Source organism: Pleurodeles waltl, chromosome 2_2 (assembly GCF_031143425.1).
Source record: "Pleurodeles waltl isolate 20211129_DDA chromosome 2_2, aPleWal1.hap1.20221129, whole genome shotgun sequence".
In the NCBI taxonomy this organism is placed as follows: domain Eukaryota; kingdom Metazoa; phylum Chordata; class Amphibia; order Caudata; family Salamandridae; genus Pleurodeles; species Pleurodeles waltl.
This window is the reverse complement of record NC_090439.1, coordinates 374076026-374148114: the sequence shown is the minus strand read 5'-3', so window position 1 is coordinate 374148114 and position 72089 is coordinate 374076026.

The window sequence follows — 72089 nt, the reverse complement described above, 5'->3', positions numbered from 1 at the left end:
ATGAAGATAGGCTCTTTAAAACGTATTCGCTGTATAACTGATTTTTAAGGTGGTGACTATAGTTATGGAAGCAATTTAGTGGCCGCCAGGGGTCGCAAGTGCCGCCCCTGGCTTGCTCCTGGGGACCCATGGTTCTGCCTTTGCGACCCCTAATCTCACAGGTGACAAAATCAGTGCAAGGAACACAGGTGCAGAAGCACAGGTGCAGCTCGGTTAGTTCTCCACTCTCATTGTTTTCTCCTTGGTTTCCAGTAGTTTTTATTACACTAATAGTGAACAATATTATATTATTCACTATTAGTGTAATGAAAATGAGCTACAATTAGCTGGAATATTACTTTACCTAGCAGATGAGGTAAGTAAAATATGCTTTTAAATGTATGTTGTGTGCGTGTTTTCGTGTGGGTTTGTTTATGTGACAGAGATTGTGTGTATTTGTGAATGTTTAAGCATGTGTATGTGTATCTAAGTGAGCTGGAAGTCAAAGGAAGGTCAAAGGAAGAACAACTAATGTTTCATACTCACAGGGTTGAAGCCTCGTTGTGTACAATAACACCACAGAAAATATCGTTTTTTACTGTAATGCGATGCAATGGGGAATAATATTCAGTGTTATGCTTAATGTGTGATTTTTAAAAACAAGCACTAACACCGCCTCTGCCTGATTTTACAGTTACCACTGCACTCAGAATGAGTTGGTTGGTGTTGTAAGTTGAGAACCACAGCATACAAACTTGGCCGCTAGGAAGAAAACATATACATTACCCAAAATCATTTTAGAAAAATATAAGAAGGGCAGCTGTTAGCCTCTCAAAATTGGTAAAACTCAGTCTTTGATTTATACCTTCCTCTTTGTGCATCTTGTAATTGGTTTCAACTATATGTCAGAGAAAGGTGGTTCAACAGTACAGAGGGTGTGATTCATTGACAATGTTTGAAGCCTAAGAGTGAGTAGGATTATTTGTGGATGAAGTTTTTTCACAAGCATTGACCAGGTCAACAGGACTCAGCTCTAAAAGACCAAACAATTAACTTTGTATTATTTTTGCATTGGCATTCACGTGTTATGACAATCCACATTCGTGTGGATAAATGGCTTGCATTTGTGGAATGTCGAATGTTTTTCATATTACAGTAAACTTCTTCCAAAATGGCTGGCGATGTGCACATATTATCATCACCCACGCTTGCACACTTGTGTGTTATGATGCATACACATTTGAGAGTCATTATGCACACAGTAAAAGACCCCTCACCAGTTTAGAAAAAATGGAGAATACACAGTGATACACCAACACACGTTTTGCTATTTTATATTTACATTTCTAATGTGGTGGATGGCAATTTCAGAATGATAAATTGAATGTAAATAATGGTAAAAAGAAGTGCAGACCAGAGCATAAAACTGAATCAATGAGTCCAGTTGCACTTGACAGCTGCTGGGTCCCCATAAAAAATAAAATGACATTAAAAACAAATATTTAAAACGGGCACTGGGATGGAGAGCAGCATGGGGAGCAGGAGTGAGGGTAAGTGGGATGCAGGGGAATAAGTAAGCAAGAGAGAAAGAAAACACATGCTTTCCCATTAACTGCAGAATGGCAAAGAAAAAATAGTCCCCTCAAGTCTGCAGAGGGGCGATACAACTCACCCAATCAGAGCCCTGTGAGATGGGAGTGCTTTTGGGTGGGACTAACACTAGAACTGGGAGGAAAGCCAGTGGAACAAGATCAGACAGCTGAGCAAGGCATCAAAACGATTCATTCATTAGCAAGGGACTGTCCGGAAGTCCACTCAAAGTATATGTTATGTTTTGGAACCAATAGTTCTGCCGCAGTAGCAGAGACTTAAAAAGCATCATACTAAGGGCCTGATTATGAGTTTGGTGGTCGGACCGCTAGGCTGCCATGTTTGTGGTTTGAGAAAGACCGCTGCACAAGCGATCCCCAGACCACTGTAGTTTGATGCATACAGGCAGGACCGATGCCCGCCAACAAAAAAAGGCAGCCCACCAGAGGTACAGCAGCTTGTATCTACGTGGTCCTACCTCCAGCACCATCAGCAACATGGCCAACCACTGAGTGTGTTACAAACACACAGTTGCCATTGCGGTCTCCTTGCAGCAGTTAGCCATTGGTGGTCGACCACTGCAGTACACATCCAGCAAAGTAACAGACAAGTGTACATTGGATGAATTAAACAGTAACACAGCTGGCACACATTGGTCCAGTGGAAACACCAGCAAATCACACTATAAAACACACCCTTTCACAGATCACAATCCTTTGCATTTCCACAGGGGGCCAAAGAACCCTGACCACCGTTTATTGAATTTTTCATACGTTAGGCACCCCTTTTTCCAGCATCCAATAGAATACCCTGCACACACGTTTGTCAGTTTATTCCCTATTGCACTTCCCCTATTACATAAGTCCCTGTTACCCAATTTAATTGTCCATCATATCACTTTACAAAAAATCCTGTTTTTCAGAAGATGAGTTGGGAGTCATGGTCGATGAAATCATAAGATTAGAGCCACACTTGTTTGGAGCTCAAGTCCAGCACACTCCTATCAGTAGGAAAATAGAAATGTGGGACAAGATAGATGGCAGAGCGAATGCTGTAGGCACCACCCTGTGCACAGAGGTGGACATTAGGAAGAGGTGGAACGATATCAGGTGCAAGGTCCGTTATCTGGTCTCCAGACAGAAGCTGGAGGCCAAGAAGACTGTGTAGGAGGCTGGCCTGACCTGTAGTGGGTACCAAAGGTACTTACACCTTGTGTCAGGTCCAGTTATCCCTTATTAGTAGAATAGAGGTGTTTCTAGCAGCTTAGGCTGATAGAAGGTAGCTATGGCAAAGCAGCTTAGGTTGAACTAGGAGACATGCAAAGCTCCTACTATACCACTTATATCATATGCACAATATAAGAAAACACAATACACAGAGTTACTAAAAATAAAGGTACTTTATTTTTATGACAATATGCCAAAAGTATCTCAGTGAATACCCTCAGTAAGAAGGTAAGTACTATACACAAGTTATATGTACACTAACCCAAAATAGGTAAGTAAGAGTCAGAACAGTAATGCAAACAGTGTAGAATTACAATAGGTTGAAATAGTCAAGCATGGGTATAGGGGCAACACAAACCATATACTCCAAAAGTGGAATGCGAATCCTGATTGGACCCCAAACCTATGGGAGCTTGTAGAGGGTCTCTGGAACTGTAAGAAAACAGTCAGGGTGTCCAAGATATCCCACCCCAAGACCCTGAAAAGTAGGAGTAAAGTGCACCTACTACCCCCAGAGAGCACAATAGTCGTGATAGGGGGATTCTGCAAGAACAACAAACACCAGCAGTGCACTGACAATGGATTTCCGGACCTGAGGACCTGCAAGGCAAGGGGACCAAGTCCAATAGTCGCGACAATGTACAGGGGGGCAGGAGCCCAGGAAACCCCGGATGAAGGTGCAAGGAAGCTGCCTCCGGTTGGAAGAAGCTTGGAGTTCTGCAAGAAAGAAGAGGACTAGGGACTTCTCCTTTGACAGATGTCCCACGTCGTGTGAAGCTTGCAGAGGTGTTCCCACGCAGAAATACCGCAAACAAACCTTGCTAGCTGCAAGGGTCGCGGTAAAGGTTTTTGGGTGCTGCTGAGGACCAGGAAGGACCAGGATGTCGCCTTTTGGAGGAGGAGACAGAGGGGGCACTCGCAGAAGTACCCTGACAGGCACTTAGAAGAAAAGTGAACTGGAGTCCACGCAAAGTTACAAAAGAGGGTCCCACGACATTGGAGGCCACCTCAGAGGGTTGTGCACTTCAGGACGGAGTGCTGGGGACCCAGGATAGGTTGTGCATGAAGGAAATCCTGAAATCCTGGAAGAGTGCACAGGAGCCGGAGCAGCTGCAAATCACACGGTACACAGCTTTGCAGTCTAGTGTGGGGAGGCAAGGACTTAACTCCACCAAACTTGGACTGAAGAGTCACTGGACTGTGGGAGTCACTTGGACAGAGTTCCAGGGACCACGCTCGTCAGGATGAGAGGGGACCCAGAGGACCAGTGATGCAATCTTTTGGTGCCTGCGGTAGCAGGGGGAAGATTCCGTCGACCCACGGGAGACTTCTTCAGAGCTTCTGGTGCAGGGTGAAGGAAGGCTATCCCCAGAGCATGCACCACCTGCAAACATTTGAGAAAGACGGCAGGATTAGGCGCTACAATGTTGCTGGTAGTCATCTTGCTACTTTGTTGCAGTTTTGCAGGCGTCCTGGAGCAGTCAGTGGTCGATCCTGGGTAGAAGGTGAAGAGGGAGATGCAGAGGAACTCTGGTGAGCTCTTGCATTCATTATCTGAGGAATTCCCCAAAGCAGAGACCCTAAATAGCCAGAAAAGGAGGTTTGGCTACTAAGTTAGGAGGATTAGCTACCAAGAGAGGTAAGAGACTATCAGAAGGAGCCTCTGATGTCACCTGCTGGCACTGGCCACTCAGAGCAGTCCAGTGTGCCCCCAACACCTCTTTTTCCAAGATGGCAGAGGTCTGGGACACACTGGAGGAGCTTTGGGCACCTCCCCTGGGAGGTACTGGTCAGGTGAGTGGTCACTCCCCTTTCCTTTGTCCAGTTTCGCGCCAGAGTAGGGCTGGGGGATCCCTGAACCGGTGTAGACTGGCTTATGCAGAGATGGGCACCATCTGTGCCCATCAAAGCATTTCCAGAGGCTGGGGGAGGCTACTCCTCCCCAGCCCTTCACACCTATTTCCAAAGGGAGAGGGTGTAACACCCTCTCTCAGAGGAAATCCTTTGTTCTGCCTTCCTGGGCCAGGGCTTCCTGGACCCCAGGAGGGCAGAAACCTGTCTGAGGGGTTGGTAGCAGCAGCAGCTGCAGTGGAGACCCCAGAAAGGCAGTTTGGCAGTACCCGGGTTCTGTGCTGGAGACCCGGGGGATCATGGCATTGTCCCCCCAATACCAGAATGGTATTGGGGGGACAATTCCATGATCTTAGACATGTTACATGGCCACGTTCGGAGTTACCATTGTGACGCTATACATAGGTAGTGACCTATGTATAGTGCACTCACAAAGTCCGGGGAATTTTCCCTGAACAATGTGGGGGCACCTTGGCTAGTGCCAGGGTGCCCACACACTAAGTAACTTTGCACCAAACCTTCACCAGGTGAAGGTTAGACATATAGGTGACTTATAAGTTACTTATGTGCAGTGGTAAATGGCTGTGAAATAACATGGATGTTATTTCACGCAGGCTGCAGTGGCAGGCCTGTGTAAGAATTGTCAGAGCTCCCTATGGGTGGCAAAAGAAATGCTGCAGCCCATAGGGATCTCCTGGAAACCCAATACCCTGGGTACCTCAGTACCATATACAAGGGAATTATATGGGTGTACGAGTATGTCAATGTGAATTGGTAAATTTAGTCACTAGCCTGCAGTGACAAATTTGGAAGCCAGAGAGAGCATAACCACTGAGGTTCTGGTTAGCAGAGCCTCAGTGAGACAGTTAGTCACCACACAGGGAACACATACAGGGCACATACTATGAGCACTGGGGCCCTGTCTGGCAGGGTCCCATTGACACAAGGACTAAAACAACATACATACAGTGAAATATGGGTGTAATATGCCAGGCAAGATGGTACTTTCCTACAGACTGGCTGTGGCCTTCCAAGTTCTCTATTAAGACTCTTTCCCTGGGAGGAGAAGGTCTTGGCCATCCTGCATCCTAAGGGTTTGACAGGATACCTGGGGGAGGGGAGTCTGGTAAGTTACAACACAAAAACTGTCACAAAACTGCAATGTCATGCATTCTCACAGCTTGGCTTTTACTATTGTCTTGTTCATGTACCTCACCAACATTCAATACCCAGAATATCTGAGTTTTAAAACAGTCAGTATGTATTATTGGACCCAACATCACAGTTACAACGGCCGATTACATGCCATATGTACAAATGGTGCCTGTAAATTTCACAATATCAAAACAAATCCCAGGAGTCCTGGTATGTCCCATAATGGAAAGTTATGCTGAACATTAAATGCAGCCTGCGTACACATACTTAATAAACAACATTTGTCAAGTGTTGAGGAGTAGAGGGAGTAACCTGACTGCAACTCCAAAGAGACATTGTTTCTGTAACTCCAACCACCAGCCTATTGTGCACTTGCCCCAATACATCTGTTAGTGAACTCTCAAATAAGGTTTACTCACCTGGGAGTATACCATTTGTCAAGTGTTAGGGAGTAGAGGGAATGACCTGATTGCAAAGCCAAGTAGGCGCTGTTTCTCTAACTCAAAACACCAGCCCTGTGTGCACTTGTCCAAATACTCCTATTTCTTAACTCTCAACTGAACTGTACTCACCCGGGACGATACCATTTGTATAGTCTATGTAGTAGAGAGGGTGATTTGACTGCAACTCCCAGGAGGCCCTGTTCCTGTAACTCCAAACACCAGCCCAGTGGTCACCTGTCCAAATATCCTTGTTTGGTAACTCTCAATTGAAGTGTGCTCACCATGGAGGACACAATTTTTTAAGTGTAATGACGTAGCAGAAGAGACCTGAATGCTATGGCTAGGAGGCCCTCTTTCTGTAACTCGAGCCGCCTGAGAGGATATCATTTGTATAGTGTATATAGTAGAGAGAGTGACCTGACTGCAACTCCCAGGAGACCTTATGTCTGTAACTCCAACCACCAGCCCAGTGTTCACTTGCCCCAATACATCCGTTGATGAACTCTCAAATGAAGCTTACTCAGCTGGGAGTATTCCATATGTCAAGTGTTGGGAGTAGAGAGAGTGACCTGACAGCACCTCCCAGAAGGCCTTGTATCAGTAACTCCAAACACCAGCCCAGTGGTTGCTTGTCCAAATCCGTTTGCTTGGTAACTCTCAATTGAAGTGGTCACCTGGGAGGATATCATATGTCAAGTGTTATGAAGTAGAGGTAGTCACCTGACTGCTAAGGCCAGGAGGCCCTGTTTCAGTAACTCCAACTACCAGCCCAGTGCTCACCTTCCCAATTACCCCTGTGTCTTACCTCTCAATTGAAGTGTACACACTTGGGAGAACACCATTTGTAAAGTTGTGTAGTAGAGAGAGTGACCTGATTGCAACTCCTAGGAGGCCATGTGTCAGTAACTCCATACACTAGCCCAGTGGTTGCTTGTCCAAATACTCTTGCTTTGTCACTCTCAATTCACGTGTACCCACCTGGGAGAATACCATGTGTTAAGTGTTATGAAGTAGAGTTAGTAACCTGACTGCTAAGGCCAGGAGGCCCTGTTTCAGTACCTGCGACCACCAGCCCAGTGTGCCATTGTCCAAATACCCCTGTGTCTCAACTCTCAATTGAAGTGTACTCACATGGGAGGATACCATTTGTACAGAGTCTGTAGTAGAGAGAGTAACCTGAAAGCAATTCCCAGGAGGCCATGTGTCTCTAACTCCAACCACCAGCCCAGTCTTCACTTGCCCCAAGACATCTGTTAGTGAAATCTCAAATGAAGTTTACTCACCTGGGATTATGCAATTTATCAAGTGTTGGGGAGTAGAGGGAGGGACCTGACCGCAAAGCCAAATAGGCCCTGTTTTAGTAATTCCAACCACCAGCCCACTGTACACTTGTCCAAATACCTCTGTGTCTTAACTCTCAATTGAAGTGCACTCACCTGGGAAGATACCATTTGTCAGGTGTTATGAATTAGAGCTAATGGCCTGACTTCTAAAGCCAGGAGGCCCTGTTTCAGTAACTCCAATCACCAGACCAGCTTGCACCTGTCCAAGTACCCCTATGTCTTAACTCTTAGTTGAATTGTACTCACCTGGGAGGATACAATTTGGATAGTGTGCATAGTAGAGAGAGTGACCTGACTGTAACTCCCAGGAGGCCTTGTGTCTGTAACTCCAAACACCAGCCCAGTGTGCACTTGCCTAAATACCCTTGTTTGCTAACTCTCAATTGAAGTTTACTCACTTTGGAGTGACCAAGATACAGATCATGCTCATCTCAGAGACGTTTCTTACCACCTAGCTCCATCTTGACCTGCTAACCCAAGATAAAACTGTTGAGGACAGGAATGACACCTGACCCAGTGCCTACAACAAGCACTTCTAAAACCTCAAGATGCATCTCAAGATTGTTATTGGCAGCAGACACATTGACACAGCACTGTGCACATGATGACTCCAGTCACAAACACAACAAAGTCCTGTGTTTGCCTGCATCCCACTCAACTAGGCCTCCAAATGGTCAAAACCATGGGGGTCATTCTGAGGGAACCGCCGAATGACCGCACTGGCTTTCCCGCTGGGCCGGCGGGCGACCGCCAGAAGGCCGCCCGCCGGCCCAGCGGGAAACCCCCCTCAACAATGAAGCCGGCTCCGAATGGAGCCGGCGGAGTTGTAGGGGTGCGACGGGTGCAGTGGCACCCATCGCGATTTTCAGTGTCTGCAAAGCAAACACTGAAAATCTTTATGGGGCCTTGTTAGGGGGCCCCTGCACTGCCCATGCCAGTGACAGGGGCCCCACGACACCCGTTCCCGCCATCCTGTTCCTGGCGGTAAAAACTGCCAGGAACAGGATGGCGGGAAGGGGGTCGGAATCCCCATGGCGGCGCTGCAAGCAGCGCCGCCATGGAGGATTCCCTGGGCCAGGGGTAAACCAGCGGGAAACCGCCGGTTGCCCTTTTCTGACCGTGGCTTTACCACCGCGGTCAAAATGGCCCAGGAAGCACCGCCAGCCTGTTGGCGGTGCTTCCGCGGTCCCCGGCCCTGGCGGTCATGGACCGCCAGGGTCGGAATGACCCCCCATATGTTGCTTCTCCACTATGTTGGCTTCACTGGTGGTAAGATGTCATTTTCAGGTCATGTTCCAAAGTGCAACTGATCTGCACATCTGCTCAGCTTCTTGAGTCAAATAGGTTAGGCATGCTGCACATGTCATGTCAAATAGCTCAATACCATGGTAACTTGGCACAATAGGATTACCTACAACTTAACTGTGCCCAATGTCTTTGCTTACTTTATCACAAAACCTTTGGAGGTGGATGCCACAAATCCAACCACTAACAATGTATGTTCTCCATCAACAGGTTAAGCTGCCACTGGGCATACAAAGGTCACAGATTAGACTACCACTACCCCCCTGGACGAAGCCTTCAGTGATTACAATACTCCTGGAATTGTGGGCTTAGAGGAAGGTCCTGTCCCATCTGGGCAACTTGGTCGGATGGCAACAGTGAGTCTCACTCCTAGTCCTGTTGCTTCAACATCCCAGTCAACGATTATGACACACATGATGAATCATGGTCACCAGAGGACATGAAAGAAGTTTAATGAAGGGTTCTAAACTTCCATCCTTACACTGTACAAGCTATCTTGGCACTGGTCTCCTACACCCAAAGTCTGTGACCTAAATTCCCTAGAACAATCCATGTCTACTTCGTATGTCAGAACAGCATCACATCACTGCAAATGACAAAACTCTGAAACGCCCATATGAAGATATCTTGGTGAAGGTACCTGTACAAAGAACAATACAAGGAGTATAGGCATACAATTATACATTTAACACAAGTCACATGGAAAACAAAATTTGACACACACAAAGCAAAGTTATCAAGGTGGTGATGTGTCAAAAGCTACCTCATCAAAAAGCCTTTGGCTGATTTTGGCTGAGTATCAGCTCCCTAACTATTTCAGAAAATCAACTCCACACATTCTCACAACTACAGTACATTGTACAGTCACAGTCATGACATCACATGACATACTTGCATTCATGAGAAGAAGCATTTGAATAGATCTTGTTGCAAGTCAGTTGTTTCCTCTTCAGCACTGTCATCTACAGTTGGCATTTCAGGACTCTCACCCAGTGACACTGTAGGCTCCCCCTCCTCTGGGATGTATGGGATATTTCTCCACAGTGTGATGTTGTGGAGCATGAAGTATGCCACAGTAATCTGACACACTTTCTTGGGTGAGTAGAGGAGGGCTCCACCAGTCCTGTCCAAACAGCAAAATCTAGCCTTTTCAGGAGCCCCAAGGCCTGCTCCACTGCCAGACATGTTCTTCCATGGACCACATTGAAGCAGACTTCCCCTGGCGTAGTTGGAATCCTCAGTGGCATCAATAACCGAGGATGGTTTGAATGTGCTGAGTCTCCTGTTAAGGAATGGGACAATAAGTGCAACAATGAGTCACTCGCTTCATGACTGTAGCACCTGAAAGTGCTCACACACAATCAGGAGAGACATAACTTACCAACCAGTCAGGCCCGCTCTGGTTGCAGTTGTGACACCAGCATAGGTATGCTGCTGTTCCGCATTATGAAGGAATCATGGGCTGATCCAGGGAAACAAGCACAGGCATTTGAGATGTAGAGATCATATAAACAGACAACTTGCACATTGATGGAATAGAACTTTTCTGTTGTGATAGACTTGCTCAGTAGCCTGCAGTGCCACCAATGAAACATGTGTGCCATCAATGACTCCCACCACATGTGGGAGGTGGGCAAAACCCTAAAAGTCAGCCTTGACATTGGCTAAATCCTCACATCAGGGGAACCTGCTATAGCTGTCAATGTGTTTCAATTGCTGAGAGGAAATGTCTCAACACCACAATGGCATAGGTTTGGACATACCGCCAGATAGGGCTACTGTATGTTGGTAGGACCCTGTGGCCAGGAAGTGCAATACTGCCATGACTTGAACAATGGGTGAGTGCAGTTTGGATTACTGTTTGTTGGCATCGATCTGACTCCAACTGATTGCATAAATACACTTTTGTTTGCTTGTTAAGAAGGTACAGTTGGATTATGTGGCGTTCCTCCATGGTTTGAAGTTCTGGCAATGAACTGTGTACATGAGGTTGTTGCATCCTCCCTCTTCTAGGGTACCTATTAGTGAAAATACATAAGTTGGAGTGTTAGTCACTATGTCCACAACAACAAACATGATGCATAGCAACAAAATCATGTGAAAAAGCAAATCCGACTGGAAATACATTACACCCTTACACATCACAGCTGTTAACTACACAAGGGACAAGTGTGACCCACATGGTTGTTAACACATGTCTCCACAGCAAGGTTTCCGGTGACACTCAACTATCTGCTACTCAATTGCCCCTCAAAATGTGACAATATTTTCCAACCGCCAAAAATACCATAAGCTGTGGTGGAATGTGCACCACCGTCATATGCCATCTGTCCCTGTAACACACTACACTTGTGAATGTGCAGTCGGACCTAAAAAACAAGGCTGTTTTAGGATGTTTGTGATGATCCAATACATATATTGTTGTTGTGATGCATTGAACAGGGCCACTTACCGTATTTTGCAACCACCAAAATGGCAGCTGCCTGACATTCTCAACTAGACATCAGGAACCACCCATGGACGCCAACGGAAGTCATCCATGTGGTGGGCAGTACCAACCATGGTGGACACAGCCATAGGCTAACATTGCCAGTAGCGGTCCCGGGCCAATGGTTGTGGCCATCGGCGGTGATGACTGCATATGTGGCGTACATGTATGCAGCATTTTGCTAAATCAATCACTTGACTCCCGGCACTGCTGCCATCCACAACTCCACCACTTCAGTTGCTGTGTGCCGCTTTTGGGAGCAATCATGCCATGGCCAACTGGTGAAAGAGCCCCTGCCTTCTCTCGAGTATGGTCAGCTCTATGGCTCATCAGAGGAGCAGGTAAGAATTGCATAGATACAAATGACTTTGATACACACCATCCTTTCCCTCCTCACAGGCTACAAATTGCCCCAGTGTGCCAGTTAGACCTTTTGTGCACCAATTGTTCCAGTTTGTGTGGCATCAATGGGATGTACATGGTGCAGGAATTGGAGAAAAACATTCACTTTGTGTTGTGTGATGTGTCTTGAGGCCTAGACCCTCCTTATGTTGAATGCATAAATATGGGCAAGGTTACTTTACTGCCATACAGTGACATTTCTTTGGATATGATGGTTGAAAATGTCAGACAGCATGTATGAGCATGACAGCATGAGCTGTGTATGCGTCTTGTCTAAATCATTGGAGGATCTTGTAAGCAATCTGTATTGTGCCATGGATCTTTCACCCCACATCTGGCTTGCCAAACTGTTGTTTGGGAGGCATATCAGGACTCACTGTGCCCTTCAGGTTGCCACACAAGCCACACTCACCATTGATGATGGCCACATAATCTACTGTCAAGCATGGAAGTAATGGAAATGTGAGTGTCATGTAGGTTCTGTTTGCTCAGCCTGCAGAGACCAGGCCTGTCAAATTTATCTCCCTGTATAGGATATACTCCAGGCTGTGAGTGAGTCACTGTGGCTGTTCAACAATGGCACTGTGCCCACTCGCCATAGATCTGCAGATCCTGTCTAGTGGCAAAACTTGCCTTGAATGCCTCAGTCCATTAACTAGATTAGGATTGGGCATTGAGATAACTCCCTGAACTAGTCCATATGTGCATTTTGCATAATTGTTAATGTGTGTCTTTGACTTAGGTCTCTTACTCCCACAGCTCTGTTGTCACCTTCACATAAGTCATATTTGCCCAGGACAGGCGTATTGTACAGTTGACAAACCCACAGTGCAGATAGTGTGTAGATTTCAGGGAGGTCATGACATGTGACTCAGTTGCTTTGTTAATAGAAGAAATGAAACCAAACATACCTTTTTATGGTGGATGCCATCTCTGTAGGTTTGACTCATTTGTTTAAACATGTGTTCCGTGGTACAGGTACATACCGCAGAAATGTACCCTGAAGTAGCATGAGTCGGCATTTGATAGGCCACATGTCCATACATGCACAGGGTAGAGACTTTCCATGCCCACCATGGCAGCCCTTTACTTGTCACTCAAGTCTTAAGGTGAAGTCTGTACTATGGTAGTTGCCTGTAGGGACTCTATGTATTCAGTCAATGTTGCAGAGTGTAAATGTGTTGGTCCAGCCAGGCCTAAGGAGTTTACTCTTTAGAAGACACAATTGTTTGTAATATTTCATTGTGGCTCTCATCACAGGACATGTTGCTTGAGCCTGGGTTACATGATGTCAGTAGGCTTGCTTAGTCATTGTAGGCCATGAGCAGAATGTGTGTAGTCATGTCCCTGTACTTCTCAGCATGTGTGCTTCACAGTTGTGGTGTATTGATAAGTTGCAAATTTTGTTCTTGGCGTTTCTGATGTGTGTGACACAACCATTTGTTCAAAAAGTTTTGTTTGTATTTTTTTGATTTGTCCCTTACATCCATACAGGTCAACACCCATCAGAAGAAGGGGATTTGGAGAGCCATGGCCCAGAATGTGCGGACCCTGGGAGTCCATAGCTGGCAGAGTACCCATTGTCAGAAAAGGTGGTAGGACCTAGGACGCTCTGCCTGGAAGATTGCTTAGGTCCAGCTGGGGCTGTCCTTCCAATATGGGCGGGGTGCACTTCGGAGCCTGACCCTCCCTACTGGGCCGCATTTTGGCGATGAACTACCTAGACATTGATATGTGTTTGAGGGGAGCATGGCAGCCACAAGGGGGTGAGTCCAGGACGTATTCCTGCCTCTCACATTGTCAAATTGATGGGTTAGGTTCAGCCGTCTCCCCTTAAAGATTGGGGATGATCCATGCATGACATATAAGATGAGTGTAGTTATGGAAGTTGGTGCATGCTGATGTGCCTTGCCTATTTGCCCAGAGAACTAGGACAAAACTGAGTACAGTCCATAAACAATTTGCGCTCCAGGACCAAAACATGTCTCTATCCAGTGATCAATCAAATAATGTTGGTTGTTGTTGTGCATGTTATCTGTATACAACAGTCCACTACTCTTCAGTGTGACAGTCCAAACAAAATAAAGTGATGGATCAGTGTCCTCCGCCATGTGTCGACTCATGCGAGTTAATTAGTATCTTCCCTCCAGAGGCCACTTGTCTTCTGTGTGTCAGAAGGGCTGGTGCCTCACTACTCTCTGTCATGTGAAGGTGGTCATCATACATGTGGCAGACCATACATTGGTCTTTGGAGGCAGTTACAGAACAATACTTTCCCTTGGTAAGTGGGGAATGTCCATTGATGTGATTTATGTGCCATCACTGTTGCCATCATTCCTTGTGCCTAAATCTTAGCATGTATTCCTTTCACTTTTGACAAATTATTTTCACTGCTATTTCATGCAAGGTCTACCAGTCTTCATGGGATGATTTCTGTAGTTCCTCACATATGTGTGCATGCCAACATGTGTTTGGAATTAGGCATATGTCATGGGGCTACATTTCATGTGGTGCCCTATACAGAAGTTTGTCACCATTGATTGTTGGCTCACACATACCCTCAGCCATCATTGCATGGCATTTGGCATGTTCAACTGCAGTAGCAATGAAGGACATGAGAGATAGGACTATGTTTATATCCACAATGCGCATTTCTGTGACATTGATGTGGCATCATGTAGCTAAGTGCACTGCACATGGGAAAGGTTTGTTACCTGACTGTTGGAATGCACCATCGAGTGACTTACAGTAATGTGGGAATTATGGACCACATGTACGATGATTTTTGGACGTCACAAACAGCGCACCTGGCTGTTTGCGACATGCAAAAAGCACTTCCCCATGTACAAAGCCAGTTTTGCGATTCAGTAAGCTTTTTACCGAATTGCAAAACGGGATTGAGACTCGCAATTAGGAAGGAATCATACATGGGATTGTGACTCGCAGTCCCATGTATGATTGTTTTGTGACCGCGAATGTGGTTGCAAAACAATCGCATTTAGCACCAGTGTCACACTGGTGCTAACATTCGCAAACAGGAAGGGGTCCCATGGGGACCCCAGTAATTGTTTGTGAATGTCACTGAAAAAATGAAACAAAAACATTTCATTTTTTGTTTTTGTAATGCATCTTGTTTTCCTTTAAGGAAAACAGGCTGCATTACAAAAACAAATGCTTCATTTAAAAGCAGTCACAGACATGGTGGTCTGCTGTCTCCATGAGGTGGGCATTTGCGAGTCGCAAATAGTGTCAAGGACACTATCTTACATATTGTTTTCCGAGTCACAAAAAAAAAGATTGATACATGTGGCCCTAAATGTGGTTGTATACAACCATTCATCCACTGAAATTTGGCTTTACAGGACCAAAATAGGGACAGTGATATAGATTTCCACTGGGCAATATATTGAGGGCCTTCTACAAGTACTTGAGTATCCCTGGGATTCTCCAACATTCAAAGGATTATTGGCTTCTACTGATGCAATCAGAGTGGCCCTCATCATGACATTGGCGGTAAATCCTGTTTACCGCCATGGTGACGGCTGCCAAAGTACCACCGCGGTGACGGATATCTGTTCGCCATAAAATGACACACACACACCAGTCCGACAGAATACTGCCACATACACAAATCCACCCGCCCAAAGGTCAGTGTTAAATTGTCGATACCAACAACCACACCGTTACGCCAACAATACAATGTCCACCACATTATGACCACTGAGACCACTAGACACACACACCACAAACACCCATATATCCATAACGCACCCCACATCCCACAACCCACCACATTACTCAACACCTTCTCACCAACCCACACCACACAACACCCATGTCGCCACTAAGGCACCCCCGTTTCACTGATGAGGAGTTGCTGGTCATGGTGAAGGACATAGTCAGGGTTTAGCCACAGCTGTTTGGAGAATGGGTCCAGCAAATATCCATTGACAGGAAGATGGAGCTATGGCGGAGAATCGTGGACACAGTAAACGCCACATACACAAATCCGCCCGCACAAAGATCAGTGTTAAAGTGTCGATACCAACACCCATACCGTTACGCCAAGAATACAGTGCCCACCACATTGTGGCCCATGAATCACCACGGCGGACATTCAATGGTGGTAAACCATCAGCAGTACACACCGGCACGCTCAGAATGAACACCCAAATACAAAACAACACTACATTGGCCACAACTGAAATCACACACCTCACACTGATACACACACTACACCCACTCACCCACAGTACTATAAAATACACATCAACATTACCCACAACCCTTTACGAACACCAATTATTGCTACCAGACTGAAACCAAGACCACTAAGACAACTAGACACAAACACCACAAATACCCATATATCTGTCAAGCACCCCACATCCCACACCCCACCACATTACTCAATGCCCTCTCACCAACACACTCCCCACTAAGGCACCCCCATTTCACTGATGAGAAGTTGCAGGTCATGGCGGAGGAAATAGTCAGGGTAGAGCCACAGCTGTTTGGAGCACAGGCCCAGCAAATATCCATTGCCAGAAAGATAGAGCTATGGCGGAGAATCGTGGACAGGGTGAAAGCCATGGGACAGCATCCAAGAACAAGATACGACATGAGGAAGAGGTGGAACAACCTACGGGGGAAGCCCATCACAAAAGCATGCACAGCATGGAGAACTAACAATCCCACAATACATCACCATACACAAACAAAGGTGGCAGGGCAACAGCAATGATAGAGGGGAAGCTTGGGATGTACAATTTGTCACAGACATGAGGCATAATACACCACTGATATCCCCACAGGTGACCCAGCCAAAGTCAGCGGAGAGGATGTGCCACGTCTAACCAGTCCCCCAACAGAAGATGCCCCCAGTGATGACAGTAACTCTGGACTTCCACCCCAGCCCACTCATAGTCCACCACAGAGCCTCTCCCATCAGTATCCAACACCACAGCACACACTTAACGTCCCCACACCTCTGTCCCCAAGACATGTCAATCAGCAGTGTGCCCACCTGTACAGGGACTCCAGTTCACACCTCATACCCAAGACAATCAGGGTCTTGGGGTCAGTGTCAGCAGACACACCGTTCAGGGGACACAGGCACAGGGGAACAGGGACCCTGGAGGACCACTGTGCGCCAGGGGGAGGACAAGCCCAAGGAACTGACTCTCAAGGAGGCAATCACCAATGTCCTGGGGGATTAGCAACAATCCCAGGAAACAATGGGCCAGTTCCTTACCAACATGCAGGAGGAACACCATCAGGAGATCAGGGAGGATTTGCAGGCCCTCAACACCACTATGATCTCCATAGCAGGGGTGCTGGCAGACATGGCCAACATCATGATAGAATGGACAGCAAACCAGCAGGGCCCTACAACTAGCCAACCTACTGACCAGCCCCCCTCTTCTGCTGCAGCTAGTGGGCAGGAGGCCCTGCCACTGGACCCACAACCAACCAGGACACATCCCCCTGCAGAAGGTGAACCACCCTGCAAACGTTCCCTGTGACCCCGACAGAAGCCAGAGACACTTGCCAAGACCAAGAGCACCACCAGGAAATAAGACCCTCCTGAATGTCCCCCTTGTGTCCCACCCTGTCACCTTGTCCACTTTGAAATTCCTTTGCTCCCCCTCCTATGGCCCCTTGGACACTGGGCCTGTGCTACAAACAGAATGGGACAATACCCTGGACTTTCCCCATTCCATTGCACTTTTCCGTCAATTATTTGCACAACAATAAACATGTTTGAACACTACTTGACTGATTGTGTTTTATGTGATGAAAATGTGCATTTATGGAAACAGTGACATCATGTGCAAATGATCTGAAAACTGTGATAACATACAATTAATGACCTGTAGCTGTCTGTAGTCATCACATCAGTACACCCTTGTAATATCACCAACATCTGCAAAATGAGAAGCCATAGGTAACAGTAAGTTGATATGCAAAGGAAGTGAATGCCATCCTGCTACAGTTACACAGATAAAACAATAGTCAGAGCAATGGTCAGTTACAGTTTCTTAACTGTGTGTCATTTATATATAACTGATGTTCTGTTGTCCACATCCTCATCCTCTGCCTCCTCATCCTCACTGTCCTCAGGGTCCACTGCTGCCACAGGGGCATTTCCAGTCTCTTCCTCCTGCAGATAAGGCACATGTCATCTGAGGGCCAAGTTGTGCAACATGCAGCATGCCACTACTATCTGGCAGAGTAGCACAGGGATCCACCTGTCAGATGCAGGCATTTCTACCTCGCCTTCAGGAGGCAAAGGTCCTTTTGATAACTCTCCTGGTTCGCCCATGTGCATCATTGTAATGATTCTTAGCCCCTGTCCTGGCTTTCCTCACAGGGGTCAGGAGCCACAATAGGTTTGGGTATCCTGAGTCACATGCAAGTATTGAGGGACAAACATTAGCCTTACACAATGGTATGGTGTTAACACCATAAGGCATACACTGACATACATTGGGTGGGCACTCAGGCTCACCTATTAGCCACACTCTGTGTTGTGCATCACATTTGGGATGCTGCTATTCTTCAGCACAAAGACATCATGCACTGAGCCAGGATACTTGGCAGTGACGTGGGAGATGTACTGGTCCGCCAGGCGCACCATTTGCACATTGAATGAGTGGAAACTCTTCCGATTTCTGTACACCTGTTCATTCTGGCGCAGGGGGGGAACAAACGCAATATGTGTTCCGTCAATCACCCTAATATTATTGGGTATATGTCCCTTTTCATAGAATCCTGCCATCACAGTGGCCAAATCATCAACCTGGGGGAAAGCAATATAGCTGCACATGTGTTGGACCAAGGCAGACAGAACCCTTGCCAGCACAACAGAGGACATTGGCTGTGACATTCCTGCTGCCAAGCCCACTGTCACTGGGAAAGAACCAGTTGCCAGGAAATGAAGCACTGATAGAACTTACACAAGAGGGGGGATCCCTGTGGGGTGATGGATAGCTGATATCAGATTAGGTTCCAATTGGGCACACAGCTCTATGATTGTGGCCCTGTCCAGTCTATAGGTCAATATTATGTGCCTGTCCTCCAGTGTAGCCAAGTCCACAAGGGGTCTGTACACGGGGGCTTGTCTCCTCCTATTCATCCGCAGTGGTAGGTATCTAAGGGACACAAGAGTGAGTAGGCTGTCACAATTTGAACAATGGACCCACCACTTCAGTGTACATAGAGCATTCATGTAATGGGATAGTGGGAATGGCAATGTATGTGCAATCTTCAGCAATGACACAGTTATGGATTATCTGAATGTTGTCCACCACCATTAAATGGTGACCGCCTGTCCTGTATCTAGGGACAGGTGGAAGTGAGGTAACTCCGCCGACATTGGGCGGTCTCTCACCGTTGTGCAATTCTTCACTGGTTAATATGGGGTTCTATGGAGTACAGTGGCCAATGGAGATCAGCGGAGGTGCTGACCTTGTACACCGACATTGATGTGACTGCCATTTTCTATCTAAGTCCTCACTTGATTCCAGACTTACCACAGGACAACACCTACACTCTGTGTGCTGCTGTGACCGGAACCTACCATGGCCCGTGTGACCGGGGAAAGGGCTCCTGGCTTCACTTCAGAGGAGTTGGAGCATTTGGTGGAAGGGGTCCTACCTCAGTCAGTATTGACTGCTGTATGGGCCTCCAGACCAGCAGGTGAGTACACCTTGAGCATGATGGATGTGGCAAGGTATCCTGGAGATGTGTGTGCAAGCATCATGTCATTTGCGGGGTGGTATCTGTTGGTAGTGTGGATGGTGGGCGCCGGATGATATGTGTGCCAATGGAGATGGAAACGGGATTTGTGGCCCATATGTGTGACAAGCTGGATTGTATGTGTAATGGTGTCCTCCTGTCTGTATTACCTCTGCAGGTCAGCACCCATCAGAAGAAGAGATTGTGGTGTGCCATCACCAAGGACATGCGGACCCTGGGGGTCTACAGCAGGCGGAGAAACCACTGTAGGAAAAGGTGGGAGGACCTGAGATGCTGGGCACGGAAGACCGCGGAGGCCCAGCTGTGGATGGCCTCTCAATGAGGAAGGGGTGCCTATTGGAACCCAACCCCCCCCGATGGCCCGCATACTGGTGGTGGCCTACCCATATCTGGATGGGCGCTTGAGGGCATCACAGCAGCCACAAGGGGGTGAGTACAGTGGGCATAACTACAATCATTGATAGGTGGCATAGGATCCGGGTGGTGAGTGTGAGTCAGTGGGTGCCTCTTAATGCCAGGTCAGACATTGCAGCATGACCCAGCTCAAGGGTAATGGGTATATAGCAAATTCAGGTAACCTAGCTAGGTTGTATTCCATGTCAGATGCAGCTTAGTGGGTCCCAGTTGGGCTGCAGTTGGAAGTGGTTGGACCTCATCTTGCTGTGGTACCTAGCCAACTTATTGCGCATACTTACCTCTTCCCTCCCCCTCCACCCCCCTTCCTGCCTGTAAGAGCAGGGTCCCACTGACCCAGCACCTCAGTCAAACAGTCCACGGGGACAGTGGAGGCACCTCTTAGTCGTGGAGGCAAAAAAGTGAAGGATCCCACTCCACCAGCTAGGAAAGTAAATAATCCCACTCCACCAGCCAGGAAAGGGAAGGATCCCGCTCCACCAGCCAGGAAAGTGAAGGATCACACTCCACCAACCAGAAAAGTGAAAGATCCCACTCCACCAGCCAGGAAAGAGAAGGATCCCACTCCACCAGCTAGGAAGGGAAAGGTTCCACTCAATCATCAATGACAGGAGCGGTTCCTACTCAACCACCAATGACAAGAGAGGTTTCCACACAACCACCAATGACAGGAGTGGTTCCCACTCAACCACCAATGACAGGAGAGGTTCCCACTGAACCACTAATGACAGGAGCGGTTCTGACTCAACGGTTCCCACTCAACCACCAATGACAGGAGAAGTTCTCACTCAACCACCAATGAAAGGCAAGAAGTCCTCACCTCCAGCTGAGACACAGCAGCCCTCACCTCCAGCAGAGGCTGCCCAGGAGACACCTCCCCAGCAGAGACAATTCAGCTCTCACACCCAGCAGAGGCTGCCCAGAGGACACCTCCCCCAGCAGAGACAAAGCAGCCCTCACCTCCAGCAGAGGCTTCCCAGGGGACACCTCCCACAGCAGAGACAATGCTGCCCTCACCTCCAGGTGAGGACATGTAGGCCACCCTCCAGGAACTGTTGTACAAGCTACCCCCTCCAGAAGCAGTGGGCGAGTTCCCCACCTCGGAGACTGTGACCCTGCACTCCCCAGCATTGGGAAATGGGCATGGAGCACCCTCCAGAACCAGTGGGCAAGTTCCCCACTTCAGCTGAGGTGCCCTAACCCTCCATCCCCCCGAGGTGCCTGCCCTCTTCTAACATGTTGCCCCTGCACAGTTTTGTGTGGAAATGTCAGGATCAAGTTGGGGCTTGGACGGTGCCCTGTGGCCATGTGGGCTTTTTGTACTTTGTACTGGACATGAACCCCTTCTGGACAATTGTTCATGTATATTTTTTGTCGCTTCAATACTTGTGGTTGTTGGTATACAAATACATTTTCAATTCCCCCTTACTGTTGTCCTTGCATTATTATGAGGTGTGTCCTATGACATTGTCTTTCGTCAGCAGCTGGTTGTGTGTATGGTGTCTGTGTGAATGATGTGTGTTGTGCATGTGTGTGTGTGTGTCACTCTTTTTTTCCTCCCTCCCTTCCATGTGTGCTAGGTGGCTGTACTCACCGTCGATGTCTTCGTCGGCGTTGGTGTTCCAGGTGGAGTATGGTGTAGAAAAGCATTGGGAAGACTTGCATTTCTGGTTCCATGGCGGCGTTGATCTTCTCTGTGTCTCTGATGGTAAGACTTTGGTCTTCTGTGTTGTGTTTCCGCCAGGCTTTTGATGACTTTGGTACCACCCCGGAAATTGTGGCGGTTTGCTGTGTTATGATATGGTGGGTTGTACCTTGTCTTCACCTGCCTGTTGATGGCTACCGCCGTGGTGAGTGGTGTTAACGCCCTGGCAGATGGTGTGGTACATTGGCTGTCTATGGGAGTTATTACCGCCATGGTCTTAATTTGGCGGTAATTACCGCCAGCCTGTTGGCAGTATTACCACTACTTTAACAGTCACCGTCAATGTCATACTGACCACCAGTATGTCATTGTCAGGGGGCAATTCAGGAGAGGTGATTCTTCTGTCAGCAACATGCCAGGATTTTGGACCGTCAATTCATATCATTGTGGGATTGTGTATATGACGAATAGATGTATGCATGACCTTCTGTGGGTTCTGTGGGAATGAACGTGGCATTGCCCTACTATTGTATGATAACAAGTAACTGAAATGTGTTCACATGAGGCAAACCATTGAAGGAGATGTGGTCTTCTACTTATTCAATGGTTACTGTGTTGCACAGCTTCACTCATGCAATTGGAGTTGTCTGAGATTCTGATTCTCCTGTGGACAATTCTTAGCAGTTCATGTGGAATGCATACATATGGTGTGGTAAATGTAGGAGCCACTTTCATGGAGTTTGTTGCTGGGGCCTACTTTACGTCACAGTAAAGTTTGCTAAGCATAGCTGCTGTTCAAGTGTGATCAGGGACATTTAGTGACCCTATTTCTCTTTGTATTTGCAGCATCATCCCAGGCAAACAAAAGAGACAGGGCAGAACCAAGTGGGGAAGCATGTGGCCACAGTACCTTCAGTCATGACACCACCAACACAGAGGAAACCAGTGGCCTGAAGGGTGAGGGGATTGCCAGGGAGAACACAGGATTGGTCTCATCATCATCTGATTCTACCTCCAGTGGCCACTCCCTAGTGGTGGTAGACCCATCAGAACCTGCTCCTGTACCATCCTTGTCCACCACCCTCAGTTCTATCGCCACCCTCCCTATTGTGCCCCACCCAGTTGGCCATGCCCGCTCACCCAAGGGTGGGCTCCTCCTTCACCCCAGGCACCTCACCCCTAGCTCCAGTCACCCATGCTGCCCTGAGTGAGGAGACTATTGAACTCTTGAGGAGTATCTCTGTGGGGCACACTGCCATTGTGAATGGCATCCAGGGATTGGCAAGCCAACTTCAGCAGACAAATGTGCACCTGGAAGGCAGTTGTGGTGACACACATCCCAGACACCATAACCCCAGACACCACCCCAACAATCACATACACATCCATCACCTTCCATGTCACCCATCACCTCCAACTCACAGCCCCCAAGACATGCAAACACCTATACTCACACATGTAACAGATACCACCCAAACCCAAGCACACCTCACACACACACACACACACACACACACACACCAAAAGGCATCAACACCCACAGGCAATACTACCACTCTCTCAGCCTCCAAATCTCCAATCCTTTTTGATGACCTTTCCCCTGTTACCTCCACCCCCTCCAAAACCCAAGAGAACCTGCTCACATCCCAACCAATTCTTTCCACATCCAGGTCCTCTCCTGTCACACCTGCCCCCTGCAAGCACTCATGCCCCTCCCCTCAAAGGGGAAGCCTACCTCCCAAATGCACCCATCCCAAATCCATCCCCACTCCACTCAAACATGATCCCTGAGGTGCCTGCATGCCCACTTGATGCCCCTTCCTGTTGAGGTTCCCTGGCTGTGTTTGGAGTTAAGCTTGGACACAATCATATGTATTAACTAGTATTTGGACTGGCCAATGGCCTTTGCTGTTCAGCATTTTCTGTTAGTTAATCCAAGTTGTTGTTTAGTTGGGTGCACATTTTTCCTGCTATTACTTTTCTACCTATATGTTGTTCCTGAGTAATTTTTGTTGTATGCCTACATTTGTGTGTTTCACTGTGACTGCTGATCCACTTTCTGTTGTTGGCAAAATCTGACTTTGTGGGCAGTGCTGGTGTCACCCAGGACAAAAGCAAATGTTTACTGTATGGATATGTGTTTGTTAATCCAATTTGGGTGTAATTGAATTGTGTTATGTTTGGTATGATAAGTATTTCATCTTGCGTAGGCCAATATCTGCATGTATAGTGTTGGAATTGTCACACTGATATGGATTGGACATTCGTCTCATGTGTGCAAGCTAGACTTTTGTTTGTCCACACATGAGGGGTGTTCAATTGTGCTACCTTCCTTTACTTTTGTCTGACCATATGTCCATTTTGATGTGTGTACCTATTTCATCTACATGTATGACTTATGCTGTAGCAGGTGTATTTGCATCCTTGACTTGCAATTACAGATTTGGCAGATATGCATGTCACTTGGCTCTACTATTGTTTGTCCCTGAGATACACAAAGGGCCCTTCCCTGTGCAAATGGTCTTCTGGGGCATGTGCAAAGTGAAATGTGTCCCAGGGCAGCAACCTTCCAGCACTGTGCACTGTGAGCTTTGGATATTTGTCGCACAAAATGTTGTGCATCCTATTGACCTTCCATTGTGTTTCAATGTAGGTGACATGTGTGGGTCCAATATAGGGATGTTTCATGGGAGGGGTATTTGTGTTAAATGGCACATCCATACATTTTGTGTCTTCAGTCTGATCACATTCCATGGCCTGTGAGCAATGTAAGGGTGTCAGTTGAATTATGTGTGATGTTGATGTGGTGTGGCTGTTGTGTGACACAATGTTCTGTACAATTCACTGTCCCTGTGACTAAGATGGGCAGACATGTTATTGAGGAGTATGGCAGTGCAGTGTTAGTGACTGGCCCAAATGGGGCATTTTATGGCTCTTAATGTGTCATTTGATGTGAATAACTCTGAATCGGGACACAAGGATAAGTGTACTTGGTCCACATAGCGTAACTCCCATTCCATGTGGATGACGGCTCAACGATCTGTTGTTTAGGTTAGTGACAAAGGTAGGTATGTGTTCTTATCACCGGTTGCATCCACAGAGGCAACGATTTTGAGCTCCATCAATGAGCAGCAGCAGTGGCATGAGGTGTGTGACGAGCACGATGGCAGCACAGGACATGTGAGGCTGCCTGCAGGTGAGTTTCTTCCTTTATACTCTCTGTTTCCACCTGCTGGAACATGGTGGTAGGACCGCCATTTTCATGTTGGTGGAGGTAACATCATAATGTGTCTGGAAGAAACACTGGCTCTGACGGTCTCATTGGCCTGTCTTGCCACTGTGGCGGTCTGTCCTGCCTGCAGTGCCGATGGGACCGTGGCGGTCTTTCCTTCTATGGAACGGCATGCATTGTAATACAGTAGTCCGACCACCAAGCCGATGGTGGTCAAAACACCTCTGCCACCGTGGCGGATCCCAGATTGCCAAACTTGTAATGAGGCCATAAGTCTAAATTGTGTTTCACACACATACATATGCTCTCCCTTGTTTCAGAAATAGAACGCTTACCATCAATCAATTAATCAATACTTGTAAAGCACGGCTACTCACCCGTGAGGGTCTCAGGGTGCTGGGAGAGGGGAGGGGCTTCATTTGAAGAGCCTCATCATGAGGTTCTTCCTGAAGATGGTGAGCGACGGGCTTTGCCTGAGGTGCAGGGGGGTTGTTCCAGCTCTTCGCTGCAGTGGAGGTAAAAGATCATCCTCCAGCGGTGGTTTTCCAGATGTGAGGGATGGTGGCCTTGGCCATCTGGACCGAGCAGAGGGATCTGGTGGGGGTGTGGAAGGAGACGCGATGGTTCAGGTAGGCTGGTCCTGCATTGTGTATGGCCTTGTATGTGTGGGTGAGAAGCTTGAAAGTGATCCACTTCTCAACCTGTAGCCAGTGGAGGGTCATCAGGTGTTGGGAGAGGTGTTCTTGGCAAGGGAGGTCCAGAATGAGCCTGGAGGTGGCATTCTGGATGAGTTGAAGATTTTTTATGTTCCTACTTGCCGGCATAGAGGGCATTGCCATTGTGGAGCTTGCTCGTAATTAAGGCATAGGTGACTGTCCTGCGACAGTCTGCTGGGATCCATTTGAAGATCTTCCGGAGTTTACAGAGTGTGTGCACTCCGATAGGTCGGGTCATGGATAGGAAAAAGTTGAGGATGATTTCCAAGTTGCGGACCTGCTCGGTCAGTGCACCAGGAGTCGTTCTGAGCTGAGGTAAAGTTTCCAAAGATGATGAGCTCCGTCTTGTCGGAGTTGAGCTTGAGGCAGCTTTCTCTCACCTAGGTGGTGACAGCTTCCATTCCTGTGTGAAAGTTCCTTTTGGCTATGTCTGGGTCTTTGGTGAGGGAAATGATGAGTTGTGTGTCATCGGCATATGACACGACGTTCAAACCGTGGCTTCTGACGATGGCAGCAAGAGGGGCCATGCAAACGTTGAACAGTTTGGGAGTCAGTGAGGATCCTTGGGGAACTCCATCTGATATGATGCTAATATGTGTTGTTTTCCTGCAACTGAAAAAAAAAAAACACGTTGCAAACCAGTAAAAACAAAGATCAATGGAAAAATACCATGACTAAAATAATTATAGCATAGGAAAAAAGGCAATTACTTTGGCTTGAATGAATGGGAATAGATTTTAAATTAAACAATTGAAAACCTAGAGAAATATTTTAGTGCTCTATGACGCCCTTAATGTGGAGTCAGGCGGGTAGCTCAACATGTATGGAGTCAGGATAAACAATTTTTCCTTATTTCAAATTTAAATAGTACAATGAGTCTTTATTATACAGTCACATATAAATAAAGGCGCAGATTATTCTAAAATGAAAAAGGGTTGTTCTATTTTGTCACATGCTGACAGGAAACTACTGTTACATTGGGCTAAATTGTCCAGACTTCTTTCTGGATAAACAAGGTTCATCAGTCTATGAATTACCTCTTCATATTTTCAGTACAAAGAACCTGCTCTTTTTTCCATCACTCATGTTTGAAATATTTATAATGGTGCCATTTGTTCCTGTATTTTACTCCTCACTGCTAGGACACAATATGTAATTTCCTGTTTCACTAAGCACTTAATATGCCGAAATGTATTTCCCATTACAGTCTGTATGGGTATAAGTACATTGCTGACCCACTAAGTGTTACTGTTTGAAATAAGTGATGATTTGAACTGGACAAAAACTAAAGCTGAGTTTTAGCAATACTGACATAAAGATGACAGCAGTAGCAGTGGAATAGTTTTAGAGTTCTGGTGCCTACATTAACGTTATATCACTACAATCATCAGGATTGTGAACATTTTAAGCATTACCCAAAACACAAGCTTAGCAAATGCGCTATTCCCAATCAGCAGGAGAGTGGTAAGAGCATAGTAGGTAGCTGGTGGTGCTTCTTTGGCTCACTGATGAGGTAACACACTCTTTTTTAAAGACAGTGGCCCGTATTTATACTCCTTTTGCGCCGAATTAGCGTCGTTTTTTTCGACGCAAATTCGGCGCAAAACTAACGCCATATTTATACTTTGGCGTTAGACGCGTCTAGCGCCAAAGTATTGGCAAATAGCATCATTTTTTAGCGTGAACGCCTTCCTTGCGTTAATGAGATGCAAGGAAGGCGTTCCCGTCTAAAAAAATGACGGCAACGCAAATGCGTCGTATTTATACTCCCGGGCAAAAATCACGCCCGGGAGGTGGCGGGTCAAAAAACCCCGTATTTGCGCCACTTTTTAACGCCTGGGTCAGGGTAGGCGTTAAGGGGCCTGTGGGCTCAAAATGAGCCCACAGGTGTCCTCCCCTGCCCCCAGGGACCCCCCCTGCCACCCCTGCCCACCCCAGGAGGACACCCAAGGATGGAGGGACCCACCCCAGGGACATTCAGGTAAGTTCACGTAAGTATAATTTTTTATATTTTTCAATTTTTTTTGGGTGGCATAGGGGGGCCTTATTTGTGCCCCCCTACATGCCACTATGCCCAATGACCATGCCCAGGGGACACAAGGCCCCTGGGCATGGCCATTGGGCAAGGGGGCATGACTCCTGTCTTTACTAAGACAGGAGTCATTTAAATGGCGTCTGGGCGTCGAAAAAATGGCGCAAATCGGGTTAAGACGATTTTTTAGCGTCAACCCGACTTGCGCCATTTTAAGACGCCCTAGCGCCATTTTCCCCCTACGCCGGCGCTGCCTGGTCTACGTGTTTTTTTTCCACGCACACCAGGCAGCGCCGGTCTGCTTGCGCCGGCTAACGCCATTCCATAAATACGGCGCCCGCATGGCGCTTCGGAATGGCGTTAGACGGCGCAAATTTTTTTTACGCTAAACTGCGTGAGCGCAGTTTTGCATCAAAAAGTATAAATATGGGCCAGTATATTTTCCATTGCAATGACCACTAACTTTGCATAGGCATGCAGTTTTACTTGGAAAACTATGTAGCTCACAAATGATAATGTGTGGAAATCGGGTTTCAGCAAATATTTATAATTTGCCCATAACCAAGTCAAGTGTCTTGATCTGTTTCGATCCTACTTAAATCATTGTTTTCAAAACACTCCATAATTACAAAAAATGTGCTTCCTTTGTGCATTCCTAATTGCTGATATATTTCAAAATATGTGTATAGTTAAATTTATGCTTGTGTAAACGTGTTAGGAAAAAATGTCATTATATAGACCTTCCTTTCACTTCCTGTACCCCAGTACTATTGTCACGTTGGTCATTTCACTTTGCAGTTAGAGAACTAAAAGTAAATACCAATTTCCAAATAAGCAGCAATTTGTCAGAGGACATAGCCTGACATTGACCTTTGTCTTTGAATGCACAGCAAGAGTGACAAGATAAAAACTAAAGGTATTAACCTTGTGAACTCTACCACAGTTATTTTTGTGTGTGTTACAGCCCCCAACTTTAGTACCCCAAGTTGCAGCACTGATTGATGACAGGGTGAGAGGCTGTTAATGCAAGGCCAAAGTAAGCTGCAGCTGCTTTTCATTCAAGTGCTTTGACTAGTCTATTATGATATGTTAAAATAAATGCTATGTTATTCTGCTTTTCAAATATTTTGTCATGTGCCCAATCTGGTCCTTTTGAAATGTTGAGTCATTGTCTATGCCAGTGGTTCTGAACCTGTGGTCCCGGGAGCCCTGAGGGTCCCCAAAACTTCCTGGGAGGGGGGTCCATGACAGCTAAGAAAGTTACAGAATATTAACAGATTAATAAACTATATATAAATAGAGAAGCAACATGTAAAATTGATTTTTTTTTTTAAATGTGTAAATGTGAAGGAATTTGAAATTGGAGGCTAAACATAAATTGATATCTTCAGACTGATCCGTGGATCAGTGTATAATATTCATATGAGTAGCCTCAATTGTATTTTGAAAAAAAGCTCCAACCTTCCAATTAAAATTATAATTTAGATATTTATTTATATGTGTTTGTGAATAAATAAAATGTCATCATATGTATATTTATTTAATGAATGCTTATTTCTGTATTTTTGTGTGCATTGTTTTGCAGTTCAAATCGTCAAACATGCTTATGCCGTGGTCCCCATTGTCGAGCAATGACTCAGTGGGGGTCCCCAGATTGAAATAATGGTTCATTTTGCATTCCTCACACTTGGCGGAGATTAACACACCTTGCAGAGATGACCACATCTGGGGAGAAGACCTCTGTGACTTGGAAAGAGAGCTCAACGTGCCAGACGGAGACCTCCACATGGAAGGGAACAGGAGAATTAAATATACCTGAACCAAATCAAACACACCTGATACCCATTTCCTTCGAACAACATAAAAGCTGCCCACAGCATATGCACTGATTTTTTCCTCTTTATCTTTCAGCTTCTACAGCCACCACATTTTGCCAAAGGGTACAGGTTTACTAGTTTGTGGGTTTTTAGATGCATTATATAGGAGAAGCAATGTGTATGCTATTACTAGCAAGTAAGGCTTACCAGCAATTGTTTGTTAGGCCTTTTATGCCCCCCTGGGGCAGATCGGCCTATTTTTTTTTAGGCCGATCTGCCCCCGGGGTGGGGGGGCAGAATCCACCAGACACCAGGGAGGTTTTTTTTAGTCAGTTTCACACAAGAGGAGGGACCCCTTAGGCAAGGGTGGATCCCTGGGGGGGCAAATTTATTTTAGGCAATTTCTGCCCCCCCTTGTATGCAGATTGCCCTATTTCAATTAGGCTGATCTGCCCCCAAGGCGGCAGAAACCACTAGGCACAGGGATTTTTTATTTTTTATTTTTGTACAGATGGGGAGTGACCCCTTGGGCAGGGTCGCTCCCCTTGGGGGAAATTTTATTTTAGACCACTGCTGCTCTCCTAGGGGGAAGATCGGCCTAATTTTGTTAGGCCAATCTGCCCCCAAGGGGGGCCGAAACCATTAGACACCAGGGATTTGTTTATTTGTGCCAATTTCATGAAAGGAGAGCAACCCCTTAGGTAAGGTTGGCTCCCTGGGGAGCAAATTTAGTTTTGGGCATTTCTGCTCCCCTTGGGGTCAGATCGCCCTATTTTTGTAAGGCCCATCTGCCCCCAAAGGGGACAGAAAGCCCACCAGAGACCAGGGAAGATTATTTTTCAAAAAAAGAGGCTGGGGTATTGCCATACCCCCACCCCAAATGGGGACAAAGTTGTTCTGCCCACTGGTGGGCATATAGGGCAATTATCCCCGATCCACTCTCCAGGGGGGCAGAAAGCCTACTATATGCCAGGGAATAAAAAAAAAATAGTGGGGTGGTGGCTACCAACCAGTATGGGCATGGTTATGCCCCCACCCCAACTGAAGAGGGTAACAGTCTTTCAGCTCAACCCGCACACTAAAACATCTTATCCCATGGCAAGCAAGAGGACATTTGAATATTTTTGGTTTTGGTTTTACATTTGGGCTATGAGAGCTTGGCTAACTCTCAATATCGTCCCACTTGGAATGGGGAGGGCTGCACCTTTTAGACTTTGAAACGCTGCCATGTAGAAAAATCTACGAAACCTAGACATATTTGAAAACTAAACATCTGGGTGAGTCCAGGGTAGTGTGCTTCACATGCACCCGCACAATTTTCATACTCACAATGCCCTGCAAACATCCAACTTTGCTTGAAATCACACATTTTTCCCATATTTTTGTGATGGAACCTTCCAGAATCTGCAGGAATCCACAAAATACCTACCACCCAGCACTGTTGCATCAATACCGATAAAAACTCTGCTTCACTTGTCAGCCTAAAAACGTTTTTTTTTTTTTCGTACTGCCCTTTTTGGCCCGCTTTGGTTCCCCCTCATTTTCAACATGTTTTGGGCATTTTTCTGTCACATGCACTTGGCCCACCTACACAAATGAGGTATAATTTTTACCGGGAGAATGAGGAGAACATTGGGCAGAAATCTGTGCAGGTGCGGTGATCCCACACAGAAATATGGGGAAAATGTAATTGTTTAGATAAATTTGAGATTTCATGAGGATTCTGGGTAAGAAAACACTGGAGGATCCACGCAAGTCAAACCTCCCTGAACTCCCTCGAGTGTCTAGTTTTCAGAAATGTTTGGGTTTGGTAGATTTCCCTAGATGGCTGCTGAGCCCAGGACCAAAAATGCAGGTGAGCCCCCCCGCAAAAACAGGTAGTTTTGTATTTGATAATTTTGATGTGTCCACATAGTGTTTTGGGGCATTTCCTTTCGAGGGCAGTGGGCCTACTCACACAAGTGAGGTACCATTTTTATTGGGAGACATTGGGGACCCTGGGTATATGGAAGTTTGTGACTCCCCTCAGATTCCAGAACTTTGCAGCACCGAAATGTGAGGAAAAAGTGTTTTTTTTGCCAAATGTTGAGGTTTGCTAAGGATTCTGGGTAACAGAACCTGGTGAGAGCACCACAAGTTACCCCATCCTATGTTCCACTAGAAATGTCCAGGTTTGCTAGGTTTTCCTAGGGGCTGGCTGAGCTAGAGGCCAAAATCCACAGCAAGGCACTTTGCAAAAAACAGGTCCGTTTTCTAAGGGAAAATGTGATGTGTCCATGTTGGCCTACCCACATAAGTGAGGTACCATTTCTATCAGGAGACTGGGGGGAATGTTGGGTAGAAAGGAAATTTGTGGCTCCTGTAGGAAAGTGCCATCTTTCTTGGCATGTTACCCCCATTTTTACCTGTATGTCAGTGTGTTTTTGCCTGTCTCACAGGGATCCTGCTAGTCAGGACCCCACTGCTCATACTTTATGTCCTAATGTGTGTGTTGTGTATAGTGTTTGACTGTGTCACTGTGGATTTGCTAATCAGAACCTCAGTGCTTATGATCTCTCTGCTTTTAAATTTGTCACTATAGGATAGTGACTTCATTTACCAATTTCAATTGGCACACTGGACCCCCCTTATAAGTCCCTAGTATATGGTACTTAGGTACCCAGGGCATTGGGGTTCCAGGAGATCCTTATGGGCTGCAGCATTTCTTTTGCCACCCATAAGGAGTTCAAACAAACCCTTCCACAGGACTGCCATTGCAGCCTGCGTGAAATAGTACACACACTATTTCACAGCCATTTTCACTGCACATAAGTAACTTATAAGTCACCTATATGTCTAACTTTCACTTGCTGAAGGTTAGGTGCAAAGTTACTAAGTGTAAGGGCACCCTTGCACTACCAAAGGTGCCCCCACATAGTCCAGGGCCAATTCTCGGGACTTTGTGAGTGCGGGGAAGGCATTAAATGTGTGCACTACATATAGGTCAATACCTATATGTAGCTTCACAATGGTAACTCTGAATATGGCCATGTAAGGTGTCTACCATCATGGGATTGTCCCCCATTCCAAATCTGGTATGGGGAGCCAATTCCATGCATCCTGGTAACTCTGAATATGGCCATGTAAGGTGTCTACCAACATGGGATTGTCCCCCATTCCAAATCTGGTATGGGGGAGCCAATTCCATGCATCCTGGGGATCTACTATGGACCCCCAGTACTGCCAAAACAGCTCTCTGAGGCTTGCAATGCAGCTACAGCTGCTGACCCCTCACAGACAGGGTTCTGCCCTCCTGGGGTCTGAGCAGCTCAGTCCCAGGAAGGCAGAACAAAGCATTTCCTTTGGGAGCAGGGTGTTACACCCTCTCCGTTTGGAAATAGGTGTTACAGGCTGGGGAGGGGTAGCCTCCCCCAGCTCCTGGAAATGCTTTGAAGTGCACAGATGGTGCCCTCCTTGCATAAGCCAGTCTACACTGGTTCAGGGACCCCCAGCCCTGCTCTGGCATGAAACTGGACAAAGGAAAGGTGAGTGACCACTCCCCTGTCCATCACCACCCAAGGGGTGGTACCCAGAGCTCCTCCAGTGTGTCCCAGACTTCTGCACTCTTGCTTTGCAAGGTGTGGGGACACTCTGGAGGCCTCTGAGTGGCCAGTGCCAGCAGGTGACGTCAGAGACCCCTTCTGATAGGTCCATAACTGATAGGTTAGCCAATCCCCCTCTCTGGGCTATTTAGGATCTCTTCTGTGGGTTTCTCTTCAGATTCTGCTTGCAAGTTTCCATCAGGAATCCTCTGCAACTACTACTTCATCCTCTGACCTCGGATCAACCGCAGACTGCTCCAGGAACCACTGTAACAGCAACAAAGTATCCAGAAGGGCTACTTTTCCTCTGCAACCTAAGCTCCAGCCAGCAATTGCAACAGTTTCAATGGTGTGCACACTCTGGGGACTCCCTGTCTTCACCCTACACCAGAAGGACCAAAGAATTGTCCTGTGGAATGATGGAGTCACTCCCTGCTCAAGCAGGCACCTTCTAAGTTGACAACCGGTTCTCTTGGACTCCTCTCCTGGTGATGAGCGTGCTCCTTGGAACACAGGTGGTGGACCCCTTCGACACAGACTGTCCTGAGGTCCTGCTGTCAAAATTTGGAGGAGGTAAGACCTTGCCTTCCCGAAAAACACAGTACCCCTGTGCACCTTATCTTCTTCGCCTCCTAAGGCCTCTGTGCACTATTAACAAAATTCCTTTGTGTATAGCCTGGCCCTGGTCCCGAGCACTCTATCCTGTGACGCTCAACTCACTGAGATGTTCTCCGACGGCGTGGGACCTTCCTTTGTAGTGCTGCACCAACTGCATTTGCACCTCCTTTATCCCCGTGTCCTGGGACTCCCATGGGTGTTATCTGGTGTTCTGAGGGCTCTCTGGAGTGCTGAGAGCCCCCTCTTCCTCCTCGCACAGCATTAAGGCCCCCAGGTCCCTCCTGGGTCCAGATGGCGCCACTTTGACACAAAACACAACTTTGCCGGAACCAAGGCATGTTAGAGAAATCCTGTGCCAAAAGTCGCCTGCACCTAACTTCTCTTCGTGGGACATCCAGTGCATCATGCAGGAACCCGCTGACATCTTCCTTCGTGCATTTTTGCAGTCTTTGTTCAACCGGGGACTTTTCTTTTGCCCCCTCTTCTGGGTAGGCAGGGGCTCCTGTCCTTCCTGGAATTTCTTTTGACTTCTGGACTTGGTTTCCTTCCTTTGCAGGTCTTCAGGTCCAGGAATCCACCATTTGTTGTTTGCAGTCTTTCTTTATTCTTGCAATAACTCTAATCATGACTTGTAGTGTGACCTCTACAGCTCCTCTCAGATTTCAGAACTTTCTGTCACTGAAATGTGAGGAAAAAGTGTTTTTTCCACATTTTGAGGTTTGCAAAGGATTCTGGGTAACGGAACCTGGTGAGTTCCCAAATCACCCAATCTTGGATTTCATTAAGTATCTAGTTTTCAAAAATGCACAGGTTTGGTAGGTTTCCCTAGGAGCTGGCTGAGCTAGAGGCCACAATCCATAGCTGGGCACTTTACAAAAAAACAGGTCATTTTTCTTTGGGAAAATGTGACGTGTCCATGTTGTGTTTTGGTGCATTTCCTGTTGCTGGCATTAGGCCTACCCACACAAGTGAGGTACCATTTTTATTGGGAGACTTGCCAGAACACAGAATAGCTGAACACGTGTTATTGCCTCTTGTCCTTCTCTACAATTTTTCCTTCCAAATGTAAGACAGTGTGCAAAAAAGATGTCTGTTTCAAAAATGCCCTGTAATTCACATGCTATTATGGGCACCCCGGAATTCAGAGATGTGCAAATAACCACTGCTTCTCAACACCTTATCGTGTGCCCATTTTGGAAATACAAAGGTTTCCTTAAAACCTATTTTTCACTCTTTATATTTCAACAAATGAAATGCTGTATAGCTGGTATAAAATGAAAACTCATTGCAAGGTGCAGCTCCTTTATTGGCTCTGGGTACCTAGAGTCCTTGAAGAACCTACAAGCCCTACAGATGTTCGCAACCAGTAGAGTCCACCAGACGTGATGGTATATTGCTTTTGAAAATCTGGCGCTGCAGGAAAACGTTACAGAGTAAAACATGGAGAAAAATGGCTGTTTTTTTCACCTCAATTTCGATATTTTTTTTATTTCAGCTGTAATTTTCTGTAGGAATACCTTGTAAGTTCTACACAAATTACCCCTTGCTGAAGTTTGTATACTTTTTAGAAATGTTTAGCTGTCTGGGATCCAGAATTGGTTTCACACCCATTTGTGTCACTAACTGGAAGGAGGCTAAAAGCACAAAAAATAGTAAAAATGGCATGTGGCCCAGTGAAATGCCAAAATTGTTTTGAAGAATGTAGTTTTCTGATTCATGTCTGCATGTTCCTAAAAGCAGGGAAGATTGTGATTTTAGCACTGAAAACCCCTTGTTGACGCCATTTTCAGGGGAAAAACCACAAGCCTTCATCTGCAGCCCTTTTTTCCCATTCTTTTTAAAAACAAAATTTCGCTGTATTTTGGCTATTTAAAAAAGGATGCAAATTTGGTGTGGGTAGCTTATGTGTACAAAAAGTCATGAGGGCCTGAGTGTGAACTTCCCCAAATAGCCAAAAAAGGCCTGACACTTGAGGTTGAAAAGGTCTGGCAGCGAAGGGGTTAACAGTGAGTTCTGAATTATCCGCTCTGATGAAGATTTACATTTTTTAATGTAATAAGAGAAAAGGTTGTAGTTTCTCTTTTTAATGAAAATATGAGGGTGATCACACTTGCAGGCCATCTGTACACACATATCTATAACGTGGTGCGCAGGGACTAGTGAAAGCTCACCACACAGCACAAAACAATGACACAGGTAAGTCAAGCAGGAGCAAATATGACAATTGCAGCAACACACAATGAGATGAAGGACAGAGTGCCTAAACTTTTCCAACACTCACCCCAGTCACCGATCTGGTTTATATCCATCGTTCATTTGCTCACTATGCCGCCCCATTTGGACCCAGACACATCCCGAACTGTCAGGCCAGGTCCTCCCTGGAGTGGAAACAAGCATCCTGGGAGCCGTTTCAGGGTGTCACCAATCATCAGGCAGGCTAGTTTGAATCCTGAGGTACAGTGAGCAAGGTACATATGTCTTGTCAAACATTTCCATCTCCAAAATCCTGTTCTCACATTAGAGAGATATAATTTGTTCAGGGCAAGCGCTGCCTGACTACAAAGCACAAAAAAATAGCAAAAATGTTTTGTGATCCCACCCTTGGTCACACTTTTGATGATCGCTTATTCATCAGTCTCCCTGAAATTCTTTTAACCACAGTTTCTGAATAAAGTTTTTTGCTCACCTATTTTAATCACTGACTGCTATATCTTTCAAGACAAGAGGCATAATGGGAGCCATAATTCTCACTCTAGGTTTGAACAGTTTAAATACCATTCAATACAGAAAAATGAAAATTTAATTTGTAATAGTTAAAAGTTGATATAAGCTGGTAGGCACTGGTATCATGTGTGAACGCTCTGTACAAGGGTCGTACTATGAACAGTTGTGGTGGCTCACAGTCAGTGTCAGTTTTTTGTGCTTGCCCTGTCTCAAATGTATACATTGACAGTGGTTGATACTATGCTTTACGCTTCTTTTTAACAATTTAATTTGTTAAGTAGTAAACTGTATAGAAATTGCACTACACTACTGACTTTTAACTTATAATTTCACAGGCTCATAGACAGAATTAATCTCTAATTTAGGTGTTGGGGGAATGTAAACTGTACTTGACTCAGGGCTAATTTAAAGAGAACAGGAAGAACTGTATTTCTGACTCGGTGGTTAGAGTTCTAGCTTCCTGCATGACACCAGTTTATTCTTGCCTTAGTCCACCTATTTAAGGGCAGCCGTGGTGTGGACACGCAGCGGACATGTGCAATGGGTGCGCCTAAGGCTTGCTCGTCTGCACCTGTCCGCGCCCGAACGGCCCCATGGGCCAGGGAGGCTGCACCCCTGACCTCAGGTTTCCTCAGCTATTCCTCTTCTGCCTCAAGTGGGCTACATCCTTATATTCATAGCAATTGTGGGCATTCAATAGATATTCAGGGAGAAGAGGTGAGCTGTAGGCACTGTTCATTTCACTTTACTAATAGTGATTGCCCCCCCTCTATGTCACCTAGGATAAACAGGAGCTCAGAGAGGACTCTCATAATATATTTATAGGGAAAGATAGTTTCCTGGTGGGAGCACCTGGTAGAGTTTTGTTTTTTTTTAAGCTAAACTGCCGTCCACGGGGAAACACCACCAAGACTTATTTGACTTGTTAACCGAATATACCCCGACCCTATGTTCCTTACAGAAACATAGCTGAAAGAGTTCTCCGGCCAGATATCATAGCGGCCTTACTGCCTGGATACTGAATATCACACTTTGATTGAAGGCCAAAAAAGGGGACGGGATTGCGGTCATAGCAAAAGATGAATTTCATTGTGGAGAAGTGTGGCTCAATGGTTAGCGCGGCAGACCCTGAAGCAGAGATCTGGCTCAAGACCAGGGTTCAAGTCCTGCTTCAGCAGGTCTTGGGCTCAATTCCCCTTGACCAGATAATTCTCGCCTCGGTGCCTAATCTAATTCATGGGTCCAACTCTGGGCAATAGCTTGCTTAATCTCCACAACGGCCCCAACAGCGCTTGGATGCCTGGCTTCACCCTGGAGGTGCTCAGGAGTGGGTGCCTCACAGGGAAAAGCCAGGAGGGGTTCCATAGCGGTATGAGTACAGCGCCTTGAGACCCTAACAGGTGAGTAGTGTGCTATACAAGTGCTAATTTACATTTTACATTGTTCAACAGAGAAGCTTAAAATTCTAGATTGTGAAGCCATGAGATTTTCTATATCCTTAACCAAACATTTTACGATGTCAGGTGCACTCATCTATTGCCTCCTGGGTGTCAGAGATAGTAGAGGAACAATTTTACAGTGATGGGAGATTTAAACCTCCATCTGGAGAATGAAACAGACAAAACGGGCATGTCCTTAATCGCAGGTTTCTCAACTCTAGAGCTAGAATTGATTAACCATCTTCCCACCCATAAAGCAAGGCACTTATTGGACCCCGTCTTCTGGAACCTTGGAGCTATTCAATCTAATTTTCCTCTACCCCTTACATAGTCAGACAATTTAGCCATCCCATGCTCCTTCTCATTTATTGTTCACTCAAGGGAGAGGCTGAAACGGCCCATTCCCTACTTGAAAAGTTGGTCTAAACTAGATGTTCAAAAATTGAATACCCTGTTGGAAGAATCAATGCCTATTTTAGATAATTCAATAGATGTTGCAGTGCAAAAATTAGATATTTGGCTTAGAACTTCAGTAGACAGGCTGGCACCAATGACCCAGAGGTGATGGGCTAGGTCCCTACCCCCGGCTTCTTGGTTCAATGACTCTTTATATAGTAAAAAACAAAGTTTGTAAAAAAACAGAAAGAAATTGGATTCAATCGTATCTACAGAGTGATAAGCAAATTTATAAAAATGCTTTCCAGACATATCAGAAGAATTGTAAACTCACCAAGGCTGTTTACTTTATCAAGAAAATCTAAGAAACCAAAGACTGTCCCAGGACACTCAATAAAGCAGTGAAGTCAGCTGCAGATTCACCAAAACAAACCCCCAACATCTCCCTTTCCCAATTAGAATGTGAGGAAATTGCTGACTGCTTCATCATTAGAGTTGAGACTATCAGAAACACCTTCTTATCTACTTGAAACACCTACAAACTCATGGATACTCCTAACCTTAAAACCCTAATAACTCATTTTGAGCCTACGGAGCTATCCGATGCAGGACTTGCATTATCAAACCTGAAATCTAGATCCCCGCTAGATCCTTGCCCTCCTGATATCTTAGGCAACCTTTCTCAATGCAATCTGGAATCAAAACTTCATTCATTAAATCACTCTCTACTAAATGGGGACATTCCTAGTTGCTGGAAAACAGCTTTGGTTACTCCATTCCTGAAAAAGCCTAATGCCGATTCACGGGTATGGTCCAATTATAGGCCTATTTCCCTTTTAACTATATTTTCTAAATTGTTAGAAAAACGTGTGAATCTCCAACTAGCACAACTCATGGAGCAACATCACCTACTCCACCACTCCCAATCTAGTTTCAGAGTGGGACATAGTACTGAATCAGCTTTACTTCGGGCCACTGAGTTTTTCAGACATAAGCTAGATGTAACATCTGGCATCCCGGAGGGCTCTATTTTGACCCCTCTCCTCTTCAACCATTGCATGAGACCTTTCTCCAATAATGTTGAGAGTTTTGTCTTTACTATCTTTCCTTACACCGATGATACTCAAATAGTGGATTCTCTACCATTTAACAACCAGGCAACTGGGGCGGCACTTCCCCTCTCCCTGAAACTGAATTGGATAAGACTGAATAATTACTGGTTAGTAAATCCCCTACATTATGGGGCACACACCTTTGGCCAACTTCATTGGGCACTCCTCCTCTCCTGGCCGTGGTTTTAAAGAGTCTGGGAGTCTGGTTGGATCAGAAGGTGTCAATGAGGACATAGGTAACTAAAGTAGCTGCCACTTGTTTTGGCATTTTAAAATGGCTAGGTAGAATTCTTTACTGTGTACCTTTGACAGCCCAACGCACATTTGTCAAGGCCTAGATTATATCAATGGTTGGACTACGGAAATGTCCTCTACCTCGATGTGCAAAAACCTTGCTAAATCAATCTAGCTCACCTACTCTACTGAATTCCATACACTGGCTTCCAGTGGAAAAACAGGTGCATTTTAAAGCGCTGTACTTTATGTTTAAATGCCTTCACAATACTGCCCCCGTACTTATGTTTAAGAATTACTTAGCTGTTCCCTATGTTATAATCTGGGTAGTTGGTCATGGATGTCTGTCTTTCTGGGTGAGCACGGGGAAACTCTCCGGGTACCCATGCGCTTTATAAGTTATGGAATTAATCAATCAGGAAGGTAGGTAGCAGTTTGTGACCCACTACTTTTCACTGCCATCACAGGGAGGGTGGTCTGCCAGGGTCTTAAGACCACCACGGTTCTGATTGCTTTTAAAAGAAGAATTTTTTTTTCAAATGCATCCTGTTTTCCTTAGATGTGTGAAAAAAATAAAAAATTAAATGTTTCATGTTTATTTCTTAAGTGTAGACCCTGGTCCTCATATGTTTTTAAACATTCTCAAAGGGGTAAAGGATCCCAATAGGACACTTTCCCATTTGCGAATGGGTTACCACCAACTTTGAGTTGGTGGTAAAGTACAAATGTTTTGTAACCACATTTTGGTCTCAAACACTCATACATCCCATTCTGATTTGTCATTTAAAAGGAATGTCCTAAACATACCCCTTCCAAATGCCAAATCGGTATGTATACACAGTTCCAAATTGCTATGCGGCAACATGTTACCGTATAGCAATTTGGGATAAATACATACCAAAATGAACTTTTGCATCCGAAAATTGCCCGATTCTGCAAATGGGGCTCAAGTAGGCCTCTTACATCTAACCCTTAGCTCTGTCCTGAGCTGGTACACCTCATCCTGAGATCCTGATACGGCCCGAGGTATTACCTGCAGGGATTTGATTGACGAAATGAGTTTGGAAATAGGAATAATGTGCAAGTTTACTGCTCGATATGACCAAAATCACACGTTATTTCCCATTCTAATAGGGAGTTCAGAAACAGACAACAACCTGTCTGTAGTAATCCTGTGACAAAGCAACAATTATGTTTCCCCTGGATGTTTGTGCCCAATATTTACACCCAACTCGGAATGGGTGGTTAATGACTTGCAAGCTCATTTAGAGGACTGGTGAAATGATGCAAGTGTAGGACAACTATGTTTCAGCACACTGTGGCAAATATAATGATACAATAATTAGGTTTTAATAGCAAACGATTGATGTTCACCGCATGCACAGCAATACTGCAGTGTGCATTATTGAAGGTGCCTCTTGGTGTCTGCTGTACCGAATGTCTTACGACATTTTCTGCAATGAACTCTAATGTTCAGGACAATGGCTTTTATGCAGTATTAAAAGCATGTACTGTTATAATTTTACGGTGTTGGTCAGCCTTTGAATTGCTCATTGATGTGTAAAGTTGTAGAACTATTTTTCATGGGTGCAGGTTGGCAGCTTCAGCAGCTTAAAAGATTTTCCACTATCGGCCTCAACTAAGATTGCTCTGGAGGGGTAGATGCTATTTATTGCACCCGATACAAATCTGTACACCAAGGAGTAGAATTTAAAAGGTGCGGTAAATAGTGTCTGTTATGAGTTGAGCCCTCATAAATGGGACATTCGTATTGTTTTGTGTTGTGCCTCAGAATCTGCATGTTACAAAATAAACAGCCCATTTTTCTGTTGATAAATTTTGACAGGTTTGATCTTTTGGAGGGAAAACCTAAAGAGGAACGTTGCATCACTTATGATTGTAATCCCTGCACAAACGTGTGTGCAGAAGGATCGCATTTAACGAAACAAGCATGCTCGATGGCTACTTCTTTTCTGTCATAGCAGTACCTCTGTGAAAAGTTCTGTTGCTCTGAAACAAAAAGAGAATCTACCGCTCTAGTCCATGATCCTCAATATACGGACCTCAGAAGGATTATAGTCGAATGAACCCTGCTTGTCTTTACCCCCATGGTAAACATTGGTCCCAAAAGCATTCGCTTAGCCTTCTTGAGCTCTCTTGTATATTTGTTAATTAGTTCGTCCCGTTGTGAACATGCAGCTTTGCCCCCGGGTTAGAAATATAAATATGGCTTTTGATGGAATATTGGCAGATAGTGCTACGTAAACAACAACATCATAGTTCTTGAAGAGATAAGTGAAATATGTGTTTTAAGAGACAATGAGTACTTGAAAATGTAGCAATGAACATTATGGTAACTCTGCCACGTCAACTTGCTGAGTCTTGGAATTAGATCACGTAAAACCTGATCTGTGTTTACCATGCCAAGAGTTCCTTTTCACTGCGTAGATATGTGTATATTGTATTCCATATATCCTCAAACTCAACACTTTAGGCATTTCTATCCTTAACTATGTGCAAAATGCACCTTACGTTTCTGCTACCACTTTCTTCGACAATGAAATGCAGCATAATTAACAACTGAATTTGCACATTGGTCGTGGTCCAATTATTGACTGAGGTGTGAGGTCTACTTTCCTGTATTCTGACTAAACACATCAGTATCTGAGCATTACTTTGATGTCTAATAGGCAGTCTCTACCATGTAAATTCTTCCCAAAGATTTTCTATAACTATGCTATCATGACTAAAGCTGTATGACACAATATTGAAGTCAGAAATACAGAAGTACAAAAACACATTGGGGGTTATTATGACACTGGCGGTCGGAGTTCATATGGAGGAAAGTACTGCCAACCGGCTGGCTGTACTTTTCTCCATATTATGACATTGGCGTACCACACTGACCGCCACAGCGGGAAACGACCAGCGGGCTGGAGACCTCACTCTCCAGCCCGGCAGCAGTCACTTGCCGGTCTGCGGGATTATGACCCTGCCTACCGCCATGGGTTTCTTGGCATCCTTACCGCCACGAAAACCATGGGGGTAGGCACTATCAGTGACAGGGCGTTCCTCCCACAAGGATGACCTTAGGAATGGCACAGTGAAATCTATAAGATTTAACTTCGTCATTCTAGCATCATTTTTAACACTTCCTCAGGGCATGCGTTAAAGTGATGCTGTGCTGTGTTCAGTGGGCCTTCCCGCACTTTGCGGGACAAGGGTCAACATTTTTTACACTGGTCAAGCAAAGAGCCACAACTGCATCAGATTTTATGAAGCAGCTGTGCTAACGAGTGCCATGGTGTGCTGTATTGTACATAAAACACACTTTGGTGTCATTAGGGGGTGCAGGGCAGCACACGCAAACTGGTGCATTGTGAGTGATGCACCAGTTAGTAATAAATGAGGTCCTAAGTATTTATAGGGGAGTATACATTCACAGATTCTCATTTACAAGAATCTGGTGCATTGCCTCCGAAACTTCAGATTTCTTCCGCTGCCCTATGACCCCCTAACAATGCCATTGATGTGCTGTATTTACAATACAAAGCTCCATGGCACATTTTTTCACAGATGCAGCTGAAATTATGATGCATCCGTGGTGCTAAACTCAAGCATTGCTGGACTAGCTTTAAAAAATGATGCTACTCCAGCAATGCCCGGAGGTACCCATTGAGAAAAGCCCTGCATCTGTTTTACGCCTGCTCTGAGCAGGCAGTAAAATTCTGATGCAGTGAAGTCAAAGAGTGATGCAGTGAAATGTTGTGAATTTCACTGAGTCAGTTCTGCGTGACTTTTCCTGTGAGAACACATACCTTACATCCATTATACCAGGCACAGATAAAACGTGTTGCAAGGCTTAACAAACTGATGCATTGAGCTCATTGCATCAGTTTGTAAATGTGGAGAAGTGTAGAGTACTGTTTGCACCACCACTGCATAAAAAATGATTTAACGGTGGTGCACAGTTCTTAGTTCAACTTCAACATCACCTCGTCCTTATAGTCCTACTCTACAGAGTGGATAAGATATTATTGCCATGTGATGTATCAAATTAGTTATGGTGTCCCGCCAGTACAACAGATGGCTCTCGGTGGATTGTGTGATGTTTTTTGCAATTTGATGGTTGACGCCCTTGATTTGGTCTGGTCCGGTTTGCATTGAATGAAGGCCATGAGTATATGGAAGAAGGACAAAGGTTTACCTTTTTTCCTTTTATTACTGTTGATGTTTCAGATGGCGGTGTTCAACAACTTGTAGCAATGGCACCTGCTTTGAGACTGACTAGAAATGTTTCTCTTTTCACGTTGAATTTTTCTTAGCATTTCATACGGGTCATGTGCATAGAACTGCAGTCATGTTTCTACTATGTTTTGCTTCTCCAGCAATTCCACACTGATATGTATTAGACTCTGCCCTTTAACCTTCACATATCTTTGCTGCATATACATTGGTTTGTTGGCAGCGTGAAGTAAGATGTTTATACTAAACACAATGTACTCACGGACGCTGCTAGCTGCAGAGGCATTACAAGATTATCTGGTGCTTTGCACGCACATACTACCATAGCGACAGCAATGCTTTTATTTCTGGATGTCTGGATGGCTAGTAAGCAACCGACTTTGTACCAAGGCACAGTGTGAGAGTTGCCTGAGGACCACTTACACGCTTTAAATAATGACCCGGTCAATATGTTTGTACATTTATTGTAAATCGCATGTCCTGATAATAAGCTATTTCCAGTGATTCCTCGCGTTGCCAACCGAGAGCTTTACCCTTGCCCTGTTGTGGGATGAATGCAGTTTATGCTGGTTGATTTTGCCCTCATTCGTGTGGCGCACGAGTGCCATTGTAGTGCTCTGAGAGCCAAGCCAGGGTTGCCACTGTATGCTCCATGTTCTATATGTTCCTTCCGGACAGGCTTAGGTCGAGAGGGAGTATTAATCTGGGAATCAGTGGGGATGGATACACTGGATGACTTGATCCAGGATGGAGTCCTCATCCCTTTTGACCTCCTGGCTAAGCAAAAATGTCTTCGGGCGGGCCAGTTCTTGGCGCATAGGCAACAAACAGGGGAATTGAAGCAAATGTGGGGCCTTACTGGCAGAGCACCAGATACGCACCCCCTGACACAGGTACTCTGTGACATGGTCAATGAGCAGAGACTAATTGCTAGGCTTACAAAAGCCATCTCTTATAAATGTCAAGATCCACTCGAGACCTTCAACAAACCTGGGAGTGGGACGTAGGCCAAATGTTGACCCAAAAGGATTGGGCCAGGGCACTGATGTACCTAAGGAAGGTATCACTCAATGCCTATTTTCAATATATACAGCAACATATTACACAGAGCCTCCTTAAAACAGCCAAAATATAAAAGATATGCGCTACCACATCTCTGGATTGCCCTCACTGCTGGGCCCCTGAGGCAGACATGGTGCACATGTTTTGGAGCTGTCCGTTCGCCTACACGCTGTGGGAAGAGGTCAGTTCCACATTCTTGTATGTCACAGGCTGTGAGGATCTGGAATGCGTGGCTGGTTGCTTGTTGGTCCTCTACATGTGTCATAAGGTGGGAGGGGCCTCCAAGTGATTTAGTGATATAGCGCTGCTGCTAGTCAAGATGATAGTTGCTATGCCACACCTATATTGCCCGATGTAATATATTGGCAAATGTGATTGTCCAGTGGGGTACAGCGAAAGTCACTGAGCTACAATGCAAGACAATATGAAGATTGAGAAAGTGTCCCAATGTGGCTGCAGGTGATGACTTGCTCTCTGCCCTCCAGGGTAACCCTTGTGGAAATGAGAGCTCTGCATTATTTGACACTGTGAATTACCCAGTACTCCCTCCCCACTGAGGCATGCCCCTCTTTTTCCTATTCCTCCATGACGCCCCCCCAGTCACAAAGGTGGCCCTATCACACCCCTCCCCACTGTAGGGGTTGCACAGTTAGGACGGCAACACTCAAGGGGTGTTTGTTTTCAACGAGGGTTTATGGGATCACAGTTTCATTTGTGTTCTACCAATGATGCATAGGGAAATCCCAATAAAAATGTTATAGTTGGACCACAGCAGGTTGAAGGCAATTTTGTTGGTTCATTGAGGATGCTTGCTGTGCCTGCTGTTTCACATACTTTTAAAAATCAATAAAGATGGTTTAAAAAAATACTGGTCGATTTTGTGCTGCACCATGAATGGAATATTTCTCCAAGGTCGGCTACTACTTTTGTGTCTCTTTAGAAGAACTCTCAGAAACCTGCTATGAAATGAATACTTTTTTCAGTGTAGTTGCACAGGGTTCCTTTCGTAGACAAAGCACAAAGACATTGTAAAGGGAACAGGCCATAAAATCTGTAAAGCATGTATTGCAACACAACAGTTATTATGCATGACCATGTATTGAATGATCAGAAATAACAACAATTTTTCACCCTTTTTTAGAGACACTTGAGTATTGAAGGGATTTTTTTTAAGTGCATTCTTGTTAATGTGTTGTTGCTTTAATGCTGGGGTGAAGATGCTTTATTGAATCATAGTTAATTTTGCTAGTGAGTGTTGCAAATGGGTTCTATTCATTTACCCCTCAATTATTTTTTAACTTCCGAGCATCCAGTTTTTGGACCTTTTCTGTGGATGAGACTCACTACCTGAGTCTCACCCACAGAAATGTCATGGTCACTGGACTGCATTCTTTTTATGCTTTTAAGATAAAGCCATTGCAGCACATCTAGGGTAATGTGCACTTCGCTGATTACAAACTAACACATGCACACATATATGCATACATGTGTGGGCTGCACATATGAGACTACCATCATGCTCAGCTCAGTAATTGTGCACAGGTAGCGTGGTGCAGAAGGCACTCTGCAAGGATAGATGCTGACCCAGGGTAGGCCTTTAATATTAATAGGCATTTATGAATAGATCAGTAGGGTTTATTGAAAAATCTATTGTTGTTTCACTGTAGTATAGCTAGGGGTGAAATTTGCCTTCAAGCTCCACTTAGTCCTGCGCACTACAGCAACTTGTCAAACTGGGATAAAACATACACTCCAAGCTTAAATACACAGGTCTGAATAATCCACCTATACATCTTATGGGACTTCAAGAATGACCTTTTTCCCTGTCTCAGCTCATAATCAGATTCCGGCCTTTGTCCCACCTGCTGGACCAAGTTACTTCATCCACTCCCCAGCAGAGGGAACAAAGGCTTCCCCACAAAAAAGAACAATTAGAAGTGATTGACCCAGTTCCTGTGAGAAAGAAGGGGTGGTGAGGGAAATCTGCATTTGATCATTAGCTTGCACACTGCACCTTGGCTGGAAAAGCCCAGTCCATTGAACAAAGAAGAAATCACAGACATCTGGAGCCAACACAGGGCAAGAGGGCTCACCTTTGATGCTTTGGTAGGAAGGGATCTGGCAATGATGTCACCTAGAAGTGCAGTTGAGGCCATTAGAGGAGCTTTTCATGGATAATAATTGGATTGTCCCAGAATGCTGTGCCAGAGGTTTGGAACAGGGGTGGAGGGATGATGTGGCATTCTAGGATTGGTCAGTGATGCCTGACATATAGAACTTTCCACCACCACTTTTAAATCTTTGCGCAAGGGTGAAACAGAAAAGAAGGTCCTGGACCTGGGAGGAAATGGCCAGCTGGAAAGAGGAGCCACCTGATGCCATGCAAAGATAAACTAAGAGCTTTGTCACTAGCTAACTCCTAGGACTAGAAAAGGGCTCTATAAGGCCTGGTAGTATGTGCAGAAGGATGCTCTTATGGCTGGTAGTGGAGGGACTGTGTGAGATGCCCCACTAGCAGGAGAGGAGCATCAGGGGTCAGGCAGAGGAGAAGGATGGCACAGGGTTTCAAAAGACCAAGCTCCCCTGCAAGGTGTGGCATTTATAAGCCAAGATGTCTGATACAAATGCTTCAGGTAGCTAAAGCATGTCACCACAAGCACAATAAGCCAAAGATTAACATCATCCCAATGTGGCCAGATAAATGCCTTCTTAAAGATGTGCCCATTTGGAAAACCGAAGCTGGGAAAAAAATGAGCACATAGGTCTCCTCAAGGATTTCTTCAGTCTCCGCCAGGAAGATCCAAGCCCTCGGGGACAATGCAATGCTTCCACCATTAATAATTAACTTGACTAGGGTGAGGATGTGCACGAGGCAACCTCATCAGCTTCACTTCAGCCCTAGGGTCACACCACTGGAGCTCAGTGTGATTAATGAAGTCCTGGGGCATCCGATCCAGCTGAGGTTGAGAGGATGGCCAGAGCAGTACTAAATGCCCATACTTGATGGCTGGATAAAAGTGGGCGTGAACAGCCACTCAAGTTGCTCCCGGGGACAAAAAAGTGCAGCTCCCTTCCATCAACACTGCTGTTAAAACATGCTGCCGGATTGCAGGAAATGCAACAGCATCCAGAAATGTTAGTTATGGAAGCTACCCATGAAAACTACCCATAACTCTCCTGGAGTATGAAAATACTGACCCCAGGAGGGGTTTGGGATGATGATTTTGAGCACTTCTAGAGTTGTAGGTCTTGCTGTTGGTCTCTGGAGTGTAGTGATATGCTCGTGGTTGGTCCTATGACTACTTTAGACAGCATAAGGGGTGTGTAAAAGAAAAACTCTAACATATGTTTAATGTTGTTTTGAATATAAATGTTTTGTTGAAAGATTCATTGACAAACAATGAAGTGTTTATATTCACAATTAATGCTTCGAAACATAATTTCCTAACATGTGATTGCTGTTTTTATGAATGTGGTGACCCCCTGGCAATGCCTATAGTCTAAATTTGTATGTTGATGTTGTGACCCCATGACAAAGCCAATAGGTCTGTTCTACATTTTGATATGTGGATGTCACCAAAAGTATTTTCACCGACTTCCTGCATAGATTTGTAATATAATGCCTTATATTTAGTAGTGTGGGGCCAATAAATGTACTTTTCCTTTTTAAAAGAAAATGCACTGAGCAGACAATAATTTATTGAGTGTGGTTCAGTGCCAGCAACTTTGGTTTGCTAGCCCATACCACCTCCCCTGAGTAGGTTGTTAACTGCTCTACTGGGATACCCTGCCTTTGGTTTGCCATAAGGAGACTTGTGCGTACTTATTACTGGTGAATGGTTCACACCCATCACAATAACAACATGATGTCTTGTAGTGAGCAATTTTTCTGATGTTCCAGAATATCTCTTGCACACTACAGCACTTTTGACTTTGATCAATTTACTTAAGTGCCACCCTTTTTCACAAACACTTAGGCCCATATTTATACTTTTTTAGTGCTGCATTTGCGCCACTTTATGACACAAAAGCGGCGCAAACTTACAAAATACAATTGTATTTTGTAAGTTTGTGCCGCCTTTGCGTCAAAAAATGACGCAAATGTGGCGCTAAAAAAATATAAATATGGGCCTTAGACCTACATTTAGATAGCTGTGCAATTGTAGGAGTAATACTCTGTAGGGGCAGGGGAAAAATTCTGCAACGCCGGCAGAGTTCACAGAGTATTTCCCACTTGACACTCCGCTGGGTTCTGAAAAGCTCCACAAAGCAATGCAGAGCATAATTTCTTCTCAGTCGCCAAAGTTAAGTTCGTAAGCAAGATAAATCTCTAAGGCCCATATTTATACTTTTTGACGCACAACTGCGCCAACTCAGTTGTGCGTCAAAAATTTTACCGACGGCTAACGCCATTCCAACGCACCATGCGGGCGCCTTATTTATGGAATGACGTTAGCCGGTGCTGCGGACTGGTGTGCGTAAAAAAAAATGACTCACACCAGGCAGCGCCGGCGTATGGGAAAATGGGGTTGTGCTTCAAAAAATGGTGCAGATCAGGTCTGAGGCAAAATTCAGGCCTCAAACCGCTTTTGCGCCATTTTATTTTACGCCCAACCTCCATTGACATGACTCCTGTCTTAGCAAAGAGTCATGCCCCCTTGCCCAATGGCCATGCCCAAGGGACTTATGTCCCCTGGGCATGGTCATTGGGCATAGTGGCATGTAGGGGGGCCCAAATCAGGCCCCCCTATGCCACAAAATAATCTGAAAAAAAATACTTACCCGAACTTACCTTTACTTCCCTGGGATGGGTCCCTCCATCCTTGGGTGTCCTCCTGGGGTGGGCAAGGGTGGCAGGGGGTGTCACGGGGGGCAGGGGAGGGCACCTCTGGGCTCCTTCCGAGCCCACAAGTCCCTTAACGCCTGCCCTGACCCAGGCGTTAAAAAACGGCGCCCATCAGGCTGTGCGTCGTTTTTTAAGGCCCACCCCCACCTGTGAGTCAAAATGACGTCAGAGTATAAATATGGGGCACAGGCCTTAAAGTCATTTTTTGGAAGGGAACGCCTACCTTGCATATAATTAAGGCAAGGCTGGTTCCCCCTTCCAAAAAATGACGCACATGGTGGATTTTTGACGCCCGCGGGGTCGGAATTCAAAGTATTAATATGGGGCAGGGTTTGCGCCGATTGTGCGTCAAAATTTTTGATGCACATTCAGCGCAAACAGAGTATAAATATGCCCCTAAGTTTGCCAGCGTGAGTGAGATTTTTGAACACGAGTGGTCACGGTAGGCTGCAACTGCCCACGATGAAAAAAGCTGCAGCTCACATTGAGGAACCTGCTACTCGAGCAGCAGAAAGAAGTTTACCCCCTCTGGTGCTCTGCGTAATGCCTTTCTCACTGATTTTACAGAACGGGAAAAACTCCTGGTGCTGAAAATCAGCGCGAACATCACAACTTATCCAAACTTCGCTGGATGTAGAACTCCGTGTAGCATGGTGGAGTTTTTTCAGCACTTTGCGGAGTTCCGCATAGCAGAACTCCACAAACTCCACCGAGGCCTAATACTCGGATGTTGTTTAAGTGGCAGTTCATACCACCCTACTTCATAACGAAACACTCAGACCCTCATTTGGAAACCTTTGTTAACGTAGAGGTAATATGTTGATGTAGCAGAGACATTATTCTGATTGTCTATTGCATCACTACCTCCAGAAATAGGTTTTTAAAGCCATTACAGAGTTGAAATATTCAATGCTATAAGAAGTGAGAATGTGATTGCTCCAACATGTACATCTGTACAAACATCGTATCGTTCACATACGGGATCTTTTCTTCTGCAACTGCTTTCCAACACACGCAGTAGTTATTTAGCTAACCAGTCATTGTTTTTCTAGCACTGTCCTTTCATCCATGAGTGTAGTACCCTGCACTTTGCCAAGAGTATCAGCACCACAACCACTTCCTTGATCGATTCAGGGAGAGATTTAATATACTACAGCAGTAGTTGCAAAGACCTACAGTAATCATCAGTCTCATTTCTGTGTCATTTCGGTGTCATTTCAGCCCAGGAGGCATGAATCCATGGACATTCTCAAGATAGTTGGAAAAAATAGTTGTATCATAAATACATTATACGCTGAGGGAAACTGCAGGATCAAGTTCATGTAAGAAGCACGGTATGAAATAGAGTCCATTCAAAACCTGAAGTGGAGAAATGTGTGTCTGTAGTTGATAGATAATTGCTTAGGTCGAACATAACAATATTTCTAGTTTTTGAGTTTTATTGTCTGACCTAGATCCTGGTCCAATATTTGAGGGAATGTTTTTACACTGTGGTGGGATATTCAATTTATAACCTATTTAAATTGGAAACCCCGCCTTTTCCTTCCTTGGATCATATGTGGGACTGGCAGAAATGCTTCTAATTCATTTGGGAAAGAGGCCATCTAGCTCACGGATTCTAAAAAAAAGGCACATATAACTAATGCTGTAGTGATTTAATTCACATTAAACTGATCCAGTAAGATAAACTTGCCACTAATGTACAAATAGCCTAATTGCTGCAAACCTGTCCAGTACCACACAGTTGCATTTTTCATATAGTTGTGTAAGGATCTCCAATTTCAGTCTAAGGGCCAGATCTACAAGAAATTGGCGCAGTGCGGTGCTGTGACAAAAATAGCAGTGCCGCTCTGCACTAGTTTTGAAACCCAGGGATGTGGCGTATTTACAAGAATACTCCGCACCCCTGTGTTTCCCTCTGCACCGGCGCTAAATTAAGCAGCCTGCGCCAACACAGGCATCCTTGCACCATGGTGCAAGGGTATCTGCGATGTGGGGAGTGACTGTTTATGTGAAGAAAGTTGTCCCTTCCTGCACATAAACAACATACAAAGGTGATTTGGCACTTCTATGTGTGTTACAGAAGGTAGCACACATAGAAGTACCAAATCGTCATTTTTGAATGATTGTTTTCGGCACCGCCATAGATTTATGCCTTCTAGTAAATCTGTGGCAGTGTCAAAAGCAATAGGTGCTGCGGTGGAATGCCCACAGCAAAACCCATTGCACGCCCCTCTGATGCACAAAACTGCATGGGGGGGCCCACATTTACAATGTGGCTTTAAGCCACAAAAAGTGTGATGCACTGCACAGCGCTACCAGAGCATCACTTTTAGTGATGCTCTGATGGCACTAGGGCGTGTAAATCTGGCCCTAGGTGTTTTCTCTCCCACACTAGTCTAGTTATTAGGGTTTGTAGTCTAGTGAAGTAATTCATCCTAATTAGGGCTGGGATATTGCTGAAAAGGTATAAAATGTAGGCAATACCAACATTTATGTTAAGACCAATCTGCATGCCATAGATAACAGCAGTTGTATCAATATTTATATCTGGCCTGTTGACTTTCCCAGTATCGGGCCATAGTTCTTCCAGATAACTAGTTGCTGTCATGGTTAACAAAATTGCCCAGACACCTGACTGATTTCTCCCAACATTCAGAAAAAACTCAAGAGTCAGTATAGTCTTCATGTCAGTAAGGGGGAATATTTCAGATTTCTCCCAACTGATATATAAGTCTGGAATTCCACCATATCATATTATTTCTTTGAGTATCTCCAATGTGTTGGTCTTCGGGTCATTAAGAAAGAGAACAATATCAGCATACAGACAGAGTAAAGCTCACCAACTAGGTAATGTATGCAAATTAACCCTCTCAGACAGGATCCTTAAGGCTCTATAGAAGGGGCAAAAAGGAGGAGTGAGAAGGGGCGTCCCTGCCACGTGACCCTGTTGGCTGACAAAGACGTGATTGGATACCCTTTGATGCATATATAGGAGATGTAGGATCCAAGTATAGTAGTCTAATTAACCTTACAATATTTATGCAGAGAACCACATATGGGAAAGGCTACTCTAGTGAATCATGGACCCTCCCAGCATTTAGGAATCCAGAGATGGCAATGATATCAGGTATATTTTGGTGCATGAGGGTGAATAGCATGCTGAGGTTGTTGGAAGGTTCTCTGCCTGTAACAAACCCAACTGTTCTGGTAAAACCAAATTACCCAACTTTAGATATGGTCTGTTGACAATGACCAAAGCAAGGCTCTTAGTATCAAGTTTCATCAGGGACGTTAGCTTGGAAAATATGCAGTCTTTTTCATCCTTGCCAGGCTTTAATACTGCAGTGATTATTGCTTCCCTAGTTGGGAGGGAGTCTTCCCCTCTCCAAAGCCCCGTGATATAGGGCCACTAGTCGCTGAGCAAGAAGAGTTTTAAGTTCTTTGTAGAACCCTGCAGTAAGACCAAAGAAGCCAGGCTTCTTGGCCCCCACAGTGCCTCAATGGCATTTATAACTTTGTGCATGATTTGGTTCCTGTAGATACATGTGAGTACCATCCTCTATTCAGGCCAGTGTGATACCACCCATCTAGTCTTCTTTTTGTGAGCGTCCATAGCTTTGAGGGAGAAATACAGATTTTTTGTTGTTTCCACCTACCACCTCGCCAGAGGCAGCCCTGTATAGTAGACAATATTTTGGTGACAAGCTTTTCCCAGTAAACAAGAAAGAATTCAGCTCTGTCTTTCCCCTTCCCCATTTCTTTGCACCTGTGAGGCAATATCCAGATATTTAACTTCTTTAGCTGCTAGATCCCTGTACTGTTATGTCTTAAAAATAGGCAGGCTGTAATCTGTGCCATATCTCAAACATAATTCTGCTATGGCTTGCTCAGTCTTCAATAACTACATGCACAGCAAATGAAGAACCACTATTCTCTCACTAAGGGCCACACCCGGTATATACATTTTGGACGTTTTCCACACTGACCCCGAATGCGAAGCAGACCCTATCTTTCCTTCAAAGAACTTCTTGATGGCTATCAGTAGCTCAGTTTTTAATAATCTACCACTAAGGGCCCCAATGGAAATAGCCTAATCCACAGCCTCTGCAGTGGCTCAGGTACAACTATCTAACTATGCAGGATGGGTACATGGTTTGAAAATGTATACAGAATTTATTTCACCTGTATGAAACTGGGTTACTGGTTGATGGGGGTGAAACCCTTCTCAAGCAGCAACCATAATTCCATAAAACCATGAAACCTCAAGCAAACCCTACATTAACCTGGGTTCAATCCTCAGGTAGCTTGCCATAGAGCAGCCAAGCTTAACTTAGATGCAATGTGTAAAGTATTTGTGCAGCACAGTGACACAGTGAAAACACTCCACAAAAGGAGCCTAAAAGGGAGTTTTAAAACCAGAGTAATTTGTAATAACTATAACAAGATCAAAACAACAGCAATCCAATCAGTAGAACTGTTAATATTCCACTTTAAAGGTTTCAGCGATAATAGCATAGAAAACATAAAGCACTACCTGTAAATATCTGGTCACCCTGACCCTGGACAAAGTAACAAGTTCAGGCTAATCATGATGGAGTGCTGGCCAGGTATAGGGATTGTGAGGATCCACATCAGGGATGCTTTGAGCATCCAAAGCAATGCATCAGTTTCGGGCTGTGGTGAAGATGTAATGCCAGGTCCTGATGCATCAAAGATCTTGTCGACAAGGGCTAGTGATGCAAAAGTCCAGAGTTGAGGATGTGTTGCGCAGTTGGGGTGATGTGTCAGTTCCAAGAAGCTGTGAATGTGTGATGCAGAGTTCGGTGTCCTAGTAGGGGCTGTTGTCAACAAGAAATGCGAGGGCCTTCACTGAAGGTGCGTTGCATAGCAGCAGTTCCGGTTTGGTGACAGGCTGCAATGCAATACAGGTCTTTGTGGTGGTTCTGATCCACGCTGCAGTGGCAATGGGTACAATCTGCCCAGTATTGCTCAGCAGATTAGATTTGTTTGTTCTTCTGGGTCAAAAGAGGCTGGCAGAGTATCTTAGGCCCACTGTCACTAGAGTGGCACCACTTAGCAGGGTACACTCACAGGCTGCAGAGTCAAGGTGCAGGAGCAAGGTTGTTGGAGCCTTCTGTCCCTGAGTTTCAAGTCAGGATGAGGCCGGCCAACTAGCCCTTAGAGTCACTCTGGATTTCTGGGTTCAAGAGATGCGGGTCCAGTTTCTCTCACCCAGGCTAAAGGGCATCAGGCAGCAGGTCAGCACAGCAAGCAGCAACATTGCAGAAGTCTGGCAGGGAAATAGCCTGGCAGAGTAGCAGTCCGTTATCAATTCAGCAGTCCTTCTTCTGGGCAGAGAATCCTCAGGTCCAGAAGTGTACTAATGTGGCGGTGTCCAAATTCCAGTATATAAACCCAGTTGCGCCTTTGAAGAGGGGCAAAAGTTTCTAGAGGTTTTCATTCGATGTTTTCAGGCATGCTGCCTTCCATGTCCTAGCTTCAGGTTATCTACAGGTGGTATGCAACCCTTTGTGGAGGCAGGATACACCCGATTCAAGTGTAAGTAGGGCTGTACCCAGCTCACCCCTCCCATCCTGCCAGTGATGGCCCATCTAGGTGCACTTAAGTGCCTTATTATGTGTGGCTGTCCAGGAGGGAGCCATACACAAAACTAAACTATCTGCTGCACCCAGTTATGTGACCCAGGTACAGGATACAGGCAAAAAAGGGGTAAGGCAAGAAAATGCCAACTTTCTAAAAGTGGCTTTTTGAAAATTGTAAAAACCTGATTTCACCATATGTTAGGATTTTAAATCTGGATTCCAGAGACATCAAACATGAACTGGTCACCTATTCCCATTTGGGAATTACAACTATAAAATGTAACAAGGTAACTCCAGTGCTATTCTATGGGAGAGGTGGGCCTTGCAGGAGAAAAAAATGATTTTAAGAGTTTTTCACTACTGGGGTATATAAAAATTAAAAGCACATGTCCTATTTTTTTAAATACGCTGCTCCCTGTCCACTGAGCTGATCAGGGCCTACCCTATGGGTGACCTATATGTATTAAAAAGGATGAATTGGGCCTGGCAAAAGCGCTACTTTGCCAGATCCAATATAACAGTTTAAACGACACACACAGGCTGCAATGGCAGGCCGGGACATATTAAAAGGGCTACTTCAGTGGGTGGGTGCTGCTATTCCACTAGTAGCATTTAGATTAGTTGCCCTGGGTACATGTAGTATCACTTTACTCTGGAATGAAATGAAATATGCCAATTGGGTATCATCCAATGTTACCTTGTTTTAAGGAGGGGTGCACACGCACTTTAGTAGTGGTTAGCAATGGTAAAGTGGGTATAGTTCTAACACCAACAAAACAAGGTCAGGAAAAAAGTAGAGGAGGAAGAAAAAAGTTGGGGGAAAAATCACCTTAGGGCTGACAGGTGTAACACCACCCCTGTGATCCTTAGTAGTACTTCTGCAGAAGTGAAACAGAAATCCAGCTGTGAATTTGTGTCATGTAGAAAGGAGTAAAAAGAATATGCATTAGCTGCTCTCCATCCAAACTTCACAATGACCCTCCATATTATATGATGCAGGACTCTCACTAAACGTGGATGGCCTACTCTGCAGGGGTTGGTGCTGTCTATTTGGGGTTGCATAGTGACATTAAAATCCTCATTCCAAAAAAGGCTACGGCATCATATTGTCTGCAATGTCGTATGGCAGTCTTAAAAAAGTCTTGGACATCTATTTCAGAGGTGTATCTGTTTATCTGAGTGATCAGAGTGTCTTGCACCATCCTTATAACACACAGAAGTCTGCTCTGCTGGTCCAGGTGTACATAGGTCAGCTCAAAATTGAAGGTTATCTTGACTAGCTGAGCCATTCCCTGGGGATGGGTGCTAAAAGAGACAAAGTATCTGTTCTTCCCCCAGTGTGAGGCACTGAAGCGTCCCACACTCAAATTGGTCTCTTTTAATATCATTTATACCTACACAATACATTTCAAAGTAAACCATATATATTTTTTGGGGGAGTTGTCAAGCTCCTGACGTTCCATGTCACGACTATAATTGTATGAGTGACTAAAATCTGTCTCTCATGAATCGACCTTGTAGATTTGAGCCTTGTACAGTTTGCAATATTTCCTCTGCTAAATCATAAGAAACCACATTCATCCTCTTTCCCCAAAAAACACTGAAAAACACCGACTTTCAGTGCAATGTCTCACAATGGCTGCCCTCCAGAGAAACATTGACATGAGCTCACGTCCTGCATGAAGCAGCATCATTCATCCCCCATCAACCCTCGGGCAAAAGCAATGGTTTACAGTGAAAATATAGAGGATCTGTTCACTCTATTGAAAGCATCTAATAGCAGTTAAAATTAGCCTTCCATGTATGTATATCAATTAATAACAAAAACACTGTACTCTCAATTTGCAGTTTGAGGATCAACAGCCATCTCGTTACTGTTTCACTGCAGACCAGCAAAATAGTAAAAGTGTTTTGTCTGTAATGTAGTAAATTCACTGTCCTGAAAAATGCAAAGGTCATTTTGCCATTCTCAGAGTTAGAGTGGTCACTGGTGGAGGTTGTCGAACTGGTAATTTTGCATTGCATTATGTAATATTTTGCGTATTTATAAGAAGTGAAAATATAAGTGAAATCCTTGTGCTGTAACTTTAATTATGGCAGATAAAACAATGGACACTTTTTCACTTCTATGTAGGATCTTCTGGTCTTTAGTAGAGTAGTTGTGATGTCAGGAAACAACAAGATGGCATAACCCTTGTACTTTAGGGGCCCTTGCTCCCTGGCCAGTCACAATGTTGTGTCAGAGTAGTTTAAAGCTGGTCAATTATTGGCCTGGGTAGGACCCCAAGGGTTGAGGCCTTTGGCACAGAGCCTTGTGCGCTTGTTCAATAATCAACATTTTATGGAAGTCAGTTCTGCCCATCAACACAGTCTATAGTGCTTCAATGACGATTTCAGGCTTTCCAAGATCAATGAATTATGTAAGGCCAAGACTACGAAAGTTAGTCCATTGCAAATGTGACTCTAGGCCTTTGCAATCCCGGTCATATCTTTTTGATAAGAGCAATGGATTTTTTCTACTATGGTGTAACATCCTCGATCTCAGAGAGTTTGAGCTCTGCCTTATCAATGGGATCACTGTGCTTGTCCAGCCTACTTTTCTTTTGGTCGATGAGAGTTGCAAGAATATACATTTTTATGTCAATGGTTCATAGGCTGGATTTCATGGCCAGCAATATTTATTTATTATCCATTGAAAGAAATTGGGTTACTGGTTGAAGGGGGTGAAACCATACTCAAGCAGCAACCACAATCCTCATCAGGGTGAATTCACAAGCACCCCAAATTAACCTGTGCTCAGCCTTCTGGTAGCTTGGTGCAGATCAATTAGGCCTAACTTAACAGCAATGTGTAATGTTTTTATGTAGAAGTCACACAGTAATACAGTGAAACAAAACACAATGAAAGTCCTACACCAATTCAGATAAATACAGTAAAAGTAATACATAATTTCAGACCAAAGCAGCAACAATCCAGTCAGTAGAACCATAGATATGCATTTTGAAAGATTTAAGTGAGAATAGTGGCAAAAAGCACAGAGTAACAACTAAAATTATCTGGACCGGGACAAAGTCAACTTCAGGTTGACCAGGATGGGACGCAGGGCAGCTACAGGGATCTAGTTAGCTGACTAAAAGTACCTTAAATCCTTGTCCTGGAGCATTGTAAGATCCTGTGTTGCGGTTGTCTCATGTAGCTGAGGTAATGCAAGTTCCTGGCGTGGAGATGCATCACACAGCAATGGTTCTGGGAAGCTGTAGTGCTGCAATGTGAGGTCCTGCATTTTCATTGAAGATGCCATCGGCATGGCCTTGCGATGAGATGTCCTGCGTCGAAGATGCTTCATGCGCTGGCTGGTTCAGAAAAAGTTGCTTGGCGTGAAATGTGAAGTCCTACATCCTCACCAAGGATGCCATTGACACTGGGCTAGTGATAAGATGACTGGCATTTACAATGTGCTGTGTAGTGGCCGGTCCAAGGAAGCTGCGATCATGCATCGGGAATGCATCATGCAACTGTTCTAATGTAGTCTTTTGGAAGGCAATGCATGGCGATGTGGTTCTGATGCAGATTGTGGGAGACAATGCACTGCACTGCATCAGATTTGCTGGGATGCTGGGACCACAGCTGGGCTAACAGAGCACCTTCAGGCCAACTTTTAAAAGGTTCAGTACTGGAGTGTCACCACTTAGGAAGGAAGGACTCACAGGTAGCAGATCCAGGTGGTTGGTTCAATGTTGTTATAACCTGTTCTGTCCCTGAGTCTCTGATCAGTAGCCAGCCAACTAGCCCTTGGAGTCACTCTAGTGGTTCTATATTCAAGGCACAGGTCCAGCCCTTCTCAATTAGAAGGGAGGGCAGTAGGGCAGGAGTGTCAGCCCTTTTTTACAACAAAGCATCACAGCAGTTTTTCTTTGGACTCTTCCACAGGTCCAGATGTATATTGAAGATTTGGGTTTGAGGGTCCATTATTTATATATGGTGCTCACTTTTAAGTTGGAGAAGGTTTGGGAAGTTTACACTCGAGATGTCAGGCATTCCCTTCTCCCCTGCACTAGCCCCAGCTTGTCTCAGGACACAAAATTCTAGTGATAAACTCATTATGAGCATGTCCAGGCAGGGCCTTTGGGATGTGCAAGTGTTGTAGATGACTGCTCCCCCTCATTATATCAGAGTGGTCCATTCTATCAACATCTATATTCCCTTTCTCTCACTGTCTGGGAGCAACACACAAGGACCAATTGCCAGCTGCACCTAGTCAAAGGACAAAGGGGACAGGCTGCAGGCACCAAATGGTTGAGACAATCAAATGTCAACTTTCTAAAATAGGGATTTTGAAAACTGTGACTTAAAATTGGACTTTACCATTAAAGATAACTTTAAATATAATTCTGTAGATGATAAACATGATCTGTCTAACTGTTCCCAATGAAAATGATCATTTGGTTAATGGAATAAGGAAACCAAATATTATCCTATGAGAGAGTTAGAGCTTTGCCGTAGCGAAAAACAAATGATAAATGAGATTTTCACTACCAGGACCAATTTTTTAAATACCTACCATAGAGGTGACTTATATCTTAAACTTTGGGCCTGGGAAAAGGTTTATTTTGTCAGCTATGATTGCAGTTTAAAACTGCATGCAGGGGCTGCAATGTCAGGACTCAAACATGTTCTACGGGGTTACATAATTGGAGTGCAAATCAGTGCTGCGGGTCAACTTGTAATTAACCACAAATGATGGACAGAATGTGGAACTAATCAAAAAAATCACACCCAGCCAGAGACCTGGGTTTAATCCAATCCATTTGCTCACTATGCCACCCATGTTTGGACACAGCCTTATGTAAATCAGTGTTGATCCTGTTCCCCATGGGAACAGTCCAGACTGAACTGCCAGGCCAGGTCCACCATGGACCGGAAACAAGCAACCTGGGACCAGTTTCAGGGTAACACCCTTCATCAACCAAGCGTTCTTGAATCCAGTGGCATAGTGCGCCGGGGACCCTCATCTGGGCATACTGGGCACACTTAGGGCAACAAAAGCAAACAAACATAAATGATGGATTGAACGCGGAGCCAATCAAACATTCACCCCCAGTCACAGATCTGGGTTTAATCCATCAATTATTTTGCTCACCACGCCAGCCCAGTTTGGACCCAGCCATATGCAAATCAGTCTTGACCCTGTTCTCCATGTGAACAGTCCAGCCTGGGTCCTCCCTGGAAAGGAAACAAGCATCCTTAAAATTAAGCTTCACACTTGTATAGCGCACTACTCACCTGTTAGAGTTTCAGGGTGCTGTACACATACTGCTGTGGAACCCCTCCTAGCTTTACCCTGTGAGGCACCCACTCCTGGGCAACACCCAGGGTGAAGCCAGACATCCAAGTACTATCAGGGCCATTGGGGAGATTAAGCAAGCTATTGCCCAGAGTTACAGAGTGGGACCCATTAATTAGATTGGGCACTGAGGCAAGAATTATCTGGTCCGAGGGAATTGATCCTAAGACCCACCAAGGTGGGAATTGAACCCTGGTCCCAGGCTAGATTTCTGCATCAGAGTCTGCCTCTCTACCCATTGTGCCACACTCATCCACAAGAGTGGTTTCTGTGTATCACCCTCCATCAGTCAGGCTAGCTTGAATCCAGTGGCATTGTGAGCCTGGAACCCACGTCTAGCCATGCCAGGAGCACTTAGGGTGACAAAACCAAACAAGCACAAATGATGGATAGAATGCAGAACCAATCAAACATTCACCACCAGTCACAGATCTGTGTTTAATCCATCAATTATTTTACTTACCACGCCACCCCTGTTTGGACCCAGCCTTATCTAAATCAGTGTTGACCCAATTCCCCACGGGAACAGTCTGGCCTGAACTGCCAGGCCACATCCTTACAGGACTGGAAACAAGCATCCTGGGACCAGTTTTAGGGTATCATCCTTCATCAGCCACACTAGCTTGAATCCAGTGGCATAGTGAGCCCAGGACCCGAGTCTGGGCATATCTGGTGCACTTCAAGCAAAAAAAACAAACAAACACAAATGATGGACAGAATGCAGAACCAATCAAACATTCACCCCCAGTCACAGATCTGGGTTTAATCCATCAATTATTTTGCTCACCACACCACCCCAGTTTGGACCCAACCTTGTGCAAATCAGTCTTGACCCTGTTTCCTGTGGGAACAGTCCAGCCTGAACTGTCAGACCAGGTCCTCCCTAGACCAGAAACAAGCATCCTGGAACTGATTTCAAGGTATCACCATTCATCAGGTAGGCTAGCTTGAATCCAGTGGTATTGTGAGCCGGGACCCAGGTCTGGGCATACCCGATACACTTAAGTTGACAAAAGCAAATAAACACAAATGATGGACGGAATGCGGAACCAATCAAACATTCACCCCAGTCAAAGATCTTTTGCACACCATGCCACCCCGGTTTGGACCCAGTCTCATGCAATTCAGTCTTTACCCTGTTCCCCATGGAAACGGTCAGCCAGAACTGCCAGGCCAGGTCCTCCAGGGCTAACTAGTAGCATTTAATGTGCAAGCTCTGGGTACATGGGGTACTACTTTACTAAGTACTTACAAGCAAATAATGGGCCGGATTTATAAAAAACTGGAGTATCTTTAGTGAGGTGCCAATTTTCTTGCGTCGTCCCTGCCCCACCTAATTACAACTTGTGTGCACTCTAGTTATGATAGGGTGCGCAATGGCACACGTTAGGCAAATAGCGTCAGAATGTTTGACTGTATTGTGACACTTTGCTCTACTAGCATCAAAAATGTTGATGCTAGTGGAGAAAAGTGCGAGGACCCCATGGGTTACTATTGGTGAATCATTTTAATGCTTGCTCTGAGCAGGCGTTAAAAAAATGATACCAAAACTGCACAGTGAAATCTTGCAGATTTCACTGTGTCATCTTTGCGGACCTCCTAATGGCAGAACGCACTCCTTGCATACATTATGCCTAATGTAGGCATAATGTGGCGCAGGGGATCATAAAGTGGCGCAATGCATGCATTGCACCACTTTGAAAATATGGGGCAGCAAACATTGCCTCCTTGAACCACATTAGTGTAAAAAATGATGCTAGTGTGGCACAAGGAGGTGCTAGCACCTTGTAAATCCGGTCCAAAGGGTCCCATTTTTGTATAAGCCAATACTACTATGTTTAGGAGAGAGACCACAATCAATTTAGCACTGGTTAGGAGTGTTAAAAAGTATAGAGTCCTGAGGACATCAAAAACGAGATCAGCAAAAAATAGGAAGGTAAAGTCAAAACGTTTGAGGGAAGATCACCCTAAGCCTGACATGTCTAACATCCATGTGCACAGAACTAGATTGACATTTGGTGCTCGCTTAGCAGGGAAGGTGGCCAGGAACAAATTCCTCACAAGTCTTCTCTGGTAAACGCTAAGTTTTCCTTGCTTTTGGTGAATCATTCCATTGTATTAGAATATTTTTCAGAGATGATCACAGCTTACCAAGTACCTGTCCCAGACCTCTCAACCATGAGGCCCCTCTAAACTACTTAGTCCACCTGGAAGAATTACATTTGTATGTCTTGGTCAGGTAATGTCATCATGGGCCCATCTATCTGGAGGAAAAACCGGTGGGGATCACAAATTTCCCCAATTCAAGACATATTTCATGCACACCTAGACAGTTACCAAGGAAAGGGAGCATTCCATGGGGCATATTTAGGAGCCCCGAGTGCCATTCCAATGCCACGTTAGTTTCATTTTTTTTTTACACCAATGTGGCTTTAGAAGGCCAAAATCGCTGCTCCACATTTAAAAGATGGTGCACTGCATGCATTGCACCACTTTGTAACCCTTTGCACTACATTATGGCTGTGCCAGACATAATGTATACAAAGGGGGTTTTCCCTCGTTAGGGGGGCCCAAAAAATGGTGCAAGTAAATCTACCAGATTTCTTTCATCATTTTTTCTAGCACTTTCATTGATGGCTCTGAGCAGGTGTGAAAATCAGGCTTCCATTGGTTACAATGGGCTTCTGGGTGCTTTGCAGAATTGGTGTCAACATTTTTGACGCTAATCCTGCAAAGGTCTGGACTCACATCAAAAATTCTGCTGGTAGTCCCCTAACTACCACCATGGTGTGCCGTTTATTAAAAATGGCACACACGTGGTGGCATTAGGGGGTGCTAAGGGAGGCAAGAAAAGTGTCTCTGCACTATGTGCAGCGCCACTTGTCTTAAATATGTCCCTTGATGTCTTTGATTGCCACACAAACAGGTCTGGCCTCCCAATGTCGTCCCCATACAGACAGGGAAGCAGTGTCAGGCACTCATTTATGAAAGATTACAGAAGTAACGTAGTGCATCATGCAACAATAAGTGCTGAGGCCTAGACCTCCACCCCCATCACCCAGCAGATCACAGAACTTAGTTGGGAGGCAAGGAGTTCCAACTATGGTGACTGGGTGTGAGGAGGGGGAGATATGGCATCATAGCAGTCGGCACCCCATTGGGCAGTATATCAGAGCAGCCAGTCGGCTTTAGCCAACCACTCAAGGAGTCACATCCACCACAGTCCAAGGGACTCCATTCACTCAGGTACTCATGCAGCACACAAGAACAGGCTCTAGTCAGCAATGTGTTTAGGTCCCTTTCTCTGGTTTGAGCTGCAGGCAACATTATCCTTGAACAATCCGGTGAGAATATTGCTGTTTTCCTTTTTTTTTTTTTGCTTGTTACAGGCATCACTGGAGTGATCCTCTTCACACTCACAGGAGCATAGCCCTACAGTGTACAAGCAGGTTTATGCAGGATATGAGGGTAGGGGAATCAGAGTGCAATTTTGAGCTATATTTGGCCATGTGTAACATCAGTGTGCATTTTCTCCCTCCCTTCCTACCTGACATCCAGCGAACATCACAACTTCTGCATTGCTGGAAGTAAGGCATAAAATATGGGAAGGACACTGCTGACTGAAATTAGGTGCCCTTACTGAATAAAAATATGGTGCAGCAAACAAAGGTAATGCCTTGCATGGCTGAGCTGAAGTGCTAATTCATAACAATATGGACTGCAAGATGGTAGGGTAGAGGAGTAAGGAGTCACTCACCCTTGAGCAGTTTGAGGGAGTTTTCCTAGACCCGTAGCACATCTGCATAGTTATTCAAAATACTTTTCAGTTTTCCTTTCCACTTCTGCTTTATATGTTTCATCAGACAAATCATTAAAAGTAGCATGTCTCCTAAGCCGATAACTTAAAGGAGTCTTGATGTGGAGGGGGGGATAGCATGTGTTCATTGAGTTTTAATTCATTTCAATTGATTGTGTGGGTGATTTTCATATGGCTGCTTAGGAATTGGGGTGGTATATGGAAATGAGCTCAGACCCCCTACCAGGCATCTATACTGGGTTATCAACTCCCTGCACTCCTGCTGTAGTAGTTGTTGTTGTTGTATAAATTATTTATTTGGTTTAAAACCTTAAATGTATAACACATAATAAGCTATACAATAGTTCCTTAAAATGATCTATTACATGATATATTCTCACACAATATTCTTAATTCATAACAGTTCATATTTACCATGACCAGCTTACATAAATCAATAAATTATCCTAACCTCAAATGCAAATTTCATTTTCCTACTAATTTTACAAAGTGCATTGTTCATACCCGCTTAACCCAATTATAATTCTAATGAACCCAGTGTTCTTATAATTTCCATGCAGGACAAATCTAAATAAAGTGACACTGCATTTTGCGTTAAACCTCATGATAACAAGGCCAATGTCCTATGTTACAATCGATCAATATAATTTTAAAAACCATCAATTTGTAAACTCTTAATTCGTCTGAGAAAGTGCCATCTCTTTTTTAACTTCACTTACTACATTTTGTGGGACTCTATAAGTCCAGTTAAAAGTTGGCCTAATGCGCATGTTACATCAAAAAATCTCATATCTACTAGTAACTTAAGCGCTTGATCCCAATTTATAATATTATATTGCTTAAAAATTGTTTTAAAAAACTTCTTACGCACTTCTAAAAACCCATAACAATCCAAAAGTATATTTTGAGAGCTACATTTCTGTTGTAAGCCACATATACAAAGACCCTGATCATCCTTAAGAATGGCTTTTGCTTTAGCGTCCATATAGCCTGGGTTTAAACCAATTCTAAACTGTAACACTGCATCTCTTAGTCTTGGGTTGGGTAGGGCCTCTATATAGGGGAAAGTATCGCAATTCCTCCATCCACCTACCATATACTAGGTGGACATTTTTCGCTCCGTTGGTCATCTCAATGGATGGCCCAACATTCTCCTTGTTGTACAAAGAACACCAATGGGGCATCAAATGGTGGTTGTTACATCTTTACTCCGTCAACTAGCCACTCTTTTATCTATCACTTGTTTAAAGGTTTGTAGGATTCCTACCATTGTGCAAGTCTCCACTCTCTGCTCATCAAGTTTCCCTAAAGGCCCCCTCCATTTGCCAGATATTGCAGTCCTTCTCTCCATAATCATGTGCCGTCTACATTTAAGACATTCCATTATCCATATTCCAAGACTGATTTAATAGCTTTAGACTTGTGGGGGGGTTATTGTCAGAACGTCTACGGAAAAAGGTATTGGGTTACTCCAAAAACCCAGCAATTTGGTGAAGAGACTTGCCAATTGTCTTATCCTTCTATAATGATCAAGAATGTTTCCTAGACAGAAACAAAAGGTCTAAAAGGGTTCTATGAATGCATTTTGACCTTGCCCACAGCTACACTATACCTTTATCATGTCTTGTTTTATAATGCATCTTATTAGACATCTTTGAGGACTGATCAATTGTATTGCCATTAATGTAATTAATGTATTAAGGTTTGTAGGATTCCTACCATAGTGCAAGTCTCCACTCTCTGCTCAGCATTTTTCCCTAAAGGCCCCCTCCATTTGCCAGATATTGCAGTCCTTCTCCACATAATCTTGTGCCCTCTACATTTAAAACATTCCATCATCCATATTCCAAGACTGATTTAAAAGCTTTAGACTTGTTTTTTTGTGTCAGAACGTCTACAGAAAAAGGTATTGAGTTACTTCAAAAACCAAGAAATTTGGTGAAGAGACTTGCCAATTGCCTTATCCTTCTATAATGATCAAGAATGTTTCCTAGAGATTAACAAGAGGTCTAAAAGGGTTCTATGGATGTATTTTGACCTTGCCCACAGCTATACTATACCTTTATCATGTCTTGTTTTATAATGCATCTTATTAGACATCGTTGAGGACTGATCAATTGCATTGCATTAATGTAGACAAAGAATGTCAAATTTCCAAGGAATCTCACCAGGAGATTGATGGTTAGTTTTCTTCCATGACAGATTTCCTTAAATTCTGAGGCTTTTAAGTTTTTTTTAAAATTACCAGCAGGTATTGTCATTGCTGGAGAAGAAGAGAACGCCTGACTTGAGGTGAGATTTTCAAAGTGAAAACATCAGAGTTCATCAGACCAAAAGTCTATATGTACTCCTGGTATTCTGTGTGGCATGTGACTTCTTTTAGAAACATATCATGGCCTCTAAGGTAGGTTATATAGCTTGACAACATCCTGTGAGAGAACAGGGCTGATTGCAGAGACCCCCTAGCTGTTTCACCCCATTTTCCACTTTTTGCTGGTGTTTTCCTGACTCTGATGGTGCCCTGGGTACTGCTAACCAGCTCCAGGACCAGTGCTCTGTGTTAAATCAGTACACAAATTAGGCTAATTATAATTGGCTAAGTCAACCTACCTATAAGTCCCTAGTATAGGGTAGGGCATATAGGTTTAGGAACCCCAGCATGGATTTTACACCCATAGGTGCACTGCTGAGGTGCCCAGTGCCATTTTAAAGGCAGGCCTGCCTTGCTGGCTGCTTTTAAATTAAAGTTATATGCAAATTCGACTTTGGAATTAAAAGTAGTTCCAAAGTCTTAAACTACCTTATTTTTACATATAAGTCACCCCTAAGGTGTGCCCTATGTGCCCCTAGGGCTGGGTGCCATGTAACTATAAGCAGGGACCCTTTAAAAATAGTTTTATGAGCACTGGTGAGGTAAAACAGCCACATTCGTCTTTCCCTCATTGTAGTGAATGGCCTCCATAGGCTAGAATGGGGAGACTTTATTTTAATTTTTAATGCCCCCTTAAGTAACAGATACCAGAGGTTTGGTATCAAATTAATTGTTATAATAAATCAGATTTAATATAACTTGTTCAGGTAAAGAGTTTTAAACTTTACCTGAAAAGTTGCCAACTTCAGCCCTGCAGTGCTTTTGCTGCTGTACTCTGATTGGCCAGACTCTGGCAGCCTGGCCAGGCTGCCTTGATGAGGTGTGAAGTGGCCTGGCTCCACACAAAGAGATGTGCCTGGGGGAGGAGGTCTCCCCTCAGCAGATGGTGAAGCAGGGAGTTCAGGAACACCCAGAAGGTCAATACCCAGTATTGGGTTGACTTTATAGACACCTCACTTAAGGCACTTTAGGGCTGGATTCATGGTAACAAAGTAAATACTTATGAGGGGTTATACAATCTGATCATTAGAGAGCACATCTTGACCAATTGTATCAAATAAAGGTTACGCCAGCATCTAGTGGACTCTAAGCTGACCAACCATAGAGAGCTGGGGGAGGCAGCTGATGGGTGGTTGAGAACCAGGGTGGTTGTCAAGTCCCAGGGGGGAGACTCCAAGAAAGGGGGGTCAGGTCCCCAAAAACCTAAGCAGGGAGGTGGTAAGCCCACCACAGAGACTCCCTCTGTACCCCAAAACCCTAAGAAGGAGGAGAGTAAATCCCACTCCCACTCTGACAAGCAGAGACAGGGAGACCCAGGTTTAAAAAAAACTCTTGGACAGTAAGGCTTACTTTGACTGTCAGCAGACAGGTCGATTCAGAGGAGATGCAGCCTGTCCAAAGAAGGTGGTTAGCACTGGGCTGTCCAATGTAGCCATGGAGGAGGACTCCTCAGATGATGAAGTCGTCCTAGCATTGGGCAGGGAGACAGGACCAGATGGTAAGCTGGTGATCCCTAAGGGTGGGAGAAGGCACATTCACCCCATTCAGGTCAATGAGAGTCACACTATAGTGAGTGACCGGTTAGTGACCCCAGACATGTATGTCCCAGGAGAGACCAGGAAAGTTAGGATAGCCACAGGATAGGTCACCCCCAAACCTGTAGCCATAGTGCCCCTAGAGAGGGAGGGTATCCTTGGCAGGTTTAGGGTGGTGGTCAGTGCTGACCTCCCCCTAGATTGTATCCTGGGCAATGACCTCCCAGAGGTGAGTCTGGTCCCAGATGGGGCGGTCACCCAGGGCATCCCTCCAACACAAAGTCCTGGGGAGTCAGTCCCTACAGTTAGGAGACAGGGGTCCCCAAGAAAAGGGAAGAAGAAAAGGAAGGGTGGTCCACTATTAAAGAGAGTTCCAGGGAGCCAAAGACCTTCTGCCCCAGTAGGGGGGAGCCCAGAGTTGGCACTGGTGAGGCCTCACCTGACCCCAAGGAAGTCCTGAGTAGCCAGGCAGCTGTCCAGATGCAGGGTGTTGCCTCTGCACTGACAGAAGGGAGAGTGGAAGGAGGGTGTCTGCCACAGGAGGTGGTAGCCCCCCACTCTAGACAGCAAGAGGGGTACCAGGACCCCACAGTTGCCACTAAAGCAGCTCAGCCACCTGTCAGTGGAGAGCTTAGTGTGTGGTTTTGGGTAATGACAGCTGTCAGTAGCCTCTGCTGGGTGCTAGCCTTCCTGGCAGCACTGCACTTGGCCTAGGAGGCAGACCCCAGGGCCAAAAGCAAAATAGGCCCCCTGACCCTGTTGGTCATGGTGGGGTTGCTCAAGTGTTGGGTGGCCTCTTTGGGTAAGCGTGGTGTTGCCCTAGCAAAGTTAGAGGTAGGGGAGGTGGGCACCTCACTACCCAAGTTGGCAGAGAGAGAGGAGGAAGACCCCTCTAGAGGGAAGTTTCAGTTTGAGATGAGTCCTTTTACTGTTGGGGTGGATTCACTACCCAGAGGGAGTGACCATGGCAGGAGGATGTAAGGCAGAGTAGGTCCTGCAAAGGGTCAGCCTGTTCTCTTCACTGTCTTCCTCGCCTGACAAGCCAGGAAGATTCTCCCAGGGTTGGGCTGAGTCTCCTGGGCGTGTGGGCTAGGGGGGCTTGTGTGAGAAAACAGGGCTGATTAAAGAGGCCCCCTAACTTTTTGCCCCCATTTTCCACTTTTTGCTGGTGTTTTCCTGACTCTGATGGTGCCCCGGGTACTGCTAACCAGCCCCAGGGCCTGTGCTCTGTGTAAAATCAGTATGCAAATTAGAATAATTATAATTGGCTAAGTCAACCTACCTATAAGTCCCTAGTATATGGTAGGTCATGTAGGTTTAGGGAAAAGTTGCCAACCTCAGCCCTGCAGTGTTTTTGCTGGATGAGGTGTGAAGAGGCCTGGCTCCACACAAAGATATGTGCCTGGGGAGGAGGTCTCCCCTCAGCAGATGGTAAAGCAGGGAAGGGGAGGGCTGCCAAACTGGTCTTCAAAGGCAGAAAAGGACATTTGGAGCAACCCAGCAACACCCTCACATCCTGCAAACCCAGACAATTAGGTGCCCCCTTAATTAGATTAGGACAGGGCAGGAGAGGGGCGTGTTTAGGATTTTTAGCCACACCAGTGGGTGGGCTGAGCCAGATGTAACCTCCAAAAATCACTTTCAGCCATTATGGATTTTTGAGGAATGTTGCTCCCTGGGATTGATTTTTGCCACACTTCCCAGGAAGTGGTCATCACAGGGGGAGGGACCCTGCCCCTGATTGGAGAACAAGGACCCCCCTGTTTTTTACCCAGGAGCAAGGATAAAACTGGCAGACCTGCACCCACACCTCAACTCCCTACCAGATCCCTACCAGGAAGAACTACAGAAGAAGAAGGACTACCCTGCTGGACCCCTGGCCTGCACCTGGACCCTGCACTCTGAAGGACTGCACCAGCTGCACACTTGGGCTTCACAACAAGAAGGACTTTGCCTGGCTTCAACTGGTTCAAGGAGGGACTCCCTGTTTGCTACAGGTGGAAAATTGCTAAACAGAGTCCCCTGCACCAACTCCTGAAGAAACCAACCAGCTGACCACTGTCAAGTTGCAAAAAAGGAGTTTGCACCAGGTGCATTCTGGGAGTTGTAGTCCACATCCCCAAGGAGCATCTCAGAGCTTCTGGAACTTTGGGGTGAGCTGTGGACCCCAAACGAACCTTTAAGGAACATCTGGAAGAAGATCCAGAAGTTTGGAGAACTTTTAAAAAAAAACTCCATAGAGGGACTGACTGGCTGCGGCAGCTCTAGCCGGCTTGCCTCATCCGCAACCCAGCCTGACTTGCAGGTTCGTCCCGGTGAAGAAAATCTCAAAAAAGAGACTAAGGGCCAGATGTAGGAAACTCCCAAATTGCGACTTGCAATTTGCGAGTCCCTGCGACTCACAAATTGCAAGTCGCAATTTGGGATGCAGAAAGGTGTCTCAGACACCTTCTGCGAGTCGCTATGGGGTCGCAAAGACCCACCTCATTAATATTAATGAGGTGGGTCGCAATTTGCGACCCCATAGCGACTCAGGTCACTCACGGGGATGGAGGCCTGCTGGGAACAGCAGACCTCCATGTCCGTGACTACTTTTAAATAAAGCAGTTTTTTTTTTCAAAGTGTAGCCCGTTTTCCTTAAAGGAAAACGAGCAGCACTTAGAAAAAATAAAAATAAAACTTTTGTTTCGGATTTTTTCAGGGCAGGTAGGGGTCCCTTGGACCACTGCCTGCTCTGAAAAAATATTTTTGGGTCCAGTCACAAAGGGGAATCCCGTTTGCGAGTGGGTTATCATCCACTTCAAGTGGATGGTAACTGCGAGTCCATTTTGCAAATGGAATTGCATACCAGTGCGACTCGCAAATAGGAAGGGAACACCCCTTCCTATTTGCGACTCGGAAATGCATTTTGCGAGTCGTTCCGACTAGCAAAATGCATTTCTACATACCAGATGGGGTTTAGCGACTCGCAAACGGTGTTTTTCGCCGTTTGCGAGTCGCTAAACCTTTCCTACATCTGTCCCTAAGTCCGAACGTAGGAAGTTGATCTGGACCTCCCAGCCAGCATATCTGAGGAGGGCTCCAAGGACGTCAGATGAAGATCCAGGTTTGCCCCAGTCGAAGGATTTTCATCTTGAAAAAACGACTAAGTCCGAATGTAAAATTCTCCACCGAGGGCTCCCGCGACGCATATCCGAGGAAGAGTTCCAGAAGGTCAGATTGGACTGGCAGGTTCGTCCCTCTGAGGAAAATCTTCAGAAAAACGACTAAGTCCTAAGGTAAACTTTTGAGCCGGGCACCATCGCAGTCAGCCTTAAACTTTGACTTTGCCCCGGTCGAGGTGCGACGAGATGACCAGATTGGCGCTTTTTGTTTCTAACAATAATTCTTTAAAAATTCATATCTCTGGTTCCCCTTATCCGATTTTATTCATGTCATTTTAAAGATAAATACATAATCTATTTTTGTAAATTGATTTTGGATTTTTAAACTGTTTCCTGTGTTTTATTTAATTACTGATTTGTGATATTTGAATGATTTGCACTCTGTCTCCTAAGTTAAGCCTTTTCACTCGTTGCCAAGCTACCAAGGGTTGAGCTAGCTTTAATTTACTGAGACCAGACTAGACCTAAGTGGAGGTTAGTGGCCTATTGCTAAGTGTAGGTACTTACCTGCCTTTACCAATAACACATTTTCCAACACATCCCCTATGACTCATGACCATCTGGCTACCTACATGGCACAGTGTTTAAAGCACAAG